This window comes from Notamacropus eugenii, chromosome 4, assembly GCF_028372415.1.
Source record: "Notamacropus eugenii isolate mMacEug1 chromosome 4, mMacEug1.pri_v2, whole genome shotgun sequence".
Classification (NCBI taxonomy): domain Eukaryota; kingdom Metazoa; phylum Chordata; class Mammalia; order Diprotodontia; family Macropodidae; genus Notamacropus; species Notamacropus eugenii.
Window position 1 is genome coordinate 377,729,388 of NC_092875.1, and position 72,089 is coordinate 377,801,476.

Genomic DNA, 72,089 nt, shown 5'->3' on the forward strand with positions numbered 1-72,089 from the left:
AAGTACATTGAACATTACTAGCTACTTAGAATTTTAGGTGTGTCAATCTACAGCATAACTTAAACTTTAGGGTAGTTGTCCATAGGATACCTCACTCATATCAAGTTGTGAGAGAATGGAAAATATTCCCAGAGAAGATGTTATAAAAGTTTTTTTGAATTGTGGGCAGGGAACAAGGAAGAGATTATTAGAACCAGCAAAAAATGAAATCACAAAAAGAAGACTTCAGCCATCATACCCTTCCTTCTAAGACTTTTGTTATAAGATAGAACATCCTGAGGCCCTTCAACTATCTTAGAGTAATAGGATTTGATAGTAGGCAATAGCATCATGTAACCACAAGTAAAGTAGGATTTTTGGCTGTTTTTCTGAATTGAGTTTTAGCCAATTAATTGCTTTTGGTTGAATCTTTCCTTTGATTGAATCAAGAGCCTTTGCTTGAATCAAGAATCTTGATTGAATGAAGAATCTTTGATTGGAAACAGTATATGCATTGTGCACACATACACATACACACATATATTTATGTATGTGTATATATAGACATATATTTGTATGTATATATAATATATTTGTATGTGTGTGTGTTCATCCTTCGGTGCCAAAGAAGACCATGCCATCAGAGAAATAATGACATGACTTGCACTTGACTTTGTTTTGAGTGAGGGAGGGTTGAATATATTTATATATGTGTATATGTGTGTATACATACATACATATATATGTAGTTGTGTGTGTTTGTGTGTGTGTGTGTGTGTGTGTGTGTGTGTGTGTGTGTGTAGCATTGCTCAGAGGGAGAGGAGGAGAGATAGTGGAGAGAGAAGCAGAGCTGAGGGAGAGAAAGAAGTGGCAGACTAGGGGAACTTGCTTGTGGGGAGGCCAAGCAGAAAGAATGTTTGTGATGTTGGTGCTCCTTCTGTTGACATGTGTTAATTTCTCAGACAAATGTCTTGTCTGTCGATTTGTGTTGATTTCTCAGACACAAATCCTGTCTGTTGATCTGTGTTAATTTCTCAGCTAGAAGCCCTGGCTGTTGGTCTTTATGAGTAATTTGAAACAAGGGCACTGGTAATGTGCATCAATATTATTATAGTCCAGTTAAGCTTTGTTTTCATAGAAACAGAAGTTGTTGGCAGGAGTCCCTGGAGCCTGCTGTTAAGCAGAAGCGGGAAGAGTTTGGAGTCCAAGAATCCCCATGAGTCAAGACAAGGAGCAGGAGAAGAGAGCTGTTGGTATGTGAACCCAGGCCAGAACTGGTAATGTTCAGTCCATGGAGGAGGAGCCATGGGATTTGGAAGTCAGCTTAGAGTCAAGATAATGGAACACTTCACTTGGACATTGTGTATTGAATAAGGAGATTGTTCTTATAGTGACCTGGGGTGGATGGTGTGGTATTTTCTTCTACCCCTTAAGGATGCACTTTGCTAGGAAAGACCCTAGCCTGGGACCCCCTGACTTTGGGGATGCAATATGTTATGCAACATATGGCATACTGAATGTTATGAAATACCTCTATGTATTAGATAATATGTTTTGCTTAAGGATGTGTCTATGAATGCTATGCTTTACTTCATTGAACAATATTTAGTTTATTGCTGCATACATAGAAGGTTCATTACACTGTGCTATTAGACCCTTAAAATCATTCAGAGCAGTAGTCCTCAGGTGTGCTGCCACAGCAGCCATCTTGTCCAACCAATTTATTTAGTAAATGATAGTCCGACTTCTGCTTAAAGACCTCTAAGAAAAGGGAATGCAATACTCAAGGAAAGCCATTCAGATTTTGGACAGCTAACTTCTAGCAATTTATTCTTGACAGTATGACTGAATTTGCCCCTTTGGTACTTCTACTTGTTGCTTTTAGTTCTGTTCTTTGGAGTCAAAGCAAAACCTGTCTAATGCCTTTTCCACTCACCTCTTTGAATTCACATCCTTTATGAGCTTTCAGCTCTCTGGGCTAAATATTTCCATTTCCTTTAACCAGTCTTCACATTCCATTGTTTAAAAGCCCTTTATCACCCTGTTTACCTGTTTCTGGATAAGCTGAAGTTTAATGTGGTACACAAATGACATTTGATAAATGCTGACTAGAGTAAAACAACCACATGCCTATTTCTAGATGTTATGCCATTCCTTATGCTGCCCAAGATGGCATTAACTTTATGGTCTGATATATTAAATGGGTGATTCATTGAGGTTTCAGTACACTATAGCATAGCAAATATTTTCTGATCAACTGCTATTTATTCATGGCTCTCCCATCTTATGTTTGTGTGTGTGTGCTCAAATGGAAGACTATTCTTTTCCCTATTGCATTTTAACTTAGTGGATTCAAACCAGTGATCTAAGTTGTCAAGATACTTCTAGATTCTGGCTATCATCCAGAATGTTAACTTTCCCAACTTTAACCTTGCCAACTTTGTATCATCTGCCAATTTGATAGACATACCATTTATGCCTTTATCCAAAACATTATTTAAAAAAAAATATTAAACTGCATAGGGCCAGGAAAGGTTCCTAATATAATATACTTAATACTTCCTGCCATGTTGACACTGAATCATTAAAGACTTTTTCAGTCCAGCCATTCAACTTGTTCTTAAGTCTTCTGATTGGTTAATCTATATCTTTTCAGCAAGAAAAGAATGAGATAACTTTACAAAAAAATTCCTAAAATTTTGGTAAATTATTTCCATGGAATTTATATCATCTAGTAATTTGTTAGTTATGTAAAAAAAAAAAAAAGAAATGAGGTATTTCACAATTGGTTCTAAATGAATATGTGAACTTAATGTGAAAGAGTATACTATTAAACAATTATAAAAGAAACAGATCTTATACCATGCACAACTATGTGTAAGAGATATGTTCTTAAGCAAAAGGGGGAGAGAGAGGAAGAGGGAGAGAAAGAAGAAGTGGGAGAGAAAGAGATAAAAGATTAAACAGGCAATATTGATAACATGAAACTACAAAGCTTCAGGTGAAAAATTAATGTACTTAGGATAAGAAGGGAAGGGCTCAAATGGGACAAAATCTTTGAATCTATTTTTTCTGATAAGCATTTGGCATCCAAAATATATAAACAATTAACAAACATATAATACAGAAAGTTGTAGAAAGATCAACGTGAATGGATGTAAAGTGAGTAAATATACCCAATAAACAAGCATATTCATATATACACAGACATACATATACATATATACACACATATAAGCATATATACACATATGTATATATATGTAAAACAATGTAAATATAAAGAATAACCACAAAAAGCAAGATCAAAGTGAATGCAACAGAATTATAAATATTGAGCATGTGAAGAGCATGGAGATTAAGCATATCATTCACATTAAGATATGAATAAATGAATACTCATAACTTACCCTTCACAGAGCAAGGGGTTTCACACTACACATACTGGTGTGATTTTTCACTATATTCATCATCATACTGATCTTTTTCTTGCACATCCTTTTATTTGTCTTTTGAAAATATTATTTGTTTATGGAATGGCTCTCTGGGAAAAGGAGGGCAGAGATAATGTGGATAGGTATGATGAAGCAAAGAAACAAAATACATCAATAAAAAATATTAAAAAAGAAAATGTAGTTAGTTGGGTTAATTCCAGATTAAGTCATACTGGCTCTTCATATTCAACACTTCACTTTTTTAAAATATATATTTTATTTCATTAAATATTTCCCAATAACATGTAAAAATTTTTAAACATTCATTTTTAAAAATGTTAATTTCCAAATTATCTTTCTTCTTCCTACCCCTCCCTACTCCTTGAGAAAGCAACAAGTTGATATTAATTATATATATGAGCTCATGAAAATATGTTTCCATATTATTTCCATGTTAACCATGTTGCAAAAGAAAACAGATGCCCAAAAGGAGAAAAATGAAGTAAAAAAAGTATGCTTCATTCTGCTTTTAGAGTTCATTAGCATTTTCTCTGTAAGTGGATAGTATTTTCATTATGGATCTTTGGAATTGTCTTGGATCATCATCTTGGTCAGAGTAAATAAGTTTCACAGCTGACCATCCTTATGATATTGTTGTTACTGTGCACAATGTCCCTTTGTTTGACTCACTTGACTTTGTATGAGTTCATATATGTTTTTTGAAGGTTTTTGGAAACAAGCCTGCTCCTCAAATTCTTATAGCAAAAAAAAAAATATTCTGTCACAATCACATGTTCAACTTGTTCCATCATTCCCCAATTGATGGGCATTTCATTGATTTCCAATTTTTTTCCACCATAAAAAGGTTACTATGAATACGTTTGTATAAATAGTTCTTTCTCTGTCTTTCTCTCCATCTCTCTGTCTCTGTCTGTTTCTCTCTCTCTTTTACACACACACACACACACACACACACACACACACACACACACGCACACATGCACCCACCTTTTTGGTATGTATACCTAGTATTGGTATTTCTGGGTCAAGAGGTGTGCACTCTTAAAAAGACTTTTGGTGTAGTTCCAAATTGTTCTTTGAAGTGGTTGGATTAGTTCACAATTTGACCAACAGTACATTAGTACGTTAGCATCCCAATTTTTCCACATCCACTCTTTCATTTGCCATTTTCCTTTCTATCATGTTAGCCAATCTGTCAGATATGAATTGGTAACAGGAGTTGTTTTAATTTGCATTTCTCTAATCAGAAGTGATTTACAGCATTGTGTATATGTCTGTGTATATGTGTGTGTGTGTGTGTGTGTGTGTGTGTGTGTGACTTGGTATCTTTGATTTCTTCTGAAAACTGCTGGTTTATATCCTTTGACCATTTATCAACAGAAGAATGGCTCTTATTTCTTGAAACTGTCTCAGTTCTCTATATATCAGAGAAATGTGCTGTAATTTCCCTTCATTTTTCTATTTTCTTTTTAATTTTGGCTACATTAGTTTTATTTGTGTAAATTTTTTTTTCGATTTCATATTATCCATTGTACTTTTTACATTGACTTCTTGTGATCATCTCTATCTTGGTCAAAATCTCTTCCCTTATCCAGAGATGTGACAAGTACATTTTTCTATTTTCCCCTAATTTACTTATGCTATCACCCTTTATGTCAAATTGTTTAGCCATTATGACTTCCTCTTAGTATACCATGTGAGGTGTTGGTATATGTCTAGTTTCTGCAAAACTGGTTTCCAGTTTTCCCAGCAATATTTGTCAAATGTGAGCTCTTAATCCCCAAAACTCGGATCTTTAGGTTTACCAAACACTAGATTATTACTATGGCCATTCACTATTGTATATCATATAACTTAACTATTCCACTGATCTACCACTTTACTTCTCAGCCAGTACCAGATTGTTTTTGTGAGTACAGCTTTTTAATAGAGTTTGAAATGTGTTACTGCTAAATCTCCATCCTTAACATTTTTCATGATGACCTTGATGTTCCTGAACTTTTCTTTTTCCAGACAAATTTTCTACTTATTTATCCTAGGTTTATAAAATAATTCTTTGGTATGTTTAGTAAGGCACCAGGCAAGTAAATTAACTTAGAGTTTTCATTTTTATTATAATGACTCAGCTACCCATGAGCGATTAATATTTTTTCAATTATTTAGATATCTTTATTTTTGCAAATGGTGTTTTGTAATTGTATTTATATAGTACCTGACTTCATTTTTTCAGACTCCCAAGTATTTTATATAGTCTACAATTATTTTTAATGTAATTTCTCTTTCTATGTCTTTCCTGAGTTTTGTTGTTAGTACTGTATATAGAAATACTTATGATTTATGTGGTTTTTAAAATATCTTACACATTTGCTAAAGTTGTTTCAGTTGAATCTCTGTGATTTTTTTAAGTATACCATCATATCATCTGCTCATATGGAAAATATAATCACTGCTTCATGGTTCCAGGGAACCCCTGCTTCCATATATTGCATTCTTTTTAAACCATTGTTGAAGATGATGTTGAAGCTGGTAACGATATTACTAATTTAATGCTGACTCACTATGGCTATATTTCTAAATCAACATTGAAAAATATAGCTTTTTTATTGTCATTTATGTATCTTGCCAATATCATTCTAAAAATAATGCTTGTATTCAGCAACAAAGTACTAGGAGGCAGTTTTGGAAGGTCAAGTTTTCAATCTCAGTGCTGCCATTTACCAGCTGTGACTTAGCAAGTCACTTAGCCTTTCAGGGCCTCAGTTTCCTCATCTATAAACAAAAAGGGAAAAGGGAGGACCAGATGACTCATAAGTTCCTTCCAGCTCTAAAGTTTTGATCCTATTATTATTCCCTCCTTTTTCAAGATATCACAATGAGTACCCCATGTTTTTAAAGGGCATGATGAAAAGTAATAAGTAACTAAGATATTTGCAAATGTAGGAACTTCCCATGGATAAACATTTAATGTATACAAACTATTGGCAGAAACAGCATTTTTTCCTGAGAGCACAGGGAGTGGCAAGTGCCTTCTATACTCTATATTCTATTAGCCATGAATGGATTTTTATTGGTAAGTTGAAATTCTGACTAGAAAGCAAGGAATGATGAGAGGTTGGATGGAGATAAAAAAGGGATTTAGGAAGATGAGACTCCATATATTCTCAATGCTTTTCCTCTTTTCAGCTTCCCAAAGCTCTTGAATGTAGTTTTCCATAGAATTAATATTAGACATGGCAGTTGATTTCCCATAACAGCTGCTAAAAACTTATCTGGCATTTTATTAGCGTAAGACACTCTTTGGAACTAATCTCTCAACTCCCATTCATAATAAAGAAATTAAGATTCAGAGTTCTGATACATTCCATCAGGGCTCCAGGGGCAACCCAGAAAAGCCCTAGGGTTTTGGAATTGTTTTCAACCCCAATGTCATTGATCCCTGTGATTAGATTATTATATCAATTAGCCAGCCAGACTTAACAGGCTTTTAGAAACAAATATTTTCTACCGTGGTACAACTGGTAAAAGAAAACCTCTCCAAAGTCTGTGAAACTCTTTTCTACAGCTTTATATAGAGTGCAGGGGAAAGCGGGCCCAACCTTTGAGATCATGTGGCAAAGAAGGTAATTCACAGATTTTGAAAATGCTTTTTCTGGAATCTTCAAGAAGGTCCCTCTTAGGAAAGCGATAGCTTTTTATGCTTGGATTCCTTGTAAACCCTCAGGCTGGCTTTCTTCATCCTCTCTAGTCTGTCTTTGTCTCCTGATGTAGATGGTACTAATAGCCATTCTGAGGATATTCCCAGGATGCTAGTGGGTATTTCAAAATTCTTCAGACCGTAAGAAGCTCACAAAGTCCTCTTCCAGCCAAATGGGCGGGGAAGAAGAGGAGACAGAGACCAAGGCTCAGGATGTTTTCAGAAAGTATCTAGAATCCCAGATTCCCAGATCTGCCCCCATCCCTCCCAGGGCTCTTTCCTCCCCACTACATTCTCTTTACTTGGGCCCCTTTTCTCACCCACTCTGATTCTGGAGACAGAGCTTTTCTGGAGTTAGTCACACCCTGCCCTCTTCCTTGGAGGAAGGAACTCAATCACATACTGCCTCAGAAAGTGGGCCCACTTTTGACCAACAGGCATCAGCTGGGATCAAGAGCCACCAGGCCTCTTTAGCAGAGGGCAGGGGTCTGGATGGATCAGATACATCAGAGCTCTAGAAGGGACAGGAAATGGGATGCTGATTATATCTAACCTCCTCCTGAGCTTTGTGTCTTCATCTGTATAGTGATTGCTCAACCTGATAGCCCCCTTTCAGTCTACTTTGTGGAGATCACATCTGTCTCCTGTCTCCACCACCCCCCAGCAGGAAAGTCACCTACCGCTATTCTGGCTCCCATTCCCAGCTTTACTCTTGATGAGCCCTGGCTCCTATACATGGCAGAAGTATATGTCATACTCCTCCCTTCCAGGGCTGGTGTGCCAGGGCTGCCTCACTGCCTGCATATCCTCTGGGCAGCTTGGACTGAACCCACCTGCCTTGTCCCTGAGCATCTGAAGCACCACCATCCTATTGCCCCAGGCTTCTAGTCCTTTCCTATCCCCCACCCCAAGAACTTTTCACATCATCTCCCCTGACTGATCATTTTCTCTCTTCTCTTCCTCCATGCAGTTGCCATAATAATCTTCTTAAGTCACAGAAGACTATATTTCCCACTCCCTGCCTTGGCACGGTTTCTTTTGCCTGGAATGCTCTTCTACCTTCACTTCTATCTTTTCCAAGGCTCAGGTGTGGAGCTGCCTCTTAAGCAAGCCTTTTCTGACCCAGTTGTTAGGACTTCAGCTCACATTCTTCTTTGTTCCCTAGTAAACAGTGGCCTCATGTGGGCCAGGACTACCTTTTCTGCCTCTGCTCCTGGTGCCTTGCCCCACAGTAGACCCGAAATCACAAATTCTTAATAAAACACATGCTATGTTTTCTTTAAAAAAAAAATCCAAATTAGAGCACTGGTTTTAAGCAAGCCTCAAAGAGCATGACAGAGTTCATTGTTGAATCTCGGCCTTTACTGTGTAACATCATTGTAGTTCATTCATTGTCTTTCAACAACATTTAAATTGATAAAAGACTGTGCATATTTAGCTTAAAATCAGAGATTTATTGTTTTAATTGAGAAGTGTCCATGGCTGCTTAAGGTATATATATATATATAGCATCTTTAAGTGAAATGGTGTAATTGGTAGATTGACTTTATCAAACATCACCATTCACTAGTAATGCAAGGAGCAAAAGGACATTGTATTTGGAAACATTTGAGTATTTGAAATTATTTTTCAAAAAAAAATATTAAACCAAAGTTCTGCCTTTGTATTTATCAAAGTATTTAAAATATATAGACTTGTTTATATACACAATTAGGGAGTGTTTTGAATTTAAATTACTTTTGTTAGTATTTTAGCTACATAGTTGGATAAATAGGCTATTATGATTTAGGCTAAGAATCTATCCACCATTTAATTTTATTTTGAGGGAAAGTACATTCTGAATTTTAAATATTTAGCTCACAGGCTTTTGTAACACAATCAGTTTTTGTGCTGGAGGCTGCCTGTGTGTGTACTTATGTTGGTGTCAGATATATAAGACTCTGGAATAACTGATACAAATGTTACTTTTCATTAAAAAAATTTGATCCTGGGATATTATATTTAATAAACATAATGACATGTTTATTCTTATTTATCTTGTCAGAAGTTTTTGTGTAAAGTCTATTTAGTTAAAACAAATCATATAATGGTTTTTACAAAAACAAAAACATTTACAAAATCATTACTTAGAACATTTATTTGATGGTATGTTTAAAACTTGTATTTATTGTTGCAAATCATTTTCTCCTCTTTCTTCCTTTGTAAGATAATCAGTCTTACATTAGTCCATTCACAAACATGATTTTCATACCCGTTTGAATGAATATCACCTCCAACATTTCTGTATGTTTAACAGTATATATATAAATATTCTTTCAAAATACTTGAATTCGGCAGAATATTTAAGTTTTATTTCCCCTGTAGCCACATTACTACACAAACACAATTCTTGTTAAATGTATGCATTTGTGTATATAAATTGAGCATAATTATATTATTGATTTAATTTTTAATAAGTAAATTAAATTGTTCAAATGATCACAAATCTATTTGGAGAGTTTGCTGTTTGAGAATGGGCTTTTAAAATAACCCCATGGGATGAATAAAATTCCTTCATTTAGTCGAAATTTACTTTTTGTATTAACAGTGCCCATATGCAATTTCTTGAACTGGAGGTAATAGGGCTAGAACTGTTTGTTCAGTTCCAAAAATACATAGCATAGTGTGGTCAGTATACATTCAAATCCTGTACTTTTTTTTTCTTCTGATTTTATATCGAAAAGATCAAGGATAACAGAAATAAAAGGAGAAAAAGTAGAACAACCCTGGGAAATAAAACTATTAAGACCAAGAGATTTTCACCCCATGCAAGCACACAAAAGACCTACATATTTAGAGATACCAAATGTTCCTTGAACTTCTACACAGCAGGTGGGTGAGAAAGAGAGGGAAAATGTGATCATTTAGGGGAGTTGCCTGAAAATAGGGTGAAGCCATCACATATGCAATTGTATAACTTACATACATCCCAGACAATTTAACACTGCAGGTAGAGTATGGACACCATGGAGAAAGTATTTAAGGCAAGAGAGATGGTAAGAAATGTGTAGAGAAAACATTTTATATTCCTCAACACCTTTTCCTTTTGGGAAGTCTGACAGATCTTCATTTTCCCTTTCTGATGCTAAATCAGATAGATAATATTTTAATCAAAGAATTTGGAAATTGGAAGGGATTTTGGAGACAACTGGTACAGCAATACACCAAAACAATACCCATTATAACCTAGTTGACAAGTCATTCATCTTGCCAGAAGGCCTCCAAGGTGGGGGAATCTACCAGCTCTGAGTACAGCCTATTTCTGTTAGGGACAGCTCAAAGTTTTAGGGAGTTGTTTACTTGACATTAAGCTTAAATTCTGTAAATTGCTTCTAGTTTTTTCTCCCCTCTCATGGGCCAAACAGAACAAATCTAATCTTTTCTCAACATACAGGTTCCTCAAATACTTTTATACAGTGATCATTTCCACCCCCGAATTTTCTGAAAATATCCAGTTCTTTCAACTGTTTCATGAACTTCACAAATCTAGCTATCTTCCTTTAGACACTCTGCAGCTTATCAAAATCCTTTTAAAAACCAAACATAATAGAAAAGTGCATCTCAGTGGGGGTGGAGCCAAGATGGCAGAGTGAAAGCTGGGACTCAATTGAGCTCTTCCACAAATTCATTGAGATACCTCTAAAAAGTGAATTTGAACATATTTTAGAATGGCAGAATCCACTTGGAGACAGAGTGTGGCAGATTTCCAGCCCAGGACAGCCCAAAAGGTTGATGGGAAGAATCCGTTACACCAGACTGGGGTAGGGCAGAGCATATAGGCTGCACCAGCACAGACTCTGCCATGGTGAAGCAAGAATGGTCCAAGATGGCAGTGCTGATTCCCAAACCTCTCAGCACAGAACAGGAGTCGAGTAAACCTGAATGAGAGAGAATTCTGGGGCCTGTGGCAGGAACAGAGACTGCTCCTGGGGTTATTAGCTCACAGACTGAATGTTTGAAAATTATCTACTTGAATATCAGGGAATCAAGATGGCAGAATAAACTGTAAGTGCTCACCCTCCATGTTGACCTTGAAAAACCCAGAGAATATTGCCCCAGGAAAAATCTGGGAATAATGGAGCCAGCAAAAGGGGTACAGTAGTCTTTTTTTTTTTTTTGGTGGTTTTATGTGTTTATTTATTTATTTAACTTTTAACATTCATTTTAACAACATTTTGGGTTCTAAATTTTCTCCCCTTTTGTCCCCTCCCTCCCAAAACACTGAGCATTCTAATTGCCCTTATCACCAATCTGCCTTCTCTTCTATCATCCCTCTCTGCCCTTGTCTCCATCTTCTTTTTTGTCCTGTAGGGCCAGATAACTTTCTATACCCCTTTATCTGTATTTCTTATTTCCTAGTGGTCAGAACAGTACTCGACAGTTGTTCCTAAAACTTTGAGTTTCAACTTCTTTACCTCCCTCCCTCCCCACTCCTTCCCTTTGGAAGGCAAGCAATTCAATATAGGCCAAATCTGTGTAGTTTTGCAAATGACTTCCATAATAGTTGTGTTGTATAAGACTAACTATATTTCCCTCCATCCTATCCTGTCCCCCATTACTTCTATTCTCTCTTTTGATCCTGTCCTTCCCCATGAGTGTTGACCTCAAATTGCTCCCAACTCCCCATGCCCTCGCTTCCATCATCCCCCCCACCCTGCTTATCCCCTTATCCCCCACTTTCCTGTATTGTAAGATAGGTTTTCATACCAAAATGAGTGCACATTTTATTCCTTCCTTTAGTGGAATGTGATGAGAGTAAACTTCATGTTTTCTCTCACCTCCCCTCTTTATCCCTCCACTAATAAGTCTTTTGCTTTCCTCTTTTATGAGAGATAATTTGCCCCATTCTATTTCTCCCTTTCTCCTCCCAATATATTTCTCTCTCACTGCTTGATTTCATTTTTTTAAGATATGATCCCATCCTCTTCAATTCACTCTGTGCACTCTGTCTCTATGTGTGTGTGTGTATGCATGTGCATGTGTGTGTGTGTAATCCCACCCAGTACCTAGATACTGAAAAGTTTCAAGAGTTACAAATATTGTCTTTCCATGTAGGAATGTAAACAGTTCAACTTTAGCAAGTCCCTTATGACTTCTCTTTGCCATTTACCTTTTCATGCTTCTCTTCATTCTTGTGTTTGAAAGTCAAATTTTCTTTTCAGCTCTGGTCTTTTCATCAAGAGTGCTTGAAAGTCCTCTATTTCACTGAAAGACCAATTTTTCCCCTGAAGTATTATACTCAGTTTTGCTGGGTAGGTGATTCTTGGTTTTAGTCCTAGTTCCTTTGACTTCTGGAATATCCTATTCCATGCCCTTCGATCCCTTAATGTAGAAGCTTCTTGATCTTATGTTATCCTGATTGTATTTCCACAATACTTGAATTGTTTCTTTCTAGCTGCTTGCAATATTTTCTCTTTGACCTGGGAATTCTGGAATTTGGCCACAATGTTCCTAGGAGTTTCTGTTTTTGGATCTCTTTCAGGTGGTGATTGGTGGATTCCCTGAATACTTATTTTGCCCTCTGGTTCTAGAATCTCAGGGCAGTTTTCCTTGATAATTTCATGGAAGATGATGTCTAGGCTCTTTTTTGGATCATGGCTTTCAGGTAGACCCATAATTTTTAGATTGTCTCTCCTACATCTATTTTTCAAGTCAGTTGTTTTTCCAATGAGATATTTCACATTATCTTCCATTTTTTCATTCTTTTAGTTTTGTTTTGTGATTTCTTGGTTTCTCATAAAGTCATTGGCCTCCATCTGTTCCATTCTAATTTTGAAAGAACTCTTTTCTTCAGTGAGCTTTTGAACCTCATTTTCCATTTGGCTAATTCTGCTTTTGAAAGCATTCTTCTCCTCATTGACTTTTTGAACCTCTTTTGCCAATTGAGTTAGCCTATTTTTTAAGGTGTTATTCTCTTCAGCATTTTTTTGGGTCTCTTTTAGCAGGGTGCTGACCTGCTTTTCATGCTTTTCTTGCATCTCCCTCATTCTTCTTCCCAGCTTTTCCTGCACCTCTCTAACTTGATTTTCAAAATCCTTTTTGAGCTCTTCCATGGCCTGAGCCCATTGAGTGGGCTGGGATATAGAAGCCTTGCCTTCTGTGTCTTTGCCTGATGGTAAGCATTGTTCTTCCTCATCAGAAAGGAAGGGAGGAAATGCCTGTTCACCAAGAAAGTAACCATCTATAGTCTTATTTCTTTTCCCTTTTCTGGGCATTTTCCCAGACAGTGACTTGACTTCTGAATATTCTCGTCACACCCACTTGGCCTCCAGATCCTCCCAGCCAGTGCTTGGGGTCTGAGATTCAAATGCTGCTTTCCAGCCTCAGGGCTTTGGGCGGGGGCAGGGCTACTATTCAGTGTGAGATTAAGTTCAGGTGCTCAGATGGGGGCAGGGCCGCCTCATGGGCTCAGTTCCCTCAGGGGGTTTATGCAGAGACCTTCAACAATGGATCCAGGCTGCTGCCTGCTTGGGGAGCCCCTGTCTGCTCCCGCCTGTGCTGTTGCCTCCTGAGGGGGCCTGAGCTATGGGGGCACCCCACTCCCTTCTCGATCTGCCAAAGAGACCCTCTCACTGACCCCTGTCACCTGTGGGTGGAGGGACACGCGTGGCCGCTGGAAATTCCATCCCTGAAGCCTGCTCGGATCTACTCCTCTCTGTGCTGCAGCGCCAAGGCAGGGCTGAGCTCTGCTCTGCGTCCACAGCATGACAGACCTTTTGCGAGAGGTTTGCAGGGCTCTCTGGAACAGAAATCTCCTCTGCTCCATCGTTCTGTGGCCTCTGTTGCTCCAGAATTCTCCAGGAGTTCTTTTTTTACAGATGTTCTATGGGCTGTGGGTTTGGAGCTATGTGTATGTGCGTCTTTCTACTCCACCATCTTGGCTCCACCCCACAGTAGTCTTTTAACTCAGGAGGTTGGGGAGATTGATAAAGATGGTCCCTCTTACTGTGGTTGAAGGGGACCAGTGTAGGACCAGAGACATCCCAGAAAACCCCACTTGTGCCAACCAGCAGAAGACACAGAACCAAACGGTGGTAGAACTAGTAAGCATCAACACCAGGACCACAGGTGTACCTTAGCACAGCCAGAGGAATTGGGCACATACCAGAGCAGATGGAGTTCAGTAGTTTCTGAGCCTGCCTGTGTTCTAGCACAGCCCTAGGGAAGGAGGAGACCTTGAGCAGCCAGACCACACCTCCCCCACACCTCATGCCACAGAGCTTCAGTGTAACCTCAGGAAACTCAGACAGTCTTCACCTGGCTTTAGCAGGCTTAGCACCAGGTAACCTTCAGCATTATATAGGTTGTAACTGAAAGAACCATAGGTCACAGTGTACAAAGCCAAGAAACAGGATCCCAGCTTCCAGCCCCCTGTACCTTAGAAGCTGAGATCCACTTTAAAAGTCAGGAAAAAGGCAATAATAGCAAGCAAGAAGCAAATAACCAAAGCAAAGACCATGAAATCTTATTAAGGGGACAGGGTAGATTAAAATATGAATTCAGAAGAGAACAGCATTGGAGGGATAGAATGAAGAAAATGAACCCAAAAAATGACAGAGTGAAACAAATCCCTAGCCCAAGACAACCTGGAAAGTCAACAGGAAGCATCTTGAAGTATAGTCAGAAGCAAACACTTTAGAAAAGGGACAGGGTCAAAGAAGAAAAATAGAATAATTGGAGGGCAGGATAGGATGGAGGGAAATGTAGTTAGTCTTTCACAACACAACTATTATGGAGAAGCTTTGTATAACTATACATATATAACATATATTGAATTGCTTCCCTTCTCTATGAAGATGGCAGGTAGGGACAGTAGGGAGCAAAGAAAGAAGAAGAGAGAGAAATTGGAACTCTAAGTTTTAAAAGCAAATGTTAAAAAATTGTTTTTACATGCAACTGGGAAATAATATACACAGACAATGGGATATAAAAATCCATCTTGTTCATCCAGAAAGTACAGGGGAAAAGAAGGGCAGAGGGAGGGATGGGGTAACCAGAATGCATGCCATCACAGAGTAGGAGGAGGTGAAAGATGGAGAGAAAATTTGGAACTGTAAGTCTTATAGAAATAATGTTGAAAACTAAAAATAAATAAATTTAAATCTTAAAATAAAAGGACAGCATTGAGACTATATCCACATCTGAAACATCAAAAGGGAATATGAATTGGTCTCAAGTCCAAAGAACATTTTTTGAAGAGCTTCAAAAGAATTTTAAAAGCCAAATTAAAGAGGTAGAAGAAAAATTAAGCAATGATTTAAAAATGCAGTAAGCTCCTTAAAAAGTCAAGTTGGTCAGATGGATAAGGAAGTATAAAACCTAACTGGAGAAAATAACTCCTTAAAAGCAACAATTGGACAAATAAAAAAGGAGGTACAAAAGCTAACTGAAGAAAACTATTTGTTAAAAATGAGAATTGGGCAAGTAGAAGCTAATGACTCTATGAGGCATCAAGAATCACTTAAGCGACATCTAAAGAATGAAAAAAAATAGAATAAAATATGAACTATCTCATCAGAAAAGCAACTGACCTGGAAATTAGATCCAGGAGAGAAAAATCTAAGAATTATTAGTTTACCAGAAAGACAATGGAAAAAGTAGTCTACGTAGTATGTTTCAAGAAATCATCAAGGAAAACTGCCCTGAAGTCTTAGATCCAGAGGACAAAATATCCTAAGAATCCACTGATCACCTCCTGAAAGACATCTCAAATTGAAAACAGCAAGGAATATTGTTGCCAAATTCCAGAATTTTCAAATCAAGTAAAAAGTACTGCAACCAGCCAGAAAGAAACAATTCAAATATCAAGGAACTGCAGTCAGAATTACATAGGACCTAGCAGCAACCACAGGACTGGGTGAAACTAACCAGGAGCATTCTTCTGTTAGGACTGATAAGGACCAAGGGCCTTGAAGTGAACACTATCTTGAATAATGGAACTTTTCTTATCTTGATATTTTATGGACACTACCTTGTTATGAAAACCATGTTTTATGGCATTCCCATGTTTATGGTGACAGATATGGAAGCTATAATTTTGACTGACACAGACATCCTGAGGGGAACAGGAGGCGACATCTCCTTTTAAAGACAATCATGGTAGAACACCTGAGGGCTGCTGCTGTGAATGATTTCAAGGGTCTAATCTTATAGTATGATGAGCTCTCTATTTGGCAACAAACTAGACATTGTACAAAAAAGGAAAGCATAATGTTCATAGCCACATCCTTAAGTAAAACATTTCATTCAAGATATAGATACACACACATACACACACACACATGCACATAAAATAGCAATAGCAGCAACATCCTTAATCAATACTAATACCAGTAAAGTCTTTTTTCAAAATACATTGTCTATCCCTAGGTCACAGTAAGAACAATCTTCTTAATCAATACACAGTGTCCAAATAAAGTCCTCTCTTATCTTGACTTGAGGCTGACTTCCAAACCCCATGGGCTCTGCTTTTGTTGACCCACCACTTCCAGCTCTTCCCTGGGTTCACTCACAGACAGTCCTCTGCTCTTTCTCCTTGTCTCAGCTCAGGGGGACTGTTGCACTCTAAAATCTTTCCTGTTAATAGGAAAACAAAGCTTAACAGGGCTGTAATGATATTTATAGGTGTTACCAGTGCTGTCTTCTTAATCTACTCATAAAGATCAACACACAGGATTTCTGTCTAAGAAATTAACACAAACCAACAGAGAGAGCACAAACACAACAAATATTCTTTCTGTTAGACAGTCCCACAGGCAAAATCCCCTGGACAGTTCACGGTCACTTCTCCCTCTCAGCTCTGCTTCTCTCTTCTCTCTCATCTCTGCTTCTGACTGCTCTCTCTACAATATAAATAGATAAAATAGATAGATAGATAGATAGATGGATAGATAAATAGATAGATAGATAGATAGATAGATAGACAGATAGACAGATAGATATAGATATAGGTAAATAGATATACATATAGATATCTATCCACACACATATATATATATATGTATATATATATATATATATATCTACATATCTTTATATATACTGTTTTTGATCATAGATGTGATTGATTCAATCAAAGTCAAGACTCAGTCAGAAGCACTTGACAGGCTAAAACTCAAACAGCAAAAGATCCTACTTGGCTTGCCATTACACTCCTTACTCTGTGGAAAAAGTCTTCTTTAACTGGCCTTTGTTTGAGTTTGTAATTACTCTGACTCCCACATATATATACATATAGATATAGATATAGATATATAGATATCTATCTATATATATGTTTCCTCTAGCTTAATATAGCACATATATGAGGCAATTAGATTTTGTCTTTTTAGATAAAACCTCTGCAGGTCAACAGTATAAATAAGCTATAGATGGGATGGATAAGAAATAATTAACAGAGGGAAGGAACTAGAATGAAAAGGAATTGGGAAAGGCTTCCTCTAGAAGGTGGGATTTTTTTTTTTTTTTACATACTTGAAGGAAGGCAAAGAAACCAGAAGGTAGAAATGAGTAAGGAGAGTATGCCAGGTAATGGCGACAGCCAGAGAAAATACCAGAACATAAGACAAATATTCTTGCTCATAAAATGGGAAGGAAGCCAATGTCACTGGACTGAAAAGTATGTCGGATTGGGGGAAGTATAGAATATAAGATTGAAAAGGTGGAGGATGCTAAGTTATAAAGAACTTTGAATGCTAAACAGAATTTTTCATTTGATCATGGAAATGATAGGGAGCCACTAAAGTTTATTGAGTAGGAGAGAGTACATGGCGTCATCTAAATTTTGGAAAAGCATCTTTACAGATGAATGGAGAATGAATTCAAGTGGAGAGAGACCTATGGCACGTAGACCATTATGATAATCCAAGAATTACATGATAAGGACCGGCATTAGAATGGTGGCCATGTCACAAGACAGACAGTGGAGTCTTTGAGTGATGTTGCAAAGATAAAATAGCCAGGTCCTGGCAGCACATTGAAAATGGGAAGAAAGAGATAGTGAAAAGTTGAGGGTAACACCTCCGTTGTGAACCTCAGGGTCCATTGTCCTCTTAACAATAACAAGAAAGTTTGCAAGACAGGAGAGTTTTGGGGAAAGATGATAATTCAGTTTTGGTCATATTTAGTTTAATCTATCAACTGTAAATTTAACTTGAGATACATTAAAGGCATTCAGAGATATGACTGGATATCAATAGAGAGGAAAGGGCTCGATAGGTAGATTTAAAAATCATCAATATAGCAATGATAATTTAATTCTTTAGAGCCAATGAGATTACCAGGTGAAGTAATATAGATGGAGAGGAGAAGAGGATCTAGGGCAAAGCCCTTTGAGACATTCTCAGTTAATGAGATTGACCTGGGTGAGATTCTAGCAAAAGAGATGAAAGAGTGGTCAGGCAGTTAGGAGGAGACCCAAGAGATCAAGTGTTGTCCCAAATACCTAATGAGATGTGAATATCACAGAGAATATCACATCTTGACTGAAGAAGAAAGATTATCAGTAATTTGAAATATAAAGCTACCTCAGTGAACAATATCAAAGGAAATTGAGTTAGTATGCATTTGATTGGTTTAAGGTAGCACCATAAATTCATTGAGACTCTCCCCTATACTTTTACAAAAACACAGACAATGCATGTGCAAACCCCTCCACCAAATAACAGGGATTCCACAAATTTAATGGAGAGATTTGTTCAGAAGAATCATAGTTGTTCTTCATCTTGAAGAGGACCATGACATCAGGGAGATGATATCATGCAATGCAAGGGAATTGGAATTAAGTGAGGGAGGACTATGCAAAATCACCAGTCTCCTTCTACTCTGGAAGCCATCTGGGTTTTTTGGGAAGATATAAATTAGCAGAACTGGAGATAACCCTAGGTTCAGTGAGAGTCCTTGGCCTTTTTAAGCTAAGGTCATTAACAAGTCTCAGTTTGACTGGGACAAAGGCCATTCAGTGATTAAGGATAGGTAAGAAATAAGGCAGAGAATGGTCTCTTTACTTAGCTTAAAAAAAAAAAATCAATTTTGAAGGGGAAGACCTTCAGGGTTTCTGGCCAGTAGATAAATAAATGCTATTTACATTCACTGTCAGCCAATCAGGGCCCAACTGATGACCAAGTGGGGCTTGGTCTGGAAGCTATTGGTGGCCAAAAAATGAGAGCCAGAGTGTTTTGGGCTTAAGGGGTGGCCCTTAAGAAGAAAAGGTTTTATTGATCAAAGTCTACATTTCTTTGGACAGACCACCACAGGGAGAATATGCTAGAATCCTCAGGTGGTAGAATTTGGCTGAAGACTACGAGAGTAATCTCCAGGAGTTTCAGGGAGTAAGCTTTTTGGGGGAGGTCATAAAAGAACATATTTTTCAGTCAAATGGATAGTGGATGAGGTTACAAAGGTGGACAATACCAGCATGGAGATACAAATTAGAATAATAGAATTGAGACTCAAATGATGGAGGCTATCTGAATAGAGGGAGAAGATAATTACAAGACAAAAGCTTGATTTTTAGGCAAATTTCTTTGGAATGTAGGTGAAGGGGGAAGTTGAGGGTAAGGAGTTGAGACTCACAGTTTTGGAGAGTATTAGCCTATGTCAGTCTTAAAAATAGGATTAAAATCAATTTTTAATTTCACAACCTAAAGCAAAATTGAGAAAATGTGCTTCTCTCTCTTCTTTGCAAAGGAGTAGGTGAAATGTTGAAATGTTGCATATTTTATCAGATAAAGTGATATGCAGATGACTTTTGCTGAGCTGTTTAATTTTCTCTTTTTTATTTGCTGTGTTATCTCAGATAACATATTATAAGATACAGATTTTTAAAAGATATCTTGAAATTAGGGTGATGTAAAAGAAAAAAAGTTTTTTAAAATTGAAGAATGTGAGGAAATAAGGACATTTTTGATGACTTAATGGAAACTTTTTGTTATCTCAGCTTCCCTTACTGTAATTTTATTTTATAAAAAGAAATCACCAAGAATCAGTCATAATCACTGGCCTATATTACACATATCCTATGCCTTTTCTTAAAAAAATTAGGGCAGCCTTTATAACAATCCTGCATGATATCTTACATTTTCCATAATCTTTCAAATATCTTATGATGTCCCATCATTACACTTATCTACCAGTTTCTATAGTATCTAAATATATTGATCATCTGGATCTTTTGACTTGACCCCATTAAAAACAGCTGTGTGATTTTTTGTGATACTGATAATATTAGTGTGTTCATCCTTCGTTGCTGAAGAAGACCATGCCATCAGAGAAATGATGACATGACTTGCACTTGACTTTGTTTTTTGAGTGAGGGAGGGCTGTGCAGTTCACCAGCCTCACTTCTCCTCCAGAGCCATCTGAATCCAGTGAGCAGATATTCATCAGGATGACTGGAGATGACCCAGGATGAAGCAACTGGGGTTAAGTGACTTGCCAAGGTCACACAGCTAGTGAGTGTCAAGTGTCTGAGGTGAGATTTGAACTCAGGTCTTCCTGACTCCTACACTGGTGCTCTATCCCCTGCACCACCTAGCTGCCCCACTGATAACATTTAATCACTGTTAGTCCTATTCTTTCTGTCCCAATCTAGCAATCGTTTTCTTTAGCAGAGGAAACATGAAATAAATGAGTAGTTCCAACTTTGTTTTGTCAACAGTTATTAATACTCAATTATATAAAGTTATTCTGACTCAACCTATTGTTCCCAGTCCTGTTTGTAAATCAGTGTTGGGGGGAGTTCTATTGAGATGGTCTTGGGGGAGGGATCACCCAGCCTGTATCTTTTGTATTACCTGCTATCCATCATGTAGCAGTTCACTCCCTACTTTGTAGAAGGTCATCTCCTATAATTTAGACATCCTGTGTAGGCAACTGGTAGGAGGAGAGTGTCAATGGATTTGAACTGCAACGACCCATCCTCTTTTGCTGATGTGGACCTATCAGAATTGTCTTCTCATAACAAAAGTTATCAATAAAAGCTGGCTCCATCTTGAATCCCTTGCTGATAGCTAGTGATCAACCCTTCAATATGTTGCTACCTTGGCATTCTTTAACAATTTTTTTTCTGAGTTTGGCCTCATTGATCAAGATTAAAACTCAAAAAAGTACTTTTAACATTATTGACTCTATCTTTTTCCTTTCTTTTTAAATAGAATTTCTTTTAAAAATTTATTTTCTTGAATCTTCCTTTCTTGAATCTTCCTCTTTTGTTTGTCCTATAAAACTTACAGGAAAGAATAAATTTTTGTTGTTCTTATTTTTCACCAGATTTAGCTCTGACTGAACTTCAATTGGTGCTTTTCACACTATTCTCATGTTGTAAATCAATGAGTACATAATAGGTATCAAATACGTATTTTTTTTCTGTTTTTCAAGCATCAGGTAGTACAGTGCCTCAAACATTTGTGGTCATTGAGCTATTTTTCAGTCATTTCCAATTCTTTGTTACACCATTTGGAATTTTCTTGGCAAAGATATTAGATGGATTTGCCATTTCCTTTTCCAGCTCATTTTACACATGAGGAACTGAGGCAAACAGGGTTAAGTGTCTTACTCATGGTCACACAGCTAGTAAGTGTCTGAGGTGAGATTTGAACTCAGGATAATGAGTCTTTCTGACTCCATGCCTAGCACTCTATACATTGTGCCACCTACCTGACTCTCTGGCACATGATAAGTGGTTAAGAAAGCTACTGTAAGACAGATAAACACAGCACACTTGAGGGCTGATAGCACAGGTTCACTCTTGATTTTTTGAGATAGGAAGGACACTAAGAAGGGGATAATAATCTTACTTTATTCTAGTCTACTTTTCTCAGAAGAGGATTGCTGATAACAGTAGCACAAACTCCTACAGCATTCCCTAATCACCCTTCTTGCAAGGGCTGGTGAGAAGGGGGGTGGGGCAACTACCCCTACTTTTTGATGGGGTCAATGGAGAAAGGCACAATTTGTGCTTCCCCTAAATCCCCTCCACACTCAATGGGGGCCAGCTGAGCAAACACAGATTCCCTCCAAGCCTTGATGGGGGCCAGTCAAGGCACACACAGAAGTCTAGCTTGTGCACTCAACCCTAAGGTTCCCCCTAAGCCTTGATGTGGGCCAATTGAGGCTCACACAGCATTTGTTCCCTCAACCCTAAGGGTTCCGCATTCACTATCTAGTGACCACTTGCTTTATAGGCCTACAGACAAAGAAGGAATCTTGTTAGCAATAGCCTCATAAGTTTACATCACCCCATCACTGTATCTCACTGCACAGCCACAGTGGATGTTCATATTATTTACCATTTATAACTATGTGCAAGTGTAGTAGAGATGTTTTGAACCATAACTGTGGGACCTCATATGTAGGACCTGGAAACTGGAGATTTGTTATAGCTATGGATCCTGGGAAACTGAGTTCTGAGAAATAATAACAAAAATTCACTTTACACAGGCTAAAATCCACCTTACTTACACTAATATTCAAGTTACATACAGTGACTTACTGATGGGTTCCCTGTACACTCAAATTTGTTTCCCTAAACCACTGCCACAGAATCAAGTATTTCAAGATGGACCACATTTTAAAGTAATCGTTCTTACTATTTTCTCTAATATTCCTCACTGTATAATCAGAAAGGCAGCAGAATATAGTGGATAGAAAGATGTCCTAACACTCAGGAAAACTCAGATTTAAATTCTGCCTCTGATATGTAATGACTTCATAATTCTGGATGTCACTTAATCTCTTAGTTCCTTTAAAAAAATCTCTCACACTCTATTTTAGAGCAAATAGACACTCATCTTCTTGTTAGGAGAAATTTCCTTACTAGGTGTTTCCTAGAACAATATAATCCTATGCACAAGACAGTTGGAAATGATAAAAACAAATAATATCATGATAAAAAAATCTCACAAATCAACTTTATACTGCTAGTCATTTTAATGTTCTAGAAATGAATGAGATTATCTCTATATATATGAAACTTGAAAAAAACCCCAACAACTTTATTTAATACTTTTGACTTATGCATTTGGCCTTATCATTCCTTGGGGGTAAAATGTGATTTTTATTGAAGAGGAAAATTAAACAGCTAGATATGCATATCACCAGCTCAAGATGTTCAAGGCAAAAATCAGTACTGGATTGGTCAATATTTAAAAAGTAGATGTAACTGCCATTGTGTTTGTTTTTAATTATTATAGAGTATGTGGATGCAAATTGTTTACAGTAGATCAGTACACTTAAAGAATCTGTCCTATTAGCTCCACACAAATGTTGTTTCAGCTGTCACAGAATAGATTATCTAAGTTGCCTGGGAGTTGGTGAGTCTCCTCTGTGTGCCCTTTGATGCTTTCTTCACTCTTGCAAGGAAGAACTTACTTATGCACCTTCAAAGTTAATTGGAACTGAAATATTTCATGTATATGCATGTTATGTATATATCTATATATTCATTGTATCTATATATCTATATGTTCATTACATCTATTAACTTTCAAAGTCTATGCACATTGGCAGAGGAAGGACAAAAAATATGTAATATATTTGCATTTAATGCCTTTCAAATGTTTTTTTCCTTATAATTCTCTCTTTTCTTTCCTCCCCGAATTCCCCTCCCTATGGTTTGTGTACTCTCCAGGACTTAGCAAAATTAAATCCTATTAAATCTCTCTCACTCAGGAGGAAACGTGAAGTATGATTCCTGAAGTTCCCCCTATTTGATTGCATGTGATGTTAATTTTACATTCACACTGCAGTTTCACAGCAGCAGCTGACACCCATGAGCTAAATGCTATAAATGAGTTATGCATACACAAACACACAAATACTTCTTAATTTTTCATTTAATCTTAAACCTTGAAAAATCAGACAAGAAAATATTTTCTGGCAGTCTGGAGACTGATGGGCATAAAAAGCTTTTCATGGGCTCCACAGTCATTTTGGGCAGTATTTTGCTAAAATAGTCGATTGCCATTTGAAACTCTTCATTTTCTACCCAGGGGCCTTCTATTTTGAGATTTTTAATGCCTTATTAATTACAAAAGGGTCTACAAATTGTGAAACCAGCATGCTTTCTATTGATGCCTCAAAAATATTTTTTTCTTTTAGAAAAAACTGACAACTTAAGAGCCAACCTCATGTGAAGAAAGCAATTGTCTGAAGAAAAGGACAACGTAGGCACATGCTTGACCTACATTGACAAACTTGGCATCTTTTCTGGAATAAAATTCTATTTCTAAATGGTATACCCAGAAGGGCAGAGAAACTTTTGGCTCAGTCATCCATCTCCAAGATTTATTGCTGGATTTTTTGAGACATATTTTATATGTTTTGTTAAGCTACAAAATGATATTTGATTCTCTTTTTTCATGTCCAGGAAGTACACAAGGCTAACCATGCTGAGTTTATTCAGTTACCAAATGCTTTATGGGTAAACTTCAAATATACTTAAATATCTTCTTTAGATAACCATGGAAGTTCTGAATTGTAATGGAAGTTTTAAACCCATTTTAGGATGAGATTTATTTAAGGAATTTTCATTTATTTATGTTTTACCATCAAGTCATATACTGTTATTTACAAATATATACACATATATGTAGACATATACACATATGTGTATAAATGTGTTTATACATATACACAATACACATGTATACATACATATACACATACATATATCTATCCATCTATCTATCCATCTGTTTATATACACACACATACAGAGTGCCTAAAAATGCTTTACATGCACAGGACCATACATACATGCTAATTATTAGTGAACTTACTTGACATACTACAGAGGGAAAGCAAGAATATAATTGCAATACCTTTAACCTATTTTAGTGAGAGAAACAAAATTATTAATATTATTCATTCAACAAACATTTACTAAAGTCTGCTATATGTAACATATTGTGTTAAGCTTTCAGAGTTACTAAAATAAATAAAATAACATCTTGACCTTCAAAAAATCATGAACTTGCAAGAAGCAGAGATGGACCTGTGATTTCATGAGCATACAGAAACTTCTTCTCCCAACTTAGAGGATCACAGTTTTTGCAGTTTGTAATCTTTGAGAACTCCTTCAAACAGTGAGAAGTCAAGTCACTTGTCCAGGGTCACATAGCAATCACTTGCCAAAAGTAAGACTTCAACACAGGTATTCCTAGCTCCAAGTTTATTCTCTAGCCATCACTCTACTAGCTTCTATATTATTGATTGAAACTTAAATAATACTCTTTATTTCATATCCTGAGAGAGATGATAGTTACCATTCATTGACACGGCAAGAAAAAAATCCCTTGATGTTAATTATGCATAAGAATTACTTGAAAGGAAACACAATTTCAGAATACTTTTCCTTTAATCTACAGCTAAGATTAGTGTGGTACACCAAAGTAACGATATAGGAATCAAGACTAGCAAAAGTTGAAGTGATACTGCTGTAAGATTTCCCTGGTCCCAACCCTAGTAGCTTCCAACATAAGATCCTTCTGGATTTCCAACACTTTTTGAGCATTAGATGTGTTCACTGCCATATGATTGAATCTAACCTCAACTGGTCCCTCATTGTAACAAGATAGTCATTTTATTCTTCTCTGATAAATTCCATTCATTATTTCCCATTGCAGCTGTTACAAAACTTTTCTGTCCTCAAAATCCTTTTTCTTTCCACCAGCCATTATGAATTCCCTTGTCACCCATTTTCTACAATTAGTTTTACATCTTCCTTCTTCCCTTTTCCCAGATGAAACTTTTAATAGAACTTTAAGGTTTGCAGAGCTCTGCACCTATTTTATCTCTTTTGATGTTTATTGAATCTCCTCTCTCTGAGATCAACAATGGCCCTACTATTAATAAACCATTTTTCCTTTTCTTGTTCCCAATCTTTTTGTACTTTTCTGAACGTTTTGCAAAGTTGGTCACCCCCTCCTCCTAGATATTTTCTCCCTTTCCTTCACTTGCATTAAATGATAATAACATGAACAACAACTATAATAATGGCAATAATTTTATAGTACATTCAGGTTTGCAGAGCATTACAAATATGCTGTCTTCTTTCATTTTGTCTGTTGCTTCTCCTTCTAGTGCCTGTAGCACTCTTCACAGTTTCCCTCACTGGTTATTCTTCCTCCTTCCTCTTCCAAGTAGGTATCCCTCAAGTAAGGGTTTGCAAAAACCTTTGTCAGCCATGGAGAAAAATTGTTATATAATTAGGGCAAACAGTTAAAGTTTGGAAGTTGGCAAAAGCTATAAATAAGAGATTGATTTATTATTTTGGGGACTTAACTAGGAGCTGCCAAATTGTAGCCTACAGCCATACAATACATAAACAGGCATCCAAATTTGATCATTGGACTTCAGTTTGCTGATCTCTCATCTAGATTAAAGAAAGTGTAGAGATAAGTGTTAATAATGTAGATTAAACTTAAAAGTATATGCTGTACATGTTTTTCTTTACAGAGAACTGTGAGTAGTTAAGAATTTAATAGCATTCTGCTGTCGCTCAAGACTCTATGGTTGATCTTCTATTCTTTATTGACATACTCCCCCTCAGACATCTCATCTGATCCCAGGGGTTTGATCATTTCTATTCACATGACTCTCAATTTTACATAACCAGTTTCAAGCATAGGAGTGAGCAAATGACTCATTTTTCTATTTTTTTTTTAACCGCATTTTCTAGTTAGATGTCCTAGTAGTGTCTCAAGTTGAACAGGATAAAAAAAAATGAACTCATCTTCCTTTTAAAATATGGTCCTTTCCCCAAATTCCATATTTCTGCTCATGTTGTCTTCATCCTCCTACTTACCTAATATTTAAATGGAATTAATTTTTGATTATTTTCTCATCTTCATTCACAATCAGCAGTCAAACTGTATTGATTCAAGATGACAATATCCTTTACTCTTGCTTCCTAATCTCCAGTCTGTCAGTAATCATCCTGTTTTTAGCAACAAATCACCTGGAATATTATACTAACATCTTAACTTTCTCTGTTTCCAATTATATCCTTTTCCTAGTGCAGTTTTCTTGTAGCTGTAAAAATAAACTTCCTGATGCTCTAATGTGTTCCTTTTAATATCCTTTCCAAAAACCTGCATGACTCCATTTTGCTTATGACAAAATACAAATTCCTTAGCCTGAAATTATGACTGCATATCTTGTTTCATTATGGGTTTCTAAACTTTTTTTCTTCATATTTCTATATTTAAAGAACAATGTATTGTATAGAACTTAAACTGATAACTCTACCTTGTTTACCTCCTGTTATTTCCTGCCTTCATGATTTTGCATAGAGTTTTCCCTTTACCTGACAGTATTGCCTCCTGATCCTAACCCATCAGAATCCTTCACTTCTTCAAGGCTCAGCTCATGTGAAACATCTTCGTTATTTGATTTTCCTAGCCAAAACTGTTCTCTTCTTCCTCAGTTTATCTAAATGCACTGTGATTTTTCTCTCTCGTGCATATTGCATTTTACTTTTATATAGGCTTAATAATTCACATGCCATGTTTTTTTCCCAGCCCATTAGACTGATATGTCTTTGAGGATAGAAACTATTTTTTTCCTTAGAAGAGACTTAATGAATGCTTATATCTTGGTCAATGTAATGGCAATGCAAATTTTTTTGATATTCCTACACCTATCTATAAATCAGCTAATCACTAAAACATTTGCCTAGACAGCAGGCTTTGGAAAATATCATCAACCATTAATCCCTTAATCACTCTTTTGCTCCATGTCTGATATGTAATGATATAGTATGTTCAATTTTGTTTCATTAAAAATTTCTATTTATGTGGAAGTTGACCCATACAAATATAGATGAAAGCCCCAATGAACCAGTTAGAAAATAAAACATTAATATATAAATAAAAATAAATAAGATGGAATCTCAGCACTGTTCTTCTTTATAGTGATTATTTATAGGAACTCAATTTGACTGAATAACCATTAAAATAGACTTTCTTGTGAAATTCATCCTGATTTCTTCCAAGGTTGAAATATTATATCTATATCTATATCTATATATATATATGTAGATAGATAGATATAGATACAGATGTAGATATAGATAGATATAGATAGATAGATATAGATATAGATATATATTTAAGAGGGGTTTGGAAAAGAGAATTCATCAATAGAAAATAATGTCACTCTATTGTTTTTCTTCCTTCTGGATCCTCAGCATTGATTTATACCTTTTATCTATCTATATATTGAGTTATTTATCTGTGTATTTGCCTGTCTCTATCACCTATCTTCTATTTATATATTTGTCTGTGACATGAGATAATATGCCCTCAATTTTCATGTCATTATATAGAACAGGAACCACTGCTTCCCATCTGTAGCTACACGCTTAATGAACATGATCAATTTGTGCACACAGCCAGATTGTAATGGCAGTTTAGTAGATTATATTGGTTAATGGATATTTGAGTCCCATAGAAATTCAGGTATCTTACTTGTTCTTTTTTTCCTCTTTTCTTCTTCCAATCCAGAGGACCTCAGTTATGGATAGGCTCTTCTCAAATTTGGAAAGCAGATAAGGGGGCATATTTTCTTAGCACTCAAGTCAATAGATCCAATTTCTTTAAAACAACAAAATTTTCTTCAAGCAGATTATACTAAAGGTCATTATTTATTTACTTCCCTAACTATGTAATTCAATGGAGAATAGTTTGATGGCTCATTTTCATTTTATACATGTTATGCATTGAAAGAATGTTCCTAATCTCTACAGTTTTGCTTAGATGGAAATCTCAGTTAAGTGAGAACCTGAGTATAATGAACAAACCTAATATTTATATCTTATGGCTCATAAAGTATGAGTTGATTCAATATGCAAAGTCAGTATCCTCTCTGGGAACTGCCATGCATTCTGAAAGCCAAAGGGTACTCTTAGCATTGGGGCAAGATAGGAAGAGCATATAAAACAATCAATTCAGATGCGAAGATATTTAGTTTCTGAAAGGTATCCAGCTGATCCATTTCTGAAACCTGTGATTTTTGCTGTCATTATCAATATTTTTTTTTCCTTCATGAGAAAAATGAATGGTAAAATATAGATTAACCAAAAACCCTGCTAACCAACACTTTTGAGATGGAGTGGGCTTGGGGATCCATTTCTTTAAAGGCATAAACATAGAAGTGAGCCTACTCTTCAGTAAAACCTTTACTTAATTAAAAGCTGCCACTATAAAATAGCTGGTGCCTTATTTATTCGGTTGGTTGTGTTCCATGATGGGTGGCATTTGAGAAGTGTATCAGAGGAAATGAGAAAATGGAAGTTACTCAGGTGACAAGTGTTAAAGACAGCCAAAGTCATGAGTTTAGTCCCTGGATAGACAAAGTATCTTTCACCAAAGAAAAACAAGTTATCTTCCACAGAGCATAGCCTCAATGTCCTCACCTCAGAAATTTTGGGGCAAACTATATCTCTTTACCTACCCCAGTAGCAGCACCCAAGATATTCTGGTTCATCTTTCCTCATGTAAAATATTCAGCAATAGGCTTCAATGGGCAATGTCTATATTTATTAATTTTTAGTTCTAATCCATACATTTTTGAGGTGAGTATTTACAGATGAATTAGTTTTTCAACATATGACCACTTCCTGTGGCAGGATTTACAATATTTTTTTTATATTTGTATTTTTTTATTTTAAACTTAAATGCAAAATAAGAAAAGAAACCATCTTAAATACTAAAACTAAAATAATACAAAATAAGAAAAGAAAATGTTTGTTATGTGCAGAGCAGATTGTGAGAGATAATTCAAAATATACAGGAATAAATTCATTTCAACAAACGTTACATAATAAACACTACATGCTCTTTTGAGAGCTGTCCATCATGGTTTTGCTTCTGTGTAAGATTTCTTTTGTTCTCTGCTGTGCACTTTTTAATTTATTCTTTTTCTCCCTTCCTCACCAACTCCCACAAAGGTTACAAGTAAGCATGGATACACACACGCACATGCACATACATATATACACAGATACTTATACACATGCATATATAGACATGTACACAAAAAGATATTCATATATACATAAACACACATTCATAAATACATATACTCACATATACATATACTTAGGTATCAGTAATCATAGTCATACATGTATATATGTATATATATGTGTATGTTTATATATACGTATATATATGCACACATATGCATTCATGTGCGTCTAGGTAAGACTGTGTTATACTTAATTATCCTTTTTCTCTGAGGGTGGATAACTTATTCCTTCATAAATCTGGGTCTTTCCATATTTTTCCAAGTCTGCCAACTTGTCATTTCCTACACCATAGCAATATTCCCAACCTTATACTGTTTAGTTGTTTTAAATAGTCCAAAACAACATTGATAAATATAAGACTGGCACATAGTGTAGTTTCACTATTTTCTCTTTTGAATAACTCTATTTTAGTATTAAATTTGTCTGAGATCATGATTACCACCCCTGCTCCTTTTTTCCTCAACAAATTCTATTCCTGATTTGTATTTTATGTTTGTGCATATCTTATCCCTTCTATCTCTTCTTTATTGCTACCCTCTACCTTGACCTCCTATTACCTAACCTACCCCTCCCAATCTAAATACTTTTCTACACCCCTTTAAACCTATCCCCTCACCCTCCCCTCTAAAGATGCCTCCTTTATCCTCCATATCCTCTTCCCTCTCCCCATCTCTTTAGTGTCTTATTTCTTTCTGAACTTAGAAGACATATATATACATATATATACACATACACATATATATGTATATATAATACATAAATATGCATCTATGTATGCATGTATGTATTGTTTCCTCTTGAACCAGCTTTCCTCCCCCATCTAATTCCTTTGTGGGGGTTACTCTTCCCACATTTAATTTGCATAAGACAATTACTCTTTTCAGCTGCTCCTAAAGTTTTGTTTTTTAAAATTTTCACATACTCAAGTCTATCCCAATCTTTCTAATGAGCTATCCAATTACTAATAACAATCTTAGATATAGATTTTATATTTTACATATGTAAAAGGTAAACAGTCTGTCCTTATTGATTCTTTTATACTATTTTTCTCTTGACTCTTGTATGCCAAATATTCTATGAAGTTCATTTTTTTTAAAAAACACAGTCCCGAAAGTCTGACAATTCATTAAATGTCCATTTTTTCATTCAGGATTGTGCTTAGCTTTGCTGAGTATGATATTTTCAGTTGCTGCCTCAGGTTTTTTTGCTCTTCAATATATAGTTTTTCAAGATCAGAGATTTTTTTTTTTTTTGGATGTCACAGCTGTTAGGTCTTGTGTGATTCTAATTGTGGTTCTACCATATATAAATTGTTTCTTGTTGCTCATAATATTTTATCCTTGAACTGAGGACTTTGGAACTTGACTATGATATTCCTGTGGGTTTTCCTTGTAGGATCTTTTTAAGGTGGTGATCATGGATGTTTTCTATTTCTTCTTTCCTCTCTTGTTCTAATATTTCAGGACAATTTTAAAAATTATTTCTTGTATTATTTTATCATGATTCTTTTTTCTATTGTAGCTTTTAGGTAGTACAATTATTCTTTTGTTTTCTCTTTCTCATGTATTCTCTAGATCAGTTGTTTTTTTTTTTTGTGAGATGCTTCACATTCTCTTCTATTTTTTCCATTCTTAATATATTGCTTCATTATTTCTTGATCTCATAACTCCACTAGCTTCCTCTTGTAGAATTCTGATTTTTAAAGAGTCAATTCTAATAAGGGCATATTGAAGGAATCGAAATTCTAGAAATGTTTCACTTGTCAATGATGCTTGTTGTGTGGCAGAGAATGAAGGAAGACTTGAAACCAACATTCTGATTTCTGTGTTGATTCAGTTTAAAAAGCATTTATTAGGTACTTTCTTCATACTATGCACCATGTTATATACTGGAGATTAAAAAAGAAAAAAAAATACACTAACAGTCCTTATCTTCAAAGGACTTTGCATAAGTCATCTGGTAATGGTGCAACCAAGTTAGGTGATTTGAACTCACCAGATTTTTTAAATTATACTGACAGTATCTCCATTAGCCATTGTGCATTATTTCCAGTGCAAGATCATTCTATTTGGTAGGGGAAAAAAGCAGAGTGATAAAAGTAGCCCATTCACATTTTATCTTCATCCTATCTAGAACATTTAATGGTTCTACATACCCTTTGAGCTTTTTTGCCCTAATTTCTTGTCCCTACTTTTCTTTTTTTCTTAAGTAGCCTCAGCTCATTCTGAATTTTAGCACTCCTGACATTATTTTTAGACCACGCTGCATTTTTTTATTCATCCTCCATTTCTTACTCCACCCCTTCATAACTTATTTTTAGAGTCTGTATGTTTATATATATATATATATATATATATATATATATATATATATATATATATATATATATATATATATATATATATATCTAGGTAGAAGTTCTTGTGCATTATTAAATGGTTCACCTTTTCCCCTTCATTAGGATTGTTTCTTCTCTTTATCTCTTCAAATTTTATTTTTGAGGATTTTCCATTGCACAAAGGAAGACTTAACCTTTATCAATCAATAAACATTCATTTAGCACATATTGTACTCAAGACATTGCCCATGGAAGTCAAGAAGCATTTATTAAGCTCCTAATATGTGTTGGGTACTATGCCAAAAGGTGGAGATACAAAAAAGCAAAAACAACAATAGTTTTTGCCCTCACTGATATTAGAGAATAATGGAGGAGGAAACACACAAGCAACCATGTACACAAATGATATTTAAAGGATAATGAAATTCTTCCTGTCTTACTCTGTGTAGTATCTATGTAGGCCCAATGTCTAATCAAGATGTCCAGAACAAAAGTGATGTATTTGCTCTTAGTATGTTCAGATCACCAAATTAAAATGAACCAAAGAACCCAACTTCAGATGCTTTCTCAGACATTTACTAGCTATGTGACCTGGGGAAAATCCCTACATATTGGTAGGTCAGTTTCCTCCTCTGTAAAGTGATAGGGCTAGACAACATGGCCTCTAAGATCCTTTCCAGCTCTAAAATCATGATTCTATGTTGTTATTTTCAAAATACAAAAGAAAAAATTGAGTGTATTGAACAGAAGCCAATTAAATAATTTTTATTTCTGAAAGAATTCTACAATATATCTAAAGAGGTGGTTTGTAAACATTTAGAAAATCAGTCAGTAATTAGAAACATCCATCATATCATCAGCAAAAATAAGTCATGTTGGAGTAACCTGATTTTCTTTTTATTGTGACAGTATTATTTTAGAGTAGGACATCAGGAAAATGCTTTATATAAATTTAATTTAGTCAGAATGTTCTTCTTTTGCTCACCTTTTAGCAAATTTATGTTAGTCTTGTGTTTTGGTCTTCATAAAAACAAAACAAAACCTGATTCTCATGGGAAGTAACATTAAAAATGAATAAATGAATGGATGAGAAGTGTATTTGGACAGATTAGAATCCTAGATATCATCCTCTTTTTTGTTGTTCTTCTTGTAATTCCATTGATTCTCAGCCAAATACTTTTTTTCAGTTTGTATCTATCCTCTTCTTTCTGGATTTCTCTTCATGAATATATATTTTCAATATCAGTGTTATCACCTTTTTATCTAATTTCTTCCTTTGGGATTTGAATGAATGGAAAATGCATTTATCTAGCACTTATTTTAAAGCATATTTTCCACTGTGGTATTGAATTCATGATTCATACCTTAACAAGTGTGAAAACATATTTACCTCCTTATGCAAAGATATTCAGTTTGATCTGAAACTATTGTAGGGCGCTTGTTTTCCTTCCTTCCTTCCTTCCTTCCTTCCTTCCTTCCTTCCTTCCTTCCTTCCTTCCTTCCTTCCTTCCTTTCTTCCTTCCTTCTTTCCTCCCCCCATCTCTCTATTTGTCTCTGTCTCTGTTTCTCTCTCTCTCTCTCTCTCTGTCTCTCTCTCTCTTTCTGACTCTACAAATACCAGTAGTGGATAACACTGATAGTGAAATCTATTTCATTAATATTTGTGCCCAGTGGAGATGAAATTTTACTAGCTAAAGTCTAGTCTGTGTGTGTGTGTATATGTGCACACATGCATATAGGCACACATTATACATAAACACATGTATATGCACTCATATGTACATGCATACACTCATACATACATGTTTATTTATTAAGGCACATGTATAGCTGCTTATAAGCTGTGCACTAAAACAAATATAAGGATATAAACAATAAACATGTATAAATACATACATGCACAGATACAACTAAGGGTAGTTTCAACATTTGCCTAATTATGAGGTCTCTGCTTTGTAATCTTTGTCTACTGACAGTAGTATAAAGAAAAAAAGTTAAATAAAGGATAGAGAAGAAGACAAAAGTCTACTTTTATATGAAGACATTATAGGAAAATACTGCAATTGATTCTCTGATTGGGGAGGAGAAACTGTGCAGTATACGGCAAGAACACCTGGCTTATAGTTCACAATTCTGCCCCTTGTTAGTTGTGCTGGCTTGAACAAGTTGTTTAACCTTTCTGACCCTAATTTTGCACAATAGTAAAACAGAAATAATGACAGCTGCTTTACTTATCTCACAGGGTTCTGATTATTAGAGGAGATGTGTATGAAAGTGCTTTAAAACTTTAGTGTCCTAGACCATGGGTGGGGAACCTGTGGCCTCAAGGACACATGTGGCCCTCTAGGTTCTCAAGTGTGGCCCTTTGACTGAATCCAAACTCCACAGGACAAATCTCCTTAATAAAAGAGTTTGTTCTGTAACATTTGGCCTTAGTGAAAAGGCCCCTCTCAAGCATGTGGAAGGCCACATGTGGCCTTGAGGCAGCAGGTTTCCCACCCCTGTGTTAGACTAATAACCAATATAATATTATTAATATGCATTGTATCTACTAATATAGTGGTAGTAGTACTGTGCTCTAAAATGTGACATATATAGAAACATAAAACATGAGAGGTATCATGGCATAGTAGAGAGCTAGCCTTGAAAAATGGTCTTTCCTTACTAAAAGTCCTTTATGTCAATGAAAGAACAGACTCTATTTAAAAAAAAATCAGAAAGATAACCATCAGTCTAGAACAAATGGAATGAAATCAAAATACTTTATGGAAGCAAAAAATAGGACTATATGTCATTATCAATGAACCCTTATTCACATGTGGTTAGCCAAAGCCATGGGTATAATGTGTTTTTATGGATAGAAGAACAGATGGGTAATCAGTGAGGGATTACAATGCTGATTCAGACCCTTATTAACTTTGTTACTCTTGGGAAATCAGTTAACTGAGCCTTAATTTCCTCAAATATAAAAAGGGGGTAATAATAGCTTCTAAATCACAGGGTTGTTCTGGAGATAAAATGAGAAAATATGTTTAAAGCACTTTGTAAACTTGAATGTATTATTATTATTAATATTGCTATTATGGTAGCTCCCATATAGAAATAAAAGGTACATTCTCTTAAAATAAATTGAGCAGAAATGAATTAATAAAATGTTCTATTAAATTTACTGTTTTGTTTAATTTTAGCTTAAGCGATTTGCTTCCTGTGAACTGGGAGATTCATGTTTGTCACACATATGAACTGAGTATATTTCATAAAAGCTACACAATCCAAAACATTAACTGTATCTCCTAGAATTCTAATAGCATCCCTTAGCTTTCAGCCAATGAAGAGACAACAGTGGTGAAACTAGGCCCAAATCCTAGACCTGTCACACCAACAGCTTCTTGCTATTTCCAGTACCTCCTTCCCATCTGTTCAGACCAATACAGCAGAAGGAGAACAAAACCACAGAGCCTTCAAGGCAGCATTGAAACTCACCTCCCTTTTCCCTGCCCACTGTTCCCTCCCACAGACACATACATAGTTTGGCAGCTCCCACCTTGACATTCCCCTAGGTCTCTGGAGTAGGTAGAGGGAGGAGAGATGAAGGGAAGTAGCAGAGAGGTTGCCAGGACGCATCAAGTTGTCATTCAGTTACCCACCCACATCTCTCCCCTGACTCCAGCTTCTCTCTTTCAGAAAAGCATGAAACATTTGGTGACTATAAAGACTACACATTCATTGTTTCACCCAGTATTTCATAATTGTGATTTATGGGAAAAGTCTCCAAAAGAGAATTGTGAAATCTGTCATATAGATAAGAGGCAATTTTTTTCCCCTAAAGTATGTGCCACAGGGTCCCTCAGCTAGTTGTCGTTGTCCTTTTGAAATGAATGAAAATCTTACAACCCATACAGAATAATTAAGAATCATAAGTTGGAGAACAGGACCCCAGGTTTCATTTACCTAATGCCTACCTGGACAAGTAAATCATCGGGCCTCCATTTTAAGATGTCTGGTGAGGATGCCACTCCCTTTTGAGGTAGCAGATTTAAGACAACTCAACTTATTAGATAATGTTCCCACTTCTCCTCCCCACAAAAAAAAAATACAAAAAACAAACCAAGACAACAAATATACACCTTTGGAACTTCTTAGCAATTGAGGGCTAATAAAAACAAATGAAATTCCTATTTCCCTCTATAGCCTTTCAAATACTTGAATATATTTGTCATCTCTTCCTCCTCAAGTTTTCTCTTCTCCTAGTTAATAATTCCTGTTTCCTTCAACTATTTCTCTTACAGTGTAGCTTTGACCTTTTTCACCATCCTATTTAGGACAAGGCCAATGATGGGACTTACAACGGAAGATTACTTTCTAATCGTGGTCTGACAAAGGCAAAGAATAGCAAGACTAGCATGTTACCTAAATTGTTGTGGATGCTATACTTCGTTAATTCAGCTTCAGCTAACACTAGCTTTTTTTTTTAACCACCTTGTCCTACTGCTGTCAAAAATCCTACTAAAAACAACGCAGATGAATTTTCTTGGTAACTCTCTGATTATTAATATTGAATTACTTAATTCAAAATATACTGTCTGTGGTAGAACTCTGATGTTCTATTCTTTGTCAAAAAGACCAAGTCTTTTCTTCCCTTTTTCACTGATTGATTAATTTTACTATATGCCTGGGGCTATGCTAGGTCCTATGATAGGGACAAAGACAGAGAGACAGAGAGAGAGAGAGACAGAGACAGAGAAACAGAGACAGAGACAGAGATAGAGACAGACAGAGAGAGCCAGTGACAGAGAGAGAAGATTACATGATTATATGAAAATGATATATTCAGTGTATTTGTTAGGATCTTGTTCTTACTAGATTAGAGAATGTGATATGGAGTCATAGGCAAAAAAAATGGAACATTAGAATGAAAGCTTCTTATGATACATCATGAAAACCAGGCAAAACAATATTCATTTAATTAATATTAGGCAGAAAAAAATTATGTGTTCTTGAGCATAGAAGTGAGCTGGCATAAACAAGACTTTAAGATAGAATTGTTATTTTATCTTTTGTGAAAAATAATATTGTTTTTACTTATATTGTTGGCTCATATTTTTTTTTAACAATTGATTTTCCTATATACCACAGATATCCCAATTTTGAAGAAGCGAAAATATATGTTGAAATGTTTAGCTATTTTAACTTGAAGATAAAGCTCTTATTAGATACTTGAATATATCTATGCATGTAGGTATTAATCTGATAGGAATCACAAATGAAAATATACAAATATAATTAATGGTCATAATCTACTTAATGGAAGTCAATGATCCTTAAGGAAAAGCTTTTCCATGATTGTTATTTCTTCAGTAATAAAACTATTGCCATGAATCAGTCTATCTGATTATTTTTAGTTTATCTTGATGGTTATTTCATTAATGTTGTGATTTTAATTAAGGTTTGTAATTATCTAATATATTATAGTTACATAGTCAAGTTTCTTTGAAGAATGAGCTTAAACAATTGTAAAATGGAACACATGATACATAAATGTAAATAATTATATGTAACAGGAAATATGCTAAGTGTTGCATACACAAAGGAAAAAAAATAAGAAAGACAGTTCCTATCCTGGAGGAACTTACAATTGAATGGGAAAGAGAATACACACAAAGAAGCTGAAAAGAGGCAGAGAGCACCTGCCACAATGTTCCTAATGTGATATTCATGGAGCTGCAACTAGATAAAACAGCTAATTGGTTAGTTGTTGGGTGTTGTCCTTCATTCTCGAAGAGGACCAAAATGACATCAATATGATAAAGTCAAGTTTCAGTGTGTCTGACTGTGGCTGATCAGACCAATATTAGCTCGGGAAGTTCTGCCACAGATGGGGCACAGATAGTCCATGTGAACATTTGTGGTGGATACTCTAAATTTCCACATTCTACGTTTTCTTTGAGCTGTTTCAATTCTGCTTTGCTCATACAGCACAGCACCTTCTCTGATGTGGCACACCATGCTGAGTGGTTCTGTCCTAGTATCTCCCATGTTGCACCATCAAATCCAAAGTTCTCAGGAGAGAGATCTTGAGAATGTCCTTGTATCAATTCTTCTGACCACCATGTGATCACCTGCCCTGTACAAGTTTTCCACAAAAGTCTTTTTGGCAAGAGCACATTTTGCATTTGAACAAAGTGCCCAGCCCCTCAGAGTTACTCTCTGAAGCAGAGTTTGAATGTTTGGTAGTTTAGTTCGAGCAAGGACTTCAGTGTCTGGTACCTTATCCTGGCACATGATCTTCAGAATCTTCCTACGACAGTTCAAATGGAAGTGATTCAGTTTCTTGGCATGGCTCTAGTAGACTGTCCATGTTTCACAGGCATACACCAATGAGGTCAGCACAATGGCTCTGTAGACCTTCAGTTTGGTAGTCTGCCTAATATCTCTTGTCTCCCAAAATTTCCTTTCAGTCTCCCAAACACTGAGCCAGCTCTGGCATTGCATGCATTAACCTCACTGTCAATGTGTATATCCCTGTAAAGTACACTATCAAGGTAAGTGAACTTATCCACAGCAGTCAAAACTTCTCCATTTGCTGTAACCAATGGTTCCACGAATGGAAGTTGTGGTTATGGCTGATGGAGCACCTGTGCTTTCTTGGTGCTAATTGTTAGGCCAAAATTAGTACAGGCAGCAAAGAATTGATCCATCCTTTGTTGCATGTCAGCTTTAGAGGCTGCATTGAGGGCACAATCACCTGCAAATGGAAAACCATCATCAACATTCCTTCCATTTTAGTCTTGGCTTGTAGTCTTTTCAAATTGAAGAATTTACCATCAGTGAGGTAACTGACCTTGATACCATGTTCATCCTCATTGAAAGCATTTGACAATCTGACTAAAAGCATCATGCTAAAAATCATGGGAGCAAGCACACAGCCTTCTTTCACTCCATTGGTGACTAGGAAGGCACAAGAGCATTGTTAACTATCCAGAACTTGGGTAAGCATGCTGTCATGAAATTGATGTACAATACTGATGAACTTTTTTGGGAAACCAAATTTTGATATAATTTTCCATAAGCCTTCGTGACATAGTATCAAAGGTCTTGGCCAGATCTACAAGTGTGTAGATCTGTGTTCTGCTCCTGGCTTTTCTCCTGGAGTTGTTTGGCAGCAAACAATGTATCAACTGTTCCTCAGCCCTTTTTGAAATCATACTGGCTCTCAGGTAGATGACCATCTTCCAAGTGAAGCATCAGCCTATTAAAGAGAACTCAAGCAAGAATCTTGCCAGCAATGGATAAGAGAGAGACCCCCTCTGTGATTGTGACAAGACAATGTATTTCCATTACCTTTACAGAGATGGACAATGGAGGCATCCTTTAACTCCTGGGGGATAACCTATTCTTATCATATAACCCGGAAAATTTTGGTCAGTTTTTGTATGAACAATGGATTCCAAACCTCATAAATCTCACCTGGAATAGAATTCAGTTGAAAATTCAGCTAAGGAGGGATTGACTTCAACCTGAGGTGAATAGTCAATGGCCTCAACATTGATTGATGATGGTTTGTTGAGAACACTACAGAAGTGTTCAGCTCATCTCTCTACTATCATGTCCTTATCACTAATCAATGTGGCTCCATCAGCACTGAGTAGTTGTGATGCACCATAGATTATTGGTCCATGAATAGCCTTCAGGGAATCATAAAAGCACTTTGGATTGTTATTGTTAGCATAAAACTGAATTTCATCTACCTTCTTACTGAGGCAGAAATCCTGCATCTCTCTAAGCTTCATTTGTACTTTACTTTTGATGAAATTATATGCTGCCTTCTTAGAGATGGATGAACTATCCTGCTGATAAATCCTGTGGAGTTCTAGTTTTTCATTTATCAACTTCTGAATTTCCCCATCATTTTCATGAAACCAATCTTAGTGTTTGCAGGTATTCTGACCCAGATAAGCAAATGCAGTGTTATACACCAAATGTCTGAAAGCTGCCCACTCCTTTTCTGTTCCACTGTTGCCAAATGTGTGTTGGCTCAACTATCCCTCCAAGGTAGCAACAAAATGTTCATGCTCAGAGAAGAGCTAATAGGAAATGGACAAATGGCTGGGAATTCTGGACCCTTTAAATAGGGAGTCTGTGGGAGGAGCTTTTTACTCCACCCTGCAGTCCTCCAATTAGAGTAAAAAGGCAAGGAAAGGAAGAAGGTGTTGAGTAACAAAGCTGAAACAATCTCCATGATGATGAGATTTCTGTTGATATGATTATCATGAGGGAGACATGGTATGTATTGAGTTGAAATCAAGAAAAGAGAATAGGGGAAAAATCATTTCAGATGCCATAAAGTTCAGATAATTAGCTAGATTTAGGATGATAGAATCTGCATCTAAAGTCAAGCTAGACCAGTGGGTCAAATTAAAGAAGATGCAACTCAATAAAGATAAATGTAAACTTCTAAATTTAGGTTCTAAAAATCAATTTCAGAGCTAAACTATAAGTAAGGCATAGCTAGCCTGAAGTTCCTCTGAAAAAGTCTGAGTTACTTTTTCATCATTTACAAATAATATAGGATAACAGCATGGTACAGCAGCCATGAAATCAGATGCACTACCTCAAAGAAAGGAATTAATATAATTGTATTATGCTATGCCCTACTCTGACCAATCTAGAGTACTGTGTTTATCTCTCGGTAGCACATTTAATGAACTATGGAGTGTATCTATAAGAGGGTGAGCAAGATGAAGAAAAGATTAGGGAACATGACAAAAAGAGATTGTTTGGAAGAACAAGGTGTGTTTATCCTGAAGAGAACACTTAGAGGAGAGAGATTATCTTTCTCTAATCATTTGAAGACCTCTCAATGAGAAGATGTATTAGAATGATTCTATTTGGTAACACAGGATAGAAGTAGAAAAAGTAGTTGGAAACTACAGAGAGAAAATTTTAAACTTACTATGAGAAACAACTTCTTAGAGTTCTGAGCATTATCTAAAAGTGGATTGGTCTACACTGAGAAGTTTTCAATTTCTCCCACTGGATGGAGTGGTTTTGAAGCAATTCAATTCAAGTCAATAAGAATATATTAAGCACCTACTATGGGCTAGGCATTGTGATGAGTAATGGAAATAAAGAAAAAAAAAGACAATCTTTGTCTTCAATTAGCTTACAATCTAATGGGGGAAGATAATATACAAAAGGAGCCTGGATAGTAGGGGGTGCATGGTGGGATGGGAGTAACCACCATGGGAACCTTGTTCAGTGGAATTGAAACCAGATAGAACCACAGATGGAAAGTGGAGTAAAAACTCTTTTTACATATACTGTACAGCAGATGTTGGTTTCAGTACAAGATAGACCTCTAAAGCCCTTTCAGTTCTTAAATTCTGTGATTCTTTGACTGCTGCTTTTTACCTAGATTTCTTACACTTTATATTTCGTAAATGTCTTTAGTGCTCAATGCTACCACATCTCAATCCACCCCTACTTTATTCTGTTCCGTTGACACAAAGTATAGAATTAAAAATGCTAAGTCTAATAATGAGGCATATCCCACCAAGTCTCAAATCACTGATGATTTCAGATTTTTACCTTTCCTTGCCCATGCTTTGTGTATATGGAAAGAGGCATTTGAGAGCATGAGCTTTATTGCTATCTCTGTTGTTTATTCTTCTATGAATATATCCTTGATAATGCCTTTCACACAGTTTCTACTGCCCAAGACATCAGAAAAATGTTATAACATACTTACTATGTTTCTATTATTTTTGCTCATCTTTTATTTTGATTTTTCAAAGATTTCAGTTTTTCCTGATTCAGGCCAATGGAACCTCATTGGGAAAATATCAGCATGAAAAAGATGAGGTTTGTATCCATGATTAGCTCAGTTTGGAGTAAAAAATCTTGATAAAATATTAGCTGACATGGAGGGTGTTCCAGATACTATCTCCATTATCTCATTTGTGTGTCACAATGACCCTGCAGAGTAAGATTGAGATCAAGTCAATAAGTACTTGTTTAAGGCCTTCTATGAGATAAGGCAAGTCTAACCAGGCCATTTTTTTTTTTCAGGAAAAGCAGTATCTTTTGTTTATTCAATTTTTGACTTAATATTATTTTCATTTTGTTAAATATTTTCCAGTTACATGTAAAACAATTGACATTAATGTTTCTGAGTTGCAAAGTTTCTTATTCTCTCCTGTACTTCTCCCCTCCTTGAGAATGCAAGCAATTTGCTATTAATTATACATGTGACATCATATAAAACCTATTTCCACATTAGTCATGGTATAAAAGGAGAAAATTAAGGAAAGTTTTAAAAAAGTATGGTTCAATATTCATTCAGAGTTCTTCAGTAGTCTCTTTGGAAGGGCATAGAATTTTTAATCAAGGGTCTTTTGGAATTGTCTTAGGTTGTTGACTTGATCAGAATGCCTAAGTCTTTCATAGTTGAGTATCCTTATAATATTGTCGTTACTGTATAAAATGTCTCCCTGGTTTTGCTTGCTGTACTTTGTATGAGTTTATATGTCTTCTCAGCTTTTTCTGAAAACATCCTCTTCATAATCTGTTATATCACAATATTATTCCATCACAATTATATACCACAATTTGTTAAGCCATTAACCAATTAATGTTGTCACAAAAAGAGCTGCTATAAATAGTTTTAGGTCCTTTCCCCATTTCTTTGATCTTTTCGGGTATAGACCTAGTAGTGATATTGACGGGTTAAACAAGAAGCATATATAGTTTATTCACCTTTGAGTGTAGTTGCAAATTGATCTCCAGAATGGTTGAACTAGAACCTAATCACTAGGTCATAACCGCACCAACAGTGCATTAGTGTTCTAATTTTTGTACATCCTTTACACCATTTATAATTTTACTTTTCTATCATGAGTCAATCTGATAAGTATGAAGTGGAATTTCAGAATTGTTTTAACTTGCATTTCTCTAATCAGTAGTGAAAGAGCATTTTTATGTGACTATTGATAGTTTTGATTTTTTCCTTCTGAAACCTGCCTATTTATATCCTTTGACCATTTTTCAATTGGGAAATAATTCTTATTTTTACCAATTTGACTCCATTCCCTATATATTTCACAAATGAGATTTTATCAGAGAAATTTGCTATAAATTTCCCTTCAGTTTCCTGTTTTCCTTTTAATTTTAGCTACATTATTTTTGTGCCAAAAGTTTCTAATATGTAATTGAAATTATCAGTTTTATTTTCCATAGTCCTTTCTGTCTCTTGTTTGACCAAAAACTCTTCTTTCATCCATAGATCTGAGAAGCAAAATTCCCCACACTTTTCTAATTTACTTATGATATCATCCTTTATGTCTAAATCACTTATCCATTTTAACCTTATCTTAATATACTTAATATATAGTGTAAGATGTTGATCTATGCCTAGTTTTTGTGAAACTTCTTTCCAGTTTTCCCAGTAATTTTGTCAAATGGTGAGTTCTTACCCAAACAACTTTGATCTTTGGGTTGATCAAATACTAGGTTACTATGGTCATTTACCGTTATATTTTGTACACCTAATTTCCAAAACCCTATTTCCTAACAAATCTGTTCGGCCTAGAGGCCGATGGCTACCCAAGTCTTACCTTTTCACTGGTCTTCGGCGGCCAACCGGATAAACGTATTGAGAGAAGAGAATTTCCAGAGTTGAACAAGGGTTAGGCTTTATTCAGGGGCTTGGTTACATGTGTAGGGTGAATTCTTCCTCAGGAGAGAGGAATCCTCCTTCTCCCAAGGGGCAAGGATAGTACATCAAGAGGATGGGAGTGGAGGAGAGGAGGGACCCTCTTCCCTCTAAGGGCCCCGCATCCAGAAGAGTGGGGAGGGACCCCCAAAGGGGACCCTGCAGGCAGAAGAGGGCCTTCAGGCTTTCCTGTCCCTACTTAAGCTCTCCCAGCCGCATAGTTTGCATGTGAATACCGGGCCTGCCCTCAGCCCCTAGCTAGTCAACAACAGGTGTGCTCAGATGACAGGCCAATCTCAAGGGTGGGATGCTCTCCCCAGCAAGTTTCCCACTGAGAAGAGGTGGAAATGCATGAGATAGCCTGTGTTTCAAGCCTCAATCCCCAGCTGTTCCCTGGGGGACCTCATGAGAACTCTGAGGTTTAGAAGTCTTCACCTTTACCTGTCCGAGACTGTCCACGTGAAAACTGAGCTTACACCCCCAACACAAATACCAGATTATTTTGATAATTAACCCTTTTGTAACAGTTTGTAATCCAGTACTGCCATGCCATTTCCTTTACAATTTTTCCATTGATACACTTCATATTCTTGATCATTTTTCTTCCAGATAATTTTTATTATCCTATCTAGCTTTATAAAATAATTATTGTGTAACTTTATTGGCATGGTATTAAATAAGAAAATTAATTTAGGTAGAATTTTCATTTTTGTTGTATTGGTTCAGTTTGTCCATGAGCATCCAACATTTTGTATTCATATAGTCCCTGAGTTTGTCATGGCATGTAGATTCCCAAGTACTTTATATTTCCCATAGTAATTTTAAATGGAATTTTCCCTTTGTATCTTTGTTGCAAGGTTTTGTTGGTAATGTGTAGATACACTATTGATTTATGTGGATTTGTTTTATATCCTGCAACTATGCTGAAGTTGTTAATTGTTTCAACTAGCTTTTTACTTGATTCCCTAAGGTTACCTAAGTATACTATCATATCATCTGAAAAGAGTGAGAATCTTGTTTCCATGTCACCTATTCTTATTCCTTCAATTTCATTTTCTTATCTTATTGTCATAGATACCATTTCTAGTAAAATGCTGAATAATAATGTGATAATGTGCATCCTTGCTTCACCCATGATCTTATTGGGAAATCTTTTAGTTTGTCCCCCTTAAAAAAATTCTGTGAGCAGAATGCGGTGCAGTGAATAGAGCACCAGACCTGGAGTCAGGGAGACCTCTGTTCAAATTTGGCCTCATACACTTACTAGCTGTGTTACTTTGGGTATATCACTTAACTCTGTTTACCTCACTTTCTTCATCTGTAAAATGAGCTGGAGATGGAAATGGCAAACTACTAGAATATCTTTGCCAAGAAAATCCTAAATTTGGTCACAGAACCAAATATGACCAGAATGACTGAACAATAACAAAAAATAATGTTTGCCCTTGGTTTTAGATAGGTACTATTTATCTTTCTAAGGAAAGGTTTATTTATTCCTATGTTTTCTAACATTTTAATAAGAATGGGTGTTCTATTTCTTAAAAGTGTTTTCAGTATCTCTTGATATGATTATATGATTCTTATTGCTTTTGATATGTTCAATTTTGCTTATGATTTTCCTAATTTTGAACCAATCTTGCACTCCTGTTATAAATGCTCCCTGGTCATAGTGTATGATCTTTCTGATACATTCTTGTTATCTTCTTGCTAGTATTTTATTAAAAAAAATTATTTTCTATAATATTCATTGGGGAAAATGACCGTTTTCTTTATCTGTTTTAGCTTTTCCTGGTTTATGTATCAAAACCATATTCATGGGATAAAAGAAATTTGGTAGAACTTCTTTACCTAATATGTTAATTGCTTTATGGAGTACTGAGATTAGTTGTTTCATAAGTGTTTGGTAGAATTTACTGGTAAATCCTTATTGGTCCTGGAGATTTTTTTTTTAGGAAGTTCACTGATGGCATTCCTTTCCCCCACCCCCAAGGAGAGGGTTATTTAAATATTCTATTTAATCTTCTGTTAATGTAGGCAGTTTATATTTTTGTAAATATTCATCTATTTCAGTTAAATTGTCAGTTTTACTGGCATATAATTGGGCAAAATAACTCGTAATAATTGCTTTAATTCATTTTATAGTTAGTGCATTTAGCCTTTTCATTTTTGATACTGGTGATTTGGTTTTCTTTCTAAAAATCAAATTAAACAATGGTTGATCTATTTTACTGTTTTTACATTAACCCAGTTCCTTTATTTAGCCATTTTAAAGATGAGGAAACTAAAGCCTAGAGAGGTTTCATAATGTGCCCAAGGCCACATAACTAATAAGTGGCAGAGGCAAAATTCACGTGTAAGTCTTGTGATTCTGAGTCCCATGCTGACATATGAGAATACAAGTCATTTGGTCACTGACCCTCATTTTGGGAAGGAGTTCTATTTGACTTGAGTGATATATCAAATCCTGAACCATATGCTAAATATTCATTAAATGATCTACTCCTTCTAAGAGTAAATTAGTCACTTAGGGATGTGGATTAATTCTTTGAGACCAGGAATTTATCATTTAATGAAAGCAATAATTTACCAAAAGATCCCTTAAAGCCTGAAAGAATTATTACTCTTTAGAGACTGCCTATTTTATACTTGTGGAATATCTTACTAGAAGCACATGAACTACTATTTGTCTTTATTAGGATAACCTCATTAGACTTACTTAAATTTTGAATTTGGTTCTATTTAATACAAGGGAAACTAACCTGACCATTTTTAAAAGTACAGAATATTTTTCTTTCTTCCCAGAACTAGTATTAATCCACTCAAATATATGATCTCTTTTCTGGGAACTATTATTTAAAATAAATAGGAAAACACTTATTTAAAGCATCTTGGATTTTAAGTATTACATAAAAATAGGGGAACTTTTGAAACTTTGCCTTAAATGATTACCTTTCAGTCTATAAAGACAAAGAAAAAAAATACATACATAAACAACATTATCTTTTGGGTTTTTGTTGTTTGAGAATTTTTTTATTTGAGTTTTTATGTGGAGGCAGAAAGGGAACAGGTGTCTTATTTTTTTATTCCCCATAGAGAGCTTCATTGCTGCCTATCCCATTTCATTGTGTGTTGGCTCAGAGGTGATTAACAGACACCGAATATGGAAGAGATTTGAGAATTTAAGAACAATTCACAGTCATGCCTGCTGTTCCAATCGACCATGGTGGCATTGTTGAGGAACCTAGTAAAGGTTATTTAGTCTTGGCTTCTATGATTTACCCTGACCCCTCTATATTCTTTTCTTTCTCAGAGCAGATGGATGTTTAAATGCCATTATGGAGTGGGAGGAAGGGAAGGTGAGAGGAGAGGAAATAAAGAAAATGCTTTTAAAAGGATATCATATTAATTCTTTCGTGGAGGGGGAGCTTTAACATTTGATTGCTTCCTTTGCAACAGAGTTGACTGGAGTTCCCCTGAATAAGATATCAATCATTTTGTAATACCTGAATACTCTTATTTTTTTAAAAAAAGTATGTTGAGAAGATAGAGGACTAGGCAGATAACAGAAGATGAATAAAAAAATAAACTAAGAATAATTTCAGCATTTCTAAAGTTCACACATTGTAGTTTCTCTCCTTTTGAGACTTTTCACTGTTTCCAACACTTGAAATACTGTCCCTCCTCATCTCTGACTCTCAGAATCCTTAACTTGCCTCAAAACCAGCTCAAATATGTCCTGCAGGAAACTGTTCGCTGGGTTTCCTGCTTATGATATTTTCCCTTCAGAGGTAAACTACTACAAAATTTCCAGCTACTCTGTGTTTACCTCATATATACTGATTCACATTCTTTGAATTAAAGAAAAATTTTCACTTTTTAATTTGAATCCCTTTTCATTGAATCCAGGCACAGTGCCTGCAAATAGTAAGTGATTTTTTGAATTAATAGTAAATCACAGACTCTACTGTTGATAATTAATCATCAAGAAAATAAGAATAAAAGATCACTCCATTCAGAGATGTTAGGGGCTTTGGAATCTCCTTTCTTTGTTCTTTCTTGAAAGGTTGTTCTCTTTAAACTTGTTAATGCATACTTTTGTCAGAAATGTTTATTTTGTCTTGGAGTACCAAGAATAAAATGGAGGTCACAAATATTTAGAGAATTAGATTTTGGGTTTCATTAGGTTGTTTCTAAAATGAAAGACATATCCAGCACATATCTAATACCAGATAATAGCAGAATATAGTACTTTTCATATACTGGTGATATAAAATTGCTTCATCTTAAGGACAGATCTAGGATTTTAGAAGAAAAGTCATGATATGCTTTTGTTTTAAAGCTTATATGACATGATGAACACACTTGATGCCCATCTCAAAATTTACAGCTGTTGGGAATTCTTTGCTCATCTTACCTGTCAATAACTTGGTCCTGTGCCAAAAAAAAATATGTGCCATTACTTTAAGAATGCTTTTCCTTAGGATAATCAGAGGAGAGATGATGGAGAGGTAGGGAAGTATGGATAGGAAAATTTTGGGGGAAAATGAGCTATTTAAAAGTTATCAAAAATATTTCTCTTTATCACCTTTTACTCCAATTAAAAGAATCACCTATCCATAAATTCCTTCAGATATTCTTGTTTGCAGATGATATTGTAAAGATCATATAAAGCACCTGCACAATACAGATACCCACTGGAATCCATGACCATCCAAAGGGATGAACTTAATGTTCCACAAAAGGAATAAAAGGAGAAGAAATTCCTATTACCAAGATTTCCCATTCGGCAAGAGTATTCCAGTCCATTGATTTTATCTGTTGATACACATCTTAGATAATAATTACAGCAGAGATCAAAATGGAGCAGAAGGAAGAGAGTGGACTGGATTTCACTTGATGAATTTCCATGATTGCATAGCTCTATCCTTTTTTTTTTTACATCAATGTTATCTTACTGACACTGTGTAGCTGAGAGTTAGTGAAACACCAAAATCTTTAAAAAAAAGAAAATCCAAATCTGGCAATAACTCCAGGGGCAATGAAGAAATTTAGGATTATGATAAAAGCACTTTAATCCTTAAAGAACCATCAAAAAGTAAATTTAAAATAGGAGTATTTTTAACAAATTATGACTCCTGTCGCCAGTTGAATGTAATCTCCTTGAGGGAATGAACTATTTTTATTTCTGCCATCTCAGCTCTGAATTTTTTTTTTGTTCAGTGCTTTCAAGTATGTTTTACTCTTTGTGACCCAATTTGGAATTTTCTTTGTAAACATACTGGAGTGGTTTGCTATTTCCTTCTCCTGCTTATTTTTCGGATAAGGAAACTGAGACAAAGAAGGTTAAGTGATTTGCCCAAGGATCACATGGCTTTGAGCATAGTGCCTTGCAAAAAGTAGGTCCTTAATAATTGCTAAGTCCAATTCAATTGAATGGTGGCCATAAATAGATTTAAACCTTTCCCAATCCTTCTTAATTCTAGTGTGTTTTTCTCAAGACTATTCCCAATATATCCTGTATGTATCTTGTTTGTACATAGTTGTTTGCATGTTGTTTCCCCCCTTACATTGTGCATTCTTTAAGTTCAGGGACCTTTTTTCCTTTCTTTGCATTCCCAGAGCCTAGCACAGTGCTTGGCACAAAGCAGGTATGTAATAAATGTTAAACTTTACTTGCCTTAAGCATATTTCCATTGATAAATTGAGTTCAAGATAAAGGATACCATCTCTGAAGCCTAAGACCAGAAATGAAGGTAGATTCCTCAAAGAGTGAAGACGTGGGACAGGCTATTTCTTTGCTCTGGAATTGATCAAAATGTTAAAAGAACCAAAAAGAGGTTTTCGGAATGTTTGGTAGGTACCCTATTGTGTGCTTGTCCTTCATTTTCAAAGAGGACCATGACATCAGGGAAATGATGACATAACTTGCAGTTAACTTTGATTTCAGTGAGGGAGAACTATGCAATGTCACCAACCGCACTTTCTACCAGAACCATCTGGGTCCAGAGGTCAGATATTAATCAAGACAACTAGAGATTACTTAGGAAGCAAGGGGAGATCCTGGCCCTTTCTGCCTAAGGCCTTTTCAGGTTCTTATTTAGAGTGAGATAAGGCTCTTTCAGTGAGTCAAGGGATGGCCCCTTTAATTAAAAAAAACAAATAAAAACAATCAGACTGGGAAGGAAAGACCCTCAGAGTTGCCAGTCAAAAGAGAAACAGTTACTATTGACATTCACTCTGAGCTAGAAGGGACCAAAATATAGCTAATAAGTGGAATTTGGGTAGGGACTTATTGTGATCCAATCTAGGAGCTCCAGAGTGAATTGGGATTAAGGTTTGAAGTCAGGAAGACTAGACTTGAAATCCTGTCTCAGATATTCCCTAGCTATGAGACCTGGAAAAAGTCACTTAACCATTGCCTCAATTTTTTTACCTATAAGAAAGGGATAATAATAGCACCTCTATCTCAATGTGGTTGTGAGAATAACATGGGATATTATTTGTAAAGCATTTTGCAAACCTTAGAGTGCTATTTATGCTGGTTTTTGCTGTGGGTGTTGTTGTTACATGTTGTCTGCTATGATAGAATACAATTTTTTGAGGGCAAGTATTATATCATTTATTTATCATTGTTACTCAGAGCCCAACATAGCTTCCCCAACATAATTTGTACTTAAAAATGCATTTTGATTTATTGATTACAGATAATGAACAGAAGTATGGAGAGGTTAAGTGTAATCTAAATTTATACACATGAGTAGTAGAATTAGAATTTTTAACTGGCTATTCTGATTCCAAATGAAATCACCTTTCCATAATATTCTTCCTTGTCTTTTATGTCCTGTTTCTCTTTATGTTGCAAGCACTTAACGCAGGAATATAAGAAGTGCTTAATAAGCGATGTTCCCTCTCCTCTCCCCAGGTGACCTTAAATTACACAGGATTTTAAAAAAATCTTATTTCCCAGCTTTGTTACTTACTGCTTCTGTGGACAAGTAATTTAGCCTCACTTGGTCTCAGCATCCTCGTCTATAAAATGCAGGGAATAGGAAATAATGATCTCTCACGTCTTTTGAAGCTCAAAATCTTATGATAGATCTCTAAGGTCCATTGAAGTTCTAAATTACTATGATTAAAGTATTTGAGATTATCTGAATCAATGAATATGTCTGATAGCTAAATAAGGTGTCTGAGATTTATTAGACAAATAATAATTAACATGAATTGGAAATAAGTCATAAATAATGAAACTTACTACATTGGCAGTGCTTTGTATTAGAGCTGTTTTTTTGTCACATGAGTCCTGTACATTTCCTATTCAACATAGCAGTAATTTTATTGAAATCAAATCTACATGGAATACAAATATATTATTTAAGTTAGGTACTTTTGTCTGCCTGATTATCTATTTCTTACATGTCAGTTTGCCATTCTTCAAAGCAAATGCAGCTATTTTATCTAACTTCAAACTTACAGCAACGTACTCAAGTATGTACACACTGTCAAAGCTTAGATTAACATCAGCCAATATTATGTGTAGTTCTGAGAATCTAGATGAAAGCTGACAAAATAACCTACTTCTTTCAAATTAAGTTAAAGAGCATGTATTTAGTGCCTGTGATTGTTCACTTGTTTTCTAGTAATGTCTGACTCTTCATGACCCCATTTGAGATTTTCTTGGCAAAGTTGCTGGAGTGATTGACCACTTCCTTATGAAGCTCATTTTACATATGGGAAAACTGAGGGTTAAGTGACTTGCCCAGGGTTACACAGCCAGTAAATGTGAGAAGATGGATTTGAACTCAGGAAGAGGAGTCTTGCTGACTCGTGGTCAAGCTCTCTGTTTACTGCTCTTTCTAACTGCCCTATGCCAAACACTGTGATAAGTACTGATGATACAATGAAAGGGAACAAACACTAAGCAAACAAACACTAGTCCCTGCTCTTAAGGAGTTTGGGTCTAATACAGGAGATGATATATAAACTATCTATAAACAAGATACATTTATTATAAATTCAAACAATCCTCAGAAGGAAAGCACTAAAATATAATGGCATTGGAAAAGACTTCTTGTAGAGGATATGATTTCACCTAAGGGTGTGAAGCCAGGAAAGCTAGGAGGCAGATATGAAGAGGGAAAAAAATTTCAGTCAAGGTGTACAGACACACAGGAACATATACGTAACGAAAAACAGCTTGATTGGCAGGGATGGCTATACTAGAGAAATTGGCACCCTTATTATTATTAGGAATTAGAGAAATTTTTTTTGAAATCTGAAATATATGCCAGGAAAACCAGCATTTCTCTGGATGGATAATTTTAAACAAGAGGGGACTGAGACTATTATTATTCAGTATTTTTATAAAACATCTAAAAGAAAAAGGACACAATGAAATATCCAAATGTGTAGATGACACTAAGTTATTTTGTCTAGCCAAGCAGTCAACAGTAAACTACTCAAAGATCTCTAGAGGCCAAGCTTGTTGACAGAAACTGGCAGAAGAATTAAAATGAGAGAAAGCATATAGCAATGAATTTATGGAAAATGAATCCAGAAGTTGCTTAACATGTTATGGGTTCTGAGCCAGTTGCAATTTAAGAAAAATATCTAGGAAGATTATGATTTGATTCCTGAAAACTTCATCATCCCAAATGCCAACAAAATGCTAGACCTTACCCAATGTTCACTCTATTGTTGGTTTGACAAATATTTGTTGAGTTCCTACATTGTGTAGTACTTTGAACTTGGTGACTGGGGAAGTTATAATAAGAAATAAGATGGTCTCAAAGGTCTTATAATCTTTAAAATTGTTATATTTTATTTTTTTCCATTTACATGCAAAAACAATTTTTAACATTTAAAAAAAAAATTAAATGTCTACTTCCTTCTCTCCTTCTTTCCCCACCCCCCTCACTGAGATGGCAAGCAATTTGCTATAGGTTATACATGTGCAATCATGCAAATCATCTTTTTATATTAGTCATGGTGAGAAACAAAACATACAAAAACATTTACAATAAAGCTAAAAATTGTATACTTTAATCTGCATTTAGATTTCATCAGCTCTTTCTTTGGAGGGGGATAGCATTTGTTATCATAAGTCCCTCAGGATTGTCTTGGAACTTTATATAACTGAGAATAGCTAAGTCATTCATCTGACTGTTATATAACATTGCTGTTGCTATGCACAATTTTCTCCTGGTTCTGTTCACTTCACTTTGTATCAGTACCAGGTTTTTCTGAAAGCATACTGCTTTTCATCAGCACAATGGTATTACATCTCAACCATATACCACAACTTGTTCAGCCATTCCCCAACTGATGGGCATCCCCTCAGTTTCTAATTCTTTGCCCCTACAAAAAGAGGTCCTATAAATATTTTTGTACTAACAGGTCCTTTTTCTTTTTTTAAAAAAAAAATTATTTGCTATACAGACTTTGTAGCAGTATTGTTGGGTCAAAGATTATGTGCAGTTTTATGGCTCTCAAAGGACTGAAAACTAAAGTAATTGTAAAGTATGCACACTGATACATATAGTAGTAATCAGAATAGTTTAAATATGTAAAGAGCATAGAGTACTATGCAATAACCAATTCATCATTTTTTTCTTTTTTTCTAAAATTTATTTATTTAACTTTTAAAATTCATTTTCACAACATTTTGGGTTCCAAATTTTCTCCCCATTTGTCCCCTCCTCCCACCCCAAAACACCAAGCATTCTAATTGCCCCTATGACCAATCTGCCCTCTCTTCTATCATCCCTCCCTTCCCTTGTCCCCATCTTCTCTTTTGCCCTGTAGGGCCAGATAACTTTCTATACCCCTTTACCTGTATTTCTTATTGCCTAGTAGGAAGAACAGTACTTCACAGTTGTTCCTAAAACTTTGAGTTCCAACTTCTTCTCATCCCTCCCTCCCCACCTATTCCCTTTGGGAAGGCAAGCAATTCAATATAGGCCATACTTCTGTAGTTTTGCAAATGACTTCCCTAATAGTTGTGTTGTGTAAGACTAACTATATTTCCCTCCATCCTATCCTGTCTTCTGTTCTCTCTTTTGATCCTGTCCCTCCCCATGAGTGTCAACCTCAAATTGCTCCCTCCTCCCCATGCCCTCCCTTCCATCATCCCCCCCACCCTGCTTATCCCTTTAATTCCCCACTGTCCTGTATTGTAAGATAGGTTTTCATACCAAAATGAGTGTGCATTTTATTCCTTCCTTTAGTGGAACGTGATGAGAGTAAACTTCATGTTTTTCTCTCTCCTCCCCTCTTTATCCCTCTACTAATAAGTCTTTTGCTTGCCTCTTTTATGAGAGATAATTGGCCCCATTCCATTTCTCCCTTTCTCCTCACAATATATTTCTCTCTCATTGTTTGATTTCATTTTTTAAAGATATGATCACATCCTCTTCAATTCACTCTGTGCACTCTGTCTCTATGTGTGTGCATGTGCGTGTGCATGTGTGTGTGTATAAACCCACCCAGTACCCAGATACTGAATAGTTTCAAGAGTTACAAATATTGTCTTTCCATGTAGGAATGTAAACAGTTCATCTTTTGTAAGTCTCTTATGACTTTTCTTTGCTGTTTACCTTTTCATGCTTCTCTTCATTCTTGTGTTTGAAAGTCAAATTTTCTTTTCAGCTCTGGTCTTTTCATGAAGAATGCTTGAAAGTCCTCTATTTCACTGAAAGACCAATTTTCCCCCTGAAGTATTATACTCAGTTTTGCTGGGTAGGTGATTCTTGGTTTTATTCCTAGTTCCTTTGACTTCTGGAATATCCTATTCCACGCCCTTCGATCCCTTAATGTAGAAGCTGCTAGATCTTATGTTATCCTGATTGTATTTCCACAATACTTGAATTGTTTCTTTCTAGCTGCTTGCAATATTTTCTCCTTGACCAGGGAACTCTGGAATTTGGCCACAATGTTCCTAGGAGTTTTTCTTTTTGGATCTCTTTCAGGCAGTGATCTGTGGATTCCTTGAATACTTATTTTGCCCTCTGGTTCTAGAATCTCAGGGCAGTTTTCCTTGATAATTTCATGAAAGATGATGTCTAGGCTCTTTTCTTGATCATGGCTTTCAGGTAGGCCCATAATTTTTAAATTGTCTCTCCTGGATCTATTTTCCAGGTCAGTTGTTTTTCCAATGAGATATTTCACATTATCTTCCAATTTTTTCATTCTTTTGGTTTTGTTTTGTGATTTCTTGGTTTCTCATAAAGTCATTAGCCTCCATCTGTTCCATTCTAATTTTGAAAGAACTCTTTTCTTCAGTGAGCTTTTGAACCTCCTTTTCCATTTGGCTAATTCTGCTTTTTAAAGCATTCTCCTCATTGCCTTTTGAACCTCTTTTGCCAATTGAGTTAGCCGATTTTTCAAGGTGTTATTTTCTTCAGCATTTTTTTCGGTCTCCTTTAGCAAGGTGTTGACCTGCTTTTCATGCTTTTCTTGCATCTCTCTTGTTTCTCTTCCCAGTTTTTCCTCTACCTTTCTAACTTGATTTTCAAAATCCTTTTTGAGCTCTTCCATGCATGGCCTGAGCCCATTGAATATTAATTTTGTATGTTGGGGATACAGAAGCCTTGACTTCTGTGTCTTTCCCTGATGATAAGCATTGCTGTTCCTCATCCAAAAGGATGGGAGGAGATATCTGTTCACCAAGAAAGTAGCCTTCTATGGTCTTATTTTTTTTCCCTTTTCTGGTCATTTTCCCAGCCAGGTACTTGACTTCTGAGTTTCCTCTTCACACCCACCTGGCCTCCAGATCTACCCAGCTAGGACTTAGGGGCTGAGATTCAAATGCTGCTTCCCAGCCTCAGGGCTTTCTGCGGGGGCGGGGCTGGTATTCAGTGTGAGATTAAGTTCAGGTGCGCAGGTGGGGGCAGGGCTGCCTCATGGGGGCTCAGTTCCCTCAGGGAATTTATTTGGAGACTTTCAACAATGGATCTGAGCTCCTGCCTACTTTGGGAACCCCTGTCTGCTGCTGCCTCTGCTGCTGCCTCCCAAGGGGGCCCGGGTTATGGAGACTCCCTACTCCCCTCTCGGCAAGCTGAAAAGACCCTCTCACTGACCTTTGGCACCTGTGGGTAGAGGGACCTGCATGGCTGCTGGAGGTTCTGTCCCTGAAGCCTGCTCGAATCTGCTCCTCTTGGTGCCACACGGCCAAGGCAAGGCTGGGCTCTGCTCAGAGTCCAGTGCATGATGGACTTTTTGTGTTGGTTTTTCAGGTCTCTCTGGAACAGAAATCTCCTCTGCTCTGTTGTTCTGTGGCTTCTGCTTCTCCAGAATTTGTTGGGAGTTCTTTTTTACAGGAATTTTATGGGCTGTGGGTTAGGTATGTGTATCTTTCTACTCCACTATCTTGGCTCCTCCTCCCTTCATCATTTTTACTATAAGAAAATTCAAAAAGAAGAAATTATTGAACATATAACTTGTTAGAGAAATAAATGGAATGGACGTTGGCATTTAAGTTTTGTCTTGAGTACAGCCTTGATATCAACAGGGGGATTGTGATATGAACTCTAAATTATTTAAAGGATAATTAATTGTTAACTTTGGATAGAATATTGAATAAAGTGCGAGGTATATTCAGAAAGGTAAGTTAGAAACAGGTTACTGAACAATAAAATAATGTAACTGGACCTCATTCAGTAACTAATGTGTGATTGAAATGATGTAATAAGGCTTTTAATGACATCTATAACCTTTTTCAAAAAATACTGAAAATTTTCCAGAATGATAGCAAAGATTTTATGGAAATATGGAATTGTAAACAATTTTTATAGTAAACTATTTATTGAGAATTGTCACATTCACAAAGATCATCACAATGTAATTTGAATATACCTTGGCTTCCCTATAAAGAGTTCAATTACAAAACAAAGTTTCATTTTTTGATGTTTAATCAAACATCCTATTTGATCCAATTATGTCCTCTTATCCCTATGAACAAACTTTTAAAGTTACTCCATTTATTTCAATATAATACATACTTATTAGGAATATATTATGAGCAAGGTATTGAGGACACAAAGAATGATAACAAAAGGTAACACAATTTACTTTGTCCTAAGTGGTAAAACAAGCACAAAAAGCATAGATAGGTGTAATATGAGACAGGGAGTGATGCAGACAAAGGATGGCTTTTTAACAATGCTCTCGGAATAGCCAAAGGGAAATGCAAGATAATAACTGGGGTAATCGGAGCAGGCCAAATCAAGGAACTGAAGTCCTGGCTAAGACTGAAGAAAGATAAAGACTATGAACAGTAGATATGAAAAAGGAGTACATGGAGAAGGGTGCACTTAAACTCAGAAAATAAAGAAACAAAATATTCTTTAAAGATGAAGACCCAATTTACCAAATTAAAAAAAAAATGAAGGAAAAACTTTGTAAAAGCAAGCACTCTGACATACGCAGGAGGGCCTGCTATCAAAGGTTCTTTGATCTGCTTTTCCAAAAGGATAGGTAACTTTTGAGAAGTTAACAATAACTTGAATCAAACACATATATAATATTTACTTAGTTCAGGAGAAAATGTCAGCATCCTGACCTTCAGCGAAAATACAGAGAAATACAGATCAACAGACAGTGCTTTCAACTGCCTGACATAAGCAGTATATACATCACAGATCAACAGACAGATGCAACTGCCTGACCATACATACATAGTTACAGAGGGAAGCATCAACATCTAGGTTTTCAAAGCTCCTTAATGGCTTCCCAGAGTCTCATCTGGCACACAAACCTTTCAAAAACTAAGCCATAAAGTAAAACCTCATCTCAGAATATTTGCACATTTTTCAAAGCCAGAGGGCATCGCAACTACTGTGAACCAGTGCCTCATTAACAAAAGAAATGGGCCTTCCTACAAATCTCCCCAGACCCATTAATGGGTGGGGAAGATCTTCTTTAATCATATTATTCAATCAGAGGCATTTGATGATTCTGAAACAACAAAACAAGTATTATCAATACAGACTTCAAAATACATATGGAGAGATGGACCTTCATCATTACTGGAGGATAAATGGGGACAGAGAGGAGAAATTGAAGAAAATGAACAACTGAACATTTGGACATAAGGAAAAGATGAAACTGTTCTACAAAAGAAAGAAGCAACTGCTTTTCCTCCAAAGAGTGATATTTTGGAACTATAGGATCCAGCAGGAGACAAATAATTCAGTAATTGTCCAAAGATGAAGTGAGGAGTAATAGCTATTAGCGAGTTCTTGCCAAAGACTAAAGGCATTATTTTTTCAATCTGATGGCAATCAAGAGGTCAGGGTCTTCTGGGACATCTTGGTATGTAAGACAGAAAACATTACATAGCTGCCAAGAAACAATCCTAATGCGCAGATCAGGCGGTGGAAGGTCCAAGGTCTCAATTTCCTCTAAAGTAAACTACAAACTCATCTGTTAGACATGTAAAGTCCTTTATAATTATTGTTTTTCAACCTATAAATTTAGTTATGTGCATGTAATTTTCCCTTTTAGAATGTAAGGGCCTTTAATATAATAGCTCTTTTCTTTTTTGCTATTGTATCCTCATCACTTTACACAGTGTATGGTATATAATAAGCATTTAATCAATGTGTGTTAATTGATTCATGGATTTATTGGTATCCAAATGAGTAGATAAATCATCTGATGGGCAGCTTTCTGACGATGAACCTCATTGACTGTATGCAAATATTTACAAAACACATGCATATAAATACACATGTGTATATATATATGTATATATGTATATATATAAATTTATGTATTTTTGTCCATTCTTCATTTTTGAAGAGTACCAATGACATCATGGGGTGATGTCTTAACTTGTATGTAAACTGGATTTCAGTGAGTCATTGAAGTCCACTAGCAATACAAAAGGGCTATCAGTAATCCTCAACTGAGATGAGCCTGTCTGTTGAGAAAAATTGACCAACATGTGACAGTGGCGCATGCTAAAGCCACTTGGAGCCACAGGTGGGAGTTGGGTGAAGGTGGACAACAAAGGTAGATGAAACACTCTTGGCAAGCTCTCATAACAGAGGTTCAAGTCTTCCCTGAACACAACTTTTCCTACATCTAGTGGATAGGGAGGTGGGGCAGTAGATGGGGGGGGGGGGGGGGGCTGAAGTCAGGGAGACAAGAGTTCAAATATGGCATTAGACCTATACTAACTGTGTGACTCTAAGAAAGGCACTTAACCTTGTTTGCCTCGGTTTCCTCATCTGTAAGAGAGGTGGAGAAGGAAATGGCAAACTACTACTCTCATATCTTTTGCCAAGAAAATCCCAAATGGAGTCAAAAAGGGCAGAATATGACTGAAAAAAACTGAATAAAAACATTAAAGTATTATATAACTATCAGTTGCCAAAACACATGTGTACACATGTATAAAACAGCCATTCATGTATGTATATATATATATAATGTATACACACACATCTAATACACACAAACATTATATGTACAAATATCATATATATGTATGTGTGTATATATACATACATACACACACTATACATATATATATAGAGAGAGAGAGAGACAGACAGGCAGACAGACAGACAGAAACAGAGACAGAGAGACAGAGATACAGAGAGACAGAGACACACAGAGAGAGACAGAGAGAATGAAGGAATATTTTTTGTTTGACTATATATATTTACTAAAAATATAATTTTCTCTTCTCTTTTTTTTTGAATGTAGGAGATGTCAGAGAGAAAAAAGATTTCCAGTAATAATTTAAATAATAATTAAAAACTAAAAGGTGGGGGCAGTGCTCCATATCTGGAATGCTGCTTGCACTTTCAGGAGAGATCACTGTTCTAGTCATCTTACTTTATTAAGAGAAACCTAATCTGTAAATGCTTGTTACCTAAAACAAGACATAACAACACATTTTTAAAAAGAAAAAAATCCATCTGACCAAAGAACATCCAACTTTTCTTTGAATATTTCAAAGTTAAGGGAGCTCATTACCTTTTGGAGGAAAAAGTTTTTATATGAGCTTGAATGTAGTACACAGTATTCAGAAGTTTTTGTGCTAAAATGAAGAATTCCAAAGTCATTTTCAAGTCTATAATAGGAGTCTCATTCTGGTGGGAAAACCTGAATTATAAAAGGCTGTGTAATTTGCAAGTTGTTAGTGGAGTTAGGAATAGGACTGAATCTCTCATCCCACAGTATAATTAGTAGAATTGTTCATTCCCTAGATATATAAGTTGCTGTCAGTCCGCATAGTTATTGATGTTGAGATTGATGATAATTGCTCTTGCAATTATTACACTCATGATTATTATTCCCTTAAGAATGCCCCTAGAAAACTCCATGTAAGTTTACTTTCATTACACAATGTAAAAATGATACCCCCCAAAACTTACAGGATATATTAGAATCTCTAAATATTGTCACCTATTGATGATTCTGATAATTGTCATAATAGGGGCAGCTAGGTGGTCCAGCTAGGCAGTGCAGTGGATAGAGCACCAGTGCAGAAGTCAGGAGGAGCTGAGTTCAAATCTCACCTCAGACACTCACCTTAGACACTCACTAGCTGTGTGTGACCTTGGGCAAGTCACTTAACCCCAATTACCTCATCCTGGGTCATCTCCAGTCATCCTGATGAATATCTGGTCACTGAATTCAGATGGCTCTGGAGAAGTGAGAGGCTGGTGACCTGCACAACCCTCCTTCACTCAAAACAAAGTCAAGTGCAGATCATGCCATTATTTCTCTGATGGCATGGTCTTCTTCGGCAACGAAGGATGAACACATGCTCAATTGTCATAATAGCTAGCATTCATTCCTATAGTTCTTTAAGGTTTGCAGAGGACTTTACATACACTCTCATTTGATTTTCACAATCTGATAAAAAAAAAAATAAACCACAGCAGCTGCAGCAACAACAACAAAATAAGGACATTGTCCTTGAAGAGTTATTTAAAGTGATGTAGTCTCCTGTAGCAAAGAAAGAATGAGTGGTACTATGGCAAAGAAGAGAGCTAACTGAAATAGGTGCAATCCATTTTGTTATAAGGGACTCATAATGAGTTTCTATGTGCTTGCAACTATACTAGAATGAGAGAATAACTTAATTAGAACCACTTTCAAATAATGACAAGTCCCAAAGATTGTCCTGAATGTAAATATCTCAACTTCAAGTAAAGACTCCTTTATTCTATTATAATTCAATTTGTTACTTGGAGCTCCAGGAAGAAATTTGACTAGTGACAGCTCAGGCGGATTCTTCATGAAGAAGAAAGAAGCAAAAACAAATCAGCTTTTTTTGTGTGTGATGTAAACAAAACTCTACTTAAAACCTACAGCTCTATTCAAAGGAGAAAGGTGATGATCACCCATAGCAGCAACTTACTATACCAATTAAACTACTCTTAAAATGAGGCATGAAGTTTCCTGTTGACAGGCACAGGATATGCAGTTTGTTTTTTTTTAAAGAATGAAAGCTATATGCAATTTTCCCATTGATTATGTGCATTTTTAACATTTTAAATTGTACATTTTCATCAAGTTAATAATCATGACTTTTAAGGGATTTGCCTCGAATTACTTTGAAATTATCTTTGATCATTCCTGTTTAGAAGTATTTTAACAAATGGTCAGTCTCTGTGGATAATGATTCCATATGAAGTACTATATAAGTTTAATGCAGGACACAGCTCTAAAATAAGACGTCTTTGAAAGAAAAAGAGAAACGTTCAGGTTGGGAAGTGGTGTAAAGTAAAGAGCATTGGATTTGGGCTTAGGAGAGTGAGGTTTAAATCTAGATCTTTTAACTACCTAGTTAACCTTAGTCAAGTCAATTCAACTCTTAGAACTTCCATCCATCATACATCTGTTCGAAAAGAAATTCAGGGTTGTTATTGTTCTAAAGACTATGAAAAACTGGTAGTTACAAGTCATAGTCATAGTTAAATTGACGTGGGTATATACAAGTACAGCCTGAATGTGGACCAACTCATAGTACTGAGAGGCAATAAGGAATTAAGTCTAATCTCAGAATTAGGATGCTCTGGAATGAAATTCTGCCACTGATACATATTGAAAGTACATCCCTAGGCAAGTCACTTAGTCATTGATGGATTGAAACACTGGAAAACAATAAATTGGAAAACATTTGTTAATCTGCATGGGTAGACAAAGCTTCCTAATGGAAATTCCATACACTAATGAGTGGTGGTAGTGGGTGGGATTTGGAGAAATTTAGACAGCAGCAGTAGGAGAAGCAACATGCAATATCACAATAGATATTAGTCACTTAAAAATGTGTCAGTGGAGTAACGGTAAAAAAAATAACAAAATAAATTTGAAAATGAAATGTGTATTTGCCTCATAGAATCATACCATCTGATTAAGAATTGAAGACATAATAACAGTTAAGCTGTTTGAAATTTGATCCAATGTACACCAGGGTATTCTGGTTAGCTATATGTTTGTGCAACAATCTATCTATGTACTTATGTATCTATCTGTATCTATCTATCTAGATAGATATCTCCATCTTTTTCAGAGTACTAGCATGTACTAACTGTCTTATCAAGTAATAATAATGGCAGTTGATATTGATAGAATTCTTTAGGGTTTTTGTTCAGCTGTTTCAGTCATGCCCTACTCTTTGTAACACATGTGTGCATTTGTAATATATCTGTGTATATGTTATGTGCATATACACATACATTTATGTGTATATGCACATATAACTATTACACTTGGGAAAAGGAGGAGAAAGTCATTTAAATGAAAATTCTAGGAATTGCACGATATTAGTTTCAAAGGCAGTTTAAATGACTGCATACTAAGATTTAGGCAACAAGTAGAAAATCCCTGCCTTGGTAGTGATTCCAGTTATTTCTTCACTAGATGATATTTTCTTTTTGCAAAAATACATATAAACTTATTTTTATATTTGAAACAATTTCAGCAACATAAAAATGACATGATTCTTTTGCTCACATAAGAGATTGAGAATATATTTGTAAACATTAACAAATGATAAATGGCTGCAACTAAAATTTAACTCCTAACAGGTTGTTGTAAGAACTCTGATAAGATTTATTAAGAAAAAAAGCAGTTGTTTTCCAAAATAATAAACATGTTAGAACTGCTTATTCTCCATCTTTTTCAGAGTACTGGCATGTACTTACTATGCCATATCAAGTAATCATAATGGCAGCTGATATTCATAGAATTCTTTATGGTTTTTGTTCAATTGTTTCAGTCATGTCCTAATCTTTGTGACCCTATTTGTGGTTTTCTTGGCAAAAATACTAGAGTGGTTTGTCATTTTCCTCTCCAGCTCATTTTCTGGATTAGGAAACTAAGGTAAGCAGGGTTAAGTGATTTGCTTAGGGGTCACATACTAGCAAATATCTCAGGTTGAATTTGAACTCCAGTCATCCTGAATCCATACCTGGGATTCTATGCACTGGGCCATCTAGCTCACTGCCACTTTAAGGAGTACAATATACATTACATTAATGATCTCATTTGATCCTAACTACTATGGGATGTAGTTGTGACTATCATTACCTCCATTTTATGAATGAGGTGACTGAAGCTCAGAGGGGTTAAGTGAGGACTAAGACTAACCAATATGAAGCTAGTTTGTCTGCCTACTTTCAGAGCTTCATTCACTGTGCATACTGCCTCCAAATTGCCTTTATATTCTCCCTAAATACTTATGTGTGTATAGTTAAAGATAGTGGTAGCTCTTTCTCTGGGATTTAATGAGCAACACCTAGCGATTAAGATGCAATTTAGCTGTATCAATGAAAATTAATTTGTTTTTGGTGGAACACATGGTATAATTTAATTGAATATACTTATAACTGGATGTAGAACAGTAACATTCCAAGGGGAAAATACATGATCTGAACCAAATTTCCCCTTAATAAAAGTACACTCAGTTTTTCTCAAATAGTATGTAATTTCAAAGACTTGATGAGTCTTTCTGGTCTTTATAAGAATTAATTCTAAAATGAGTTAATCAATGTTTAAAAGTCTCTGATGATTCTCTAGCTATGCCACTTAAATTAAAAAAAAAGATTTTAACATGCTTTCTTTGCCAATTAGGGGTGAGGAATGATTTTATTAATGAACTTTCTATTTTTTAAGGTTATCTAAAAGAACTAAAATCCAAGTTGTAAAAGATTCAATTGATATCTTAGTTTAAGGAAAGAGTTTATTTCAAGATTCTCATCATAACCTAAAGTCTATCCAAAGAAAATATGATTTAATGTCTGGTTTAAGTATGAATTTTCATAGTACCTACTCAATAAATATCTTAGGCTTGATAAATTTCAATTGACAGTGGCGTTTTTAGTTTAACACTTAACAAAGAAAAAATAGGTAGAGGTTGTCTTTTTTTTTTTTTCCGAAAATGAAATAATAGATTCATACTTATGAAAATAACTTTATACACAAATTTCTTTAATATCATGAGACCTGCAAATATTTTCACATATATTAGTGGTACTTACTTGTCCTTCTCCAATAATTTCTCTAATTCTTCTAGTTGCATGTCTCATAAATATATATAATTTTTTTTAGCACTCTCTCCTAATGGTTTTAGGGTTACAAAATCAACAACCAGATAATATCTTCCTCAGACTGGCAACAGGGATCTTGATTACTTGGAGGAGGAGAAATGTAGAATGTAGTTGGAATATTAGCAAGTTACCAGATCTTAAAATTTTGGTCTGGATCACAGTCTTCTATCAGTATGTGGGCAAAGAGCAGAGCTCTGAACGACAAAGATTGAAATTTGAGTTTGGTTCATCAAGGAATGGAGGTTAAGGTATTAGGAATCCTTATGGTGATGCAGATTGTGAGAATTACGGGATCTAAGAAAGTACAGAGAAACAAGCTATTGATCACATAATCTTAAGAAGTTAGAGGAAAGTGAAGATAATAATGCCACAAACAACGCAGATTCTAGTAAGAATTCCAGGTGCTCAGAAGAGGGAGCTGAGTAAGGTGAATGAGTTATCAGGGATCAAGGAAAGTTCCCTTCATAAGCAGGTATAGAATTAACTATTGTAATCCTTTATGCCACAGAAATTTCATATATTTTTGTCCTTTCCTTTTGTCCTTTGTTTCCATAGATCCCTATCTATAGATACCTGAGAATAAATTTTTAAAGGCTTAAAAAATACATAAGATTACAAAATCGCAAAGTGTATGTTCAAATGTAGTTATTAATGCATATATTAATAACTACATTTAGTGTTCAATATGTATATATTTATGTGTTTAATATATAGATATTAAATATATTTAAAATAATATAATTTTACATAAATATATATTTATATATTTAATATATGTATATATTTAAGTTCATAGATTCCAGGTTAAGAAGTACCCTTCCAAAATACACACAAGAGTGTAGGAAGTATTTGAAAATAAAGGAATAGGAAGAAGAAAAGAAATCATACAAATGACAGATTTTCATTGGTAATGATAACTGAGTTTTATTAATTTACAGGGAATCTTAACTCTTTCTTTGTCAGTAGTTTTGATGGTCATGAAGGCTGTGAAGGCCAAAAGTATTAGCATTTGGCTAACTTGTTAATAATAGTTTACATCAAAATCAGTTCCATTATAAATATATGCTGTCAGTGGAATTCATGTAGGATATTGTATTTCCCATCTTCATATGTATGCACAGGCTAGTACACATTCTTACAATGTTCTTCTTCCTCACTTCCATCTCTTACAATTCCTAATTCCCTTTCAATGCTGAATTCAAATACCACCTCATAGACAAGTACTTTCTGTCTCTCCTTCCCTGCATCCAGAAGTCAGTCTTCTCTACCCTTCCAAAACAACAATAAAATTATCCATTTATAGTGCATATATATTTTAAAACTTATCTGGGTATGTGTGCCCCTCCCCCTAAATAGAATATTTGTTCCAAGAGAAAATAATTTTATTTTTATTGGAGATAGGTAGTAGGGCAGATAGAATTCTAAAATATGAGTCAATGTGACCTGAGGTTTTGATCCAAAATCCAGCATTTTATCTTTTCTACCACCTAACTGCCTCTCCTGCTAGAGGAGAGAAAGAAGAAAATGTCCTCTAGTAACTCTTCTCTGATGTCGATAAAAACCAACTAAAAAACTCAATTATCTGAAAACTAAGAGGATTCTCTGAACAAATTATGGTGAATGAATGTAATGGAATCCTATTATGCTATAAGAAATGAAGAAACAGATGATTGCAATGAGACTTGTATGAACGGAGTGAAATGAACAGAAATAAAAGGATCATGTATAGTATAACATCATCATTACAGAAAAGAAAGAATCTGAAGATTTGCATAAACTAAGGGAGCAGAAAATTAGCAGAATGGGGAGAACAATTTATACATAAACAACATTAAAAAAAAAAAAACCAAAAGTTCAAAAACTAAAAGAACCCTGACCAATAAAATGACCATTCATATTTAAATATGCAAATGATGAAGAATGTTACCTATCTCTTCAAAGGGAGGTCATGAATTCAGGGTTCAGAACAGCACATGTTTTGCACATGTCCAATGACTAAATTGTTTTCTCTCTTTTATCTTTCTCTTTCTCTTTTCTCTTTGCCTGCAAGCAATATGAGATCATTTTGCTAGGGGAAAGGGATGTGACTAAAATGAATTCCTCAATTGAAAGTTAACAGTGAATTTAAAAGTCAGAAATAAATGGTAAGAAATTTATAATACCATATTTATCAAAAATGGAGAAACGAAACTCCTCTCATTGGGCCATTAAAGAAAAATGTTGTATTGCACATCTGTAATGGAATGATTTTGAAAACAAAGATGTTTTTGACACTTATCTTGTGTCACTCATGACTTCAACTTCAATAGCTGACAGAATGATAGTAGCCTGGACTAGTTATGCCACAATAATGATAAAAAGGGATTATATACATACATGTATATATACATACACATACATGCACACATACACACATGGATATATGTGCACACCTACATATATACACATACAAATGATATATATATGTACTTTCAAAAATGTAAAGTTGATGATTCAGCAGATAAAATCATCGCTATGATATTACAGTTCAAATTTGACATAAAGAGTATATGACAAAGCACAAAGTATTTTTCCTGTCTTTCAGGAAAGTATCATTTACATGAATTTATTTATGTATTTGTAATTAGATGGATGACTCCAAAAAGTCTAGCATTATGGAAACCACATTACATAAGTGAATGCCTTTAACTCAGAACTCTGAATCCAATGATGAGGTATCTTTGATGAGATTTTAATTTTGATGTATGTTTTGCTGTTCTCCCTCTTATAGCCATGCCTTTTCCCCAATTCAGCAAATGTGTATCTGTTCATTTGATGATTATTACATATGATAGGAGGAATAACAAAGGAAAGAGAAAAGCTACCTCTTCCCTTAAAGGAATTTACAATCAACTTAAGTATAAATATAACTTAAGTTGATTATAAATATATATATATATATATATATATGCACACACATGAATCTCCTATATAAAGCTTTGAAACACTATATGTAAATGTCAGCAATTATTTTATATTTCTCTCATATTAGAGGAAGCTTGATGCAATGTAGTAATATTTAAATTGCCAAACTGAACAAAATACTTTCAAATATCTTGGTATTTTAGTTGAATATCTATAAATGACCATCAGTATGTTGTTTTCAACTCATTCTTTGACATTTATTAATAAAAACATGTCATCTGCCTATTTTTGGTTACTTTAGCTGTTTCAAAGTGATATGTGCAGTAGAAAGGGCAGTGACTCTTTAGTCAGAATACTTGCATACACATTTTGCTTATGAAACTTCCTCTCTATGACAGCTTGGGCAAGTTATTTAGTTTCCCTAGGCATTAGTTTTCTCATCTATAAAATGAGGGCTTCAGACTACATGACTTATAGAGGACCTTCCAATTCTAAGTCTGTGATTCCACTGCTCCATTTGTGTAATGTATGAGGAGTTAGCCATGGGTTCAAGGGTTCAAGTTTACTTGTGACACATGCTGGCTGTTTGGCTCCAAGTAAGTCATTCATTTCAATGTTAGTTTTATTAATTGAATCAATGTAGTCACATTTATTAAATTCATTTACTCAATTCAGCATAATATTTCTTGAGAAGCAGAGTGACATAATGGATAAAGGGCTGGCTTTTGTGTAGCAAGCCTTGGTTTTATGCCCACCTACTTGATCACCAGCAATGCATTTAACCATGAGCTGCATTTCCTGACAACTTTTTAAGATCACAAGAGAGTCTTCACATTTAGAGTCTACTACAGTTAAGAAATCAGGTTCAATACACCATTCCAGTCCATCCCTAACACAATGGCAAACAATTATAGTTCAAAGATTTTTTACATTATAATTTTCATTTGAAACTAGTCATTTGTTACTCTTTTGAATTGTTCTCAAAGCAGTGAAAAGTGCATCACAGAAATTTTATGATTTACAACATATCTCAAATCATAGGAATGATGGGACAATGATAACTAAGTAAAAAATTCTACCCTTTTACTTATACATGTTAATTATGATCATTAAAAACAGCTTTCAAAGATGGCAGCCAATTTGATACTTTTGAGAACTAGAAGTTATAGACTTTTAAAATTATTTTTGTAGCTGATGAATCAGTATCACCATCTTCCAAAGAAAAGCATCATATTAATAACATTAGCACCATATATCAGATGTCTTTTTTGTCTGATTAATCAGACATTGAGTGTGCCTTCACTGTTGGAGGACCTATAAGACTGACTTCAACATGCTTACAAATAAAAATAGAGGATGAATTCACACAGGAAATAAATGAAAATAGTTTTACAAAGCATAATATTGCACAGCAATGTGGCACAAATTGGTTACAAAAGTGCTATAATGATGCCAAATAAAGGAATGAAATACACCAAGAAGCTTTCTACAATGAATCATAATATCTTTTAGTATAAATCAATGAAAGTTTTTAACATGACAGAGAATGCAGAGGCAATCTAATTCAAATCTTTCATTTTATAGTAGAGGAATCTGAAGCTCAGGAAAAGCTTTAATCAAAGTTACAGAGGGATCAGAGGTGTAATTTGAACCTATGTCTTCCAACTCAATAGCCAGGGCTTTCTGCCATGCCATAGTGCCCCCACTTGTGGGCTATCCACTGTGTTGTGTTGATAATGCATTTTTGCTTATTGTTAATGTAATTTTGCTTCTTAATGGGAAGATCTTTTTCATTTATTAATAAGCCCATATATCCTGTTTAAGTCACATGAAAGCCTGAGTCACATGAGTCAAGTCATATGGAACAGGAAGAGATAGAGCAAAAAGGGTAGAACAAGAAGAGGAGGAGCTAGAGCCGAGCTAAGAAGAAGTTAGTCAAAGAGTAATCAGAACTGGGAAAGGCAGCAACTAGTGTGAATGTTTGCAATTTTATTTAAGGGAGCCTGTTTTTGATTTTCTTAAGGGAACTGGTTTGTGCAAAACCTAACAGAAGGAAGGCTTGGGGATAGTAGTGCTCTTTGCATTCTTATTGTGTATGGATTTCTTGTTGCTGTGATGGATTTGGGTTTCTGGTGTTTGAATAAATGTTTTATATCTCTCTTCCATGTGGACAGTCTGTTATATTTTGTGATTCAGAACTGTGCTAGCATATTCATTGTCACCATAGGTGCTGTGAATATCATGTTGATGCTACATAAGTAAACAAAGAAAAAGTAAGAAAAAAATAGAACTCAAAACAGTCTTTTTCCTCAAAGAGTGGACTTTCTGATGTAAGAGACAATATACTTGACTGGACTACAGAATGCATGAATAAGAATAATTAATAGAAGGTGGGAAAGAGAAGAATTGGCTAAATTGTTGTAAAATGCTTAAAGATTGTAAAATGTATATAGCATTAAATATGATACATAATTCATCTTAGAAGTAATAGGGAACCATTGGAAGATGCTGAATAAATGGGTGACATGGAAATTTAGGAAAGCCATTTTGGCATCAGTGTAGAAGATATATTGGACTAGAGGGAAATTTAGGCAAGTAGTCCAAAGAGAAGGCTATTTATTGCAATAGTTTAGGTGAAAGAAAATGAGTGCCTAAAACAGGTTGGTGACTGTGTGAGTGGTAAAAGAGAAAACTGACTTCTCTTTAAAGTAATTTACAATCAACATATGAAAGAACTATGATAGAGAAAGACATTAACATGTAGGATGAGAGAGAAAAATTAAGAGTAGAAAATAATTGTGTAAAAACTTCTTTTGGAATTATTTCAAAAATCTAAATTTGAATTAGGCAGGAAAGCGAGTGAAATAATAGCTCTTTTGATAAGATGGTGTGGAGAGATTTACAAAGTTACTAGAGTGGTTAAGACATTAACTTCAGCAGTTAACTGCAAAAAGTTATCTTTTAGCCAAATGGCAAGGAAACATCTGTCATGAAGACAAGTTAGAGAAAAATAATCTAAATAAAAATTAAAACAAGAATTATGGATATTTTTTAAAAATTTAATTAATTTATTTTTAGTTTTCAACATTCACTTCCACAAGATGTTGTTACAAATTTTCTCCCCATCTTTCCTCTCCCCCACCCCAAAACAACATGCATTCTGGTTATTCCCCCACACACACACACACATCTGACCTCCTTTCTATCACCTCCTTCATTTTCTCTTATACCCTTCCCTTCTATTTCCCTGTAGGGCAGTATGGATTTTTATTCCCTCCTGCTTGTATATCTTATTTCCCAGTTGCATGTACAATATTTTTAACTTTCACTTAAAAATCTTTGAGTTCCATATTTTCTCCCTTACTGCCTCCTCAACTACTCTCATCAAGAAGATCAGTAATTCAATATAATTCAATGAACAGTCATGCAAAACACTTCTACAATAGTCATGTTGTGAAAGACTAACTACATTCCCACCCTCATTTATTGTATTCGCTCCTTTGACTTTGTCCCTCCTCAAAAGTGTTTGCTTCTGATTACCACTCCTCCTTTTTGCCTTCTCTTCTATAATCCACCCACTCTAATTCCCTTTCTCTCTACTTTCCTGTAGGGTAAGATAGATTTCATAGTCAATTGAGTGTGTGTGTTATTCTCTCCTTAAACCAAATCTAATAAGAGTAAGGTTCACTCATTCCCTCTCACCTCTCCTCAGTTCTCCTCCATTGTAAAAGTTTTTTCTTGCTTGGGAGTCCTCAGTTTCACTGAAGTTCCATTTTTCCCCCCCCGAAGTATTTCAGTTTTGCTGGGTAGGTGATTCTTAGTTTTAATTCTAGCTCCTTTGACCTCTCAAATATCATATTCCAAGCCCTTTGATCCCTTAATGCAGAAGCTGCTAGATCTTGTGTTATCCTGATTGTCTTTCCACAACACTCAAATTACTTCTTTCTGGCTGCTTGCAAAATTTTCTCCTTTACTTGGGAACACTGGAATATGACTACAATGTTCCTAGAAGTTTTCATTTTGGCATCCCTTTCAGGAGGTAGTTGGTGGATCCTTTCAGTTTCTATTTGACCTTGTGGTTCTAGAATATCAGGGAAGTTTTCCTTGATAATTTCTTAAAGGATGATGTCTAGACTCTTTTTGTGATCGTCTTTCAGATAATCAAACAATTATTCAAGTAGTCAAAAAATTATCTCTCCTTGATCTATTTTCCAGGTGAATTGTTTTTTGAATGAAATATTTCACATTGTCTTACATTTTTTCATTCCTTTGGTTTTGTTTTATAATCTTTTGATTTCTCATGAAGTTATTAGCTTCCATTTGCTCCACTCTAAATTTGAAGGAGCCGTTTTCTTCAGTCAGTTTTGGGAC